At 35.5% G+C, this 72,089-nt stretch overlaps 5 protein-coding genes and 1 long non-coding RNA gene across 7 annotated transcripts; 1 reads left to right on the top strand and 5 right to left on the bottom strand.

The window, feature by feature from the left end:
• The first annotated feature begins 7,583 nt into the window (after positions 1–7,583).
• Positions 7,584–14,030, top strand: LOC120347622 (uncharacterized). Its single transcript, XM_039417669.2, has 7 exons — positions 7,584–7,856; positions 8,193–8,420; positions 8,547–8,684; positions 11,638–11,814; positions 12,598–12,707; positions 13,208–13,352; positions 13,771–14,030. The coding sequence occupies exons 1-7, from the start codon at positions 7,626–7,628 to the stop codon at positions 13,960–13,962; spliced, it is 1,221 nt and encodes a 406-aa protein (XP_039273603.2). The 5' UTR covers positions 7,584–7,625; the 3' UTR covers positions 13,963–14,030.
• A 1,310-nt stretch (positions 14,031–15,340) lies between these two features.
• LOC120347038 (erlin-1-like) lies at positions 15,341–22,036 on the bottom strand. The gene is made up of 10 exons (XM_039416842.2): positions 21,733–22,036; positions 21,358–21,380; positions 21,054–21,181; positions 19,972–20,159; positions 19,378–19,510; positions 18,801–18,892; positions 18,224–18,313; positions 17,699–17,778; positions 16,977–17,144; positions 15,341–16,269 (listed from the first exon to the last, which is right to left on the bottom strand). The coding sequence occupies exons 1-10, from the start codon at positions 21,815–21,817 to the stop codon at positions 16,231–16,233; spliced, it is 1,026 nt and encodes a 341-aa protein (XP_039272776.2). The 5' UTR covers positions 21,818–22,036; the 3' UTR covers positions 15,341–16,230.
• A 1,050-nt stretch (positions 22,037–23,086) lies between these two features.
• On the bottom strand, positions 23,087–28,240 carry LOC120342352 (uncharacterized). 2 transcript variants are annotated; one of them, XR_013478867.1, is made up of 5 exons: positions 28,087–28,240; positions 25,935–26,131; positions 25,190–25,311; positions 24,572–24,732; positions 23,087–23,588 (listed from the first exon to the last, which is right to left on the bottom strand). It is a non-coding gene; the product is annotated as an uncharacterized LOC120342352 (long non-coding RNA). The 2 variants fall into 2 exon arrangements; XR_013478866.1 differs by lacking the exon at positions 28,087–28,240 and adding an exon at positions 26,503–26,651.
• A 309-nt stretch (positions 28,241–28,549) lies between these two features.
• On the bottom strand, positions 28,550–29,701 carry LOC120347040 (methylated-DNA--protein-cysteine methyltransferase-like). The gene has a single exon (XM_039416844.2). It carries the CDS (start codon positions 29,603–29,605, stop codon positions 29,048–29,050), a length of 558 nt encoding a protein of 185 aa, XP_039272778.1. The 5' UTR covers positions 29,606–29,701; the 3' UTR covers positions 28,550–29,047.
• An 11,086-nt stretch (positions 29,702–40,787) lies between these two features.
• Positions 40,788–44,033, bottom strand: LOC120347677 (uncharacterized). Its single transcript, XM_039417739.2, has 4 exons — positions 42,271–44,033; positions 41,793–41,915; positions 41,415–41,528; positions 40,788–41,212 (listed from the first exon to the last, which is right to left on the bottom strand). Exons 1-4 carry the CDS (start codon positions 44,017–44,019, stop codon positions 40,922–40,924), a joined length of 2,277 nt encoding a protein of 758 aa, XP_039273673.2. The 5' UTR covers positions 44,020–44,033; the 3' UTR covers positions 40,788–40,921.
• Positions 44,034–44,689: 656 nt separating this feature from the next.
• On the bottom strand, positions 44,690–51,120 carry LOC120347650 (uncharacterized). Its single transcript, XM_039417698.2, has 11 exons — positions 50,908–51,120; positions 50,064–50,172; positions 49,515–49,654; positions 49,321–49,416; positions 48,125–48,283; positions 47,622–47,663; positions 47,214–47,345; positions 46,712–46,863; positions 46,473–46,543; positions 46,263–46,357; positions 44,690–45,871 (listed from the first exon to the last, which is right to left on the bottom strand). Exons 1-11 carry the CDS (start codon positions 51,008–51,010, stop codon positions 45,486–45,488), a joined length of 1,485 nt encoding a protein of 494 aa, XP_039273632.2. The 5' UTR covers positions 51,011–51,120; the 3' UTR covers positions 44,690–45,485.
• Between the last annotated feature and the right edge of the window lie 20,969 nt (positions 51,121–72,089).

Here is a 72,089-nt window from a genome sequence, read left to right on the forward strand (position 1 = left end):
AAAAAAACGAACACTTAACACCAATGCGTGCAAATCAAAGCGACCTTCAGATGTCGAAAAGAAATGCGATCGATATTTTTTCTGCTACAGTTTAAGAAGTATGTTTGAACCACGCCGTTGATTATGACGCAGCAGTTACAGCGAACCGAGCAACGCAAGCGTGGAAAATGTTGCCCCGAGAATCGATTTTCTGAACAATACCTCAATTATGACGTAGGCGAAGTGATTTGTCCTGCGGTCCAAGGACTTCTTTCGTTCACAGCCGTACACAGTTTTCAGAAATTAGATGTGAATCACTAGTTGTCATCATGCCTTCCCGGGAGTTTTAGCTTACCAAATTTATTCAAATATAACGTGCACTCTCTAAACACGGTGTATTAATTTTGATTAAAAATTGGTATAAATATTTTTCTACTTTACTTAATATACGATGTACTAAAAAGTAACTCAAATAAAAAGAGGTTGAAATGCTACTTGAAACATTTAACACTGACATCTTATAACAGGTTTGAATTACGGTGGAATGCCATTTGAACATTTAGGAACTGACGCTTTTTAACAGTTACTTTTTTGATGCTGTCATGGCGAGAAATTTTACCTTAATTTTGCGTAACTTATTTAACACCCTGTATATTACGCATGTATTACGCACATGGCACATCCTTGGTTTTTTTGCATAATTATGCGCGGTATACGCGAATAAATACGGTAATTGCAATATTCAAAAATTAGTCCCAGAAAAGTCATGATAGAATATTATTACCTGTAAGCGGTATGTATTTTTTTTTTCAGAAAATAGATATTTAAAAAAAAGGAAATGAGTTTGTAAGTGCCAACTCTTCAAATCACTCAAAAATAATCATCAAAACTTTTGCAATAGTAAAGTAAAAAAATATTTTTAGAGGGTTCAAGTGTCTAGGAAAAATGAATATGAAAAAGTGTTCTAAAGCGAAAGTTTTGGCTCTTAACGGATGATTAGTAGTCAATTGAATGGACGTCGTGGGGAGGAGAGTTTGGGATGTATATTCGACATTGAAATTAGAATGAACATCATTGATTTGACCGAAAATCGCCATATACGAGTTACGTCAATTTTGCGTCAGATAATCAAAATTCAATCGGAAAATTCTAAAAGTTATAAGTTTTTGTTGAAATTCATTAAACTTTGCTTATATTCTTTATAAATACATCTTTAATTTAAAATAATAAAATCAACCCCCTCTTGACCGGAAACACATGCTGCTGGGTTTTGAAAATCACCAAAATCGCCATATATAAGTTACGTCAATTTTGCGTCAGATTATCAAAAGTCAATCTGAAAATTCACATAATTCCGAGTTTTTGTTGAAATTCATTAAACTTTGCTTACAATTTGTATGACTTTATCTTTAATTTAAAACAATAAAATCAACCCCCTCTTGACCGGAAACACATGCTGCTGGGCTTCGAAAATCACCAAAATCGCCATATATGAGTTACGTCAATTTTGCGTCAGATTATCAAAAGTCAATCGGAAAATTCACATAATTCCAAGTTTTTGTTGAAATTCATTAAACTTTGCTTACAATTTGTATGACTTTATCTTTAATTTAAAATAATAAAATCAACCCCTTCTTGACCGGAAACACATGCTCTTGGGCTTTGGAAATCACCAAAATTGGCATATATGAGTTACGTCAATTTTACTGCAGATTATCAAAATTCAAAAATTTATAAGTCTTTGTTGAAATTCATTAAACTTTGCTTATAATCTTTATAAATATATCTTTAATTTAAAATAATAAAATCAACCCCCTCTTGACCGGAAACACATGCTGCTGGGTTTTGAAAATCACCAAAATTGCCATATATGAGTTACGTCAATTTTGCGTCAGATTATCAAAAGTCAATCGGAAAATTCACATAATTCCAAGTTTTTGTTGAAATTCATTAAACTTTGCTTACAATTTGTATGACTATATCTTTAATTTAAAATAATAAAATCAACCCCCTCTTGACCGGAAACACATGCTGCTGGGCTTCGAAAATCACCAAAATCGCTTTATATGAGTTACGTCAATTTTGCGTCAGATTTTCAAAAGTCAATCGGAAAATTCACATAATTCCAAGTTTTTGTTGAATTCATTAAACTTTGCTTAAAATTTGTATGACTATATCTTTAATTTAAAGTAATAAAATCAACCCCTTCTTGACCGGAAACACATGCTCTTGGGCTTTGGAAATCACCAAAATTGGCATATATGAGTTACGTCAATTTTACTGCAGATTATCAAAATTCAAAAATTTATAAGTCTTTGTTGAAATTCATTAAACTTTGCTTATAATCTTTATAAATATATCTTTAATTTAAAATAATAAAATCAACCCCCTCTTGACCGGAAACACATGCTGCTGGGTTTTGAAAATCACCAAAATTGCCATATATGAGTTACGTCAATTTTGCGTCAGATTATCAAAAGTCAATCGGAAAATTCACATAATTCCAAGTTTTTGTTGAAATTCATTAAACTTTGCTTACAATTTGTATGACTATATCTTTAATTTAAAATAATAAAATCAACCCCCTCTTGACCGGAAACACATGCTGCTGGGCTTCGAAAATCACCAAAATCGCTTTATATGAGTTTCGTCAATTTTGCGTCAGATTATCAAAGGTCAATCGGAAAATTCACATAATTCCAAGTTTTTGTTGAAATTCATTAAACTTTGCTTACAATTTGTATGACTTTATCTTTAATTTAAAATAGTAAAATCAACCCCCTCTTGACCGGAAACACATGCTGCTGGGCTTCGAAAATCACCAAAATCGCCATATATGAGTTACGTCAATTTTGCGTCAGATTATCAAAAGTCAATCGGAAAATTCACATAATTCCAAGTTTTTGTTGAAATTCATTAAACTTTGCTTACAATTTGTATGACTTTATCTTTAATTTAAAATAATAAAATCAACCCCCTCTTGACCGGAAACACATGCTGCTGGGCTTCGAAAATCACCAAAATCGCCATATATGAGTCATGTCAATTTTGCGTCAGATTATCAAAATTCAATCGAAAAATTCACACAATTCCAAGTTTTTGTTGAAATTCATCAAACTTTGCTCACAATTTGTATGACTATATCTTTAATTTAAAATAATAAAATCAACCCCCTCCTGACCGGAAACACATGCTGCTGGGCTTCGAAAATCACCAAAATCGCTTTATATGAGTTTCGTCAATTTTGCGTCAGATTATCAAAGGTCAATCGGAAAATTCACATAATTCCAAGTTTTTGTTGAAATTCATTAAACTTTGCTTACAATTTGTATGACTTTATCTTTAATTTAAAATAATAAAATCAACCCCCTCTTGACCGGAAACACATGCAGCTGGGCTTCGAAAATCATCAAAATCGCCATATATGAGTTACGTCAATTTTGCGTCAGATTATCAAAAGTCAATCGGAAAATTCACATAATTCCAAGTTTTTGTTGAAATTCATTAAACTTTGCTTACAATTTGTATGACTTTATCTTTAATTTAAAACAATAAAATCAACCCCCTCTTGACCGGAAACACATGCTGCTGGGCTTCGAAAATCACCAAAATCGCCATATATGAGTTACGTCAATTTTGCGTCAGATTATCAAAAGTCAATCGGAAAATTCACATAATTCCAAGTTTTTGTTGAAATTCATTAAACTTTGCTTACAATTTGTATGACTATATCTTTAATTTAAAATAATAAAATCAACCCCCTCTTGACCGGAAACACATGCTGCTGGGCTTCGAAAATCACCAAAATCGCTTTATATGAGTTTCGTCAATTTTGCGTCAGATTATCAAAGGTCAATCGGAAAATTCACATAATTCCAAGTTTTTGTTGAAATTCATTAAACTTTGCTTACAATTTGTATGACTTTATCTTTAATTTAAAATAGTAAAATCAACCCCCTCTTGACCGGAAACACATGCTGCTGGGCTTCGAAAATCACCAAAATCGCCATATATGAGTTACGTCAATTTTGCGTCAGATTATCAAAAGTCAATCGGAAAATTCACATAATTCCAAGTTTTTGTTGAAATTCATTAAACTTTGCTTACAATTTGTATGACTTTATCTTTAATTTAAAATAATAAAATCAACCCCCTCTTGACCGGAAACACATGCTGCTGGGCTTCGAAAATCACCAAAATCGCCATATATGAGTCATGTCAATTTTGCGTCAGATTATCAAAATTCAATCGGAAAATTCACACAATTCCAAGTTTTTGTTGAAATTCATCAAACTTTGCTCACAATTTGTATGACTATATCTTTAATTTAAAATAATAAAATCAACCCCCTCCTGACCGGAAACACATGCTGCTGGGCTTCGAAAATCACCAAAATCGCTTTATATGAGTTTCGTCAATTTTGCGTCAGATTATCAAAGGTCAATCGGAAAATTCACATAATTCCAAGTTTTTGTTGAAATTCATTAAACTTTGCTTACAATTTGTGTGACTTTATCTTTAATTTAAAATAATAAAATCAACCCCCTCTTGACCGGAAACACATGCAGCTGGGCTTCGAAAATCATCAAAATCGCCATATATGAGTTACGTCAATTTTGCGTCAGATTATCAAAAGTCAATCGGAAAATTCACATAATTCCAAGTTTTTGTTGAAATTCATTAAACTTTGCTTACAATTTGTATGACTATATCTTTAATTTAAAATAATAAAATCAACCCCCTCTTGACCGGAAACACATGCTGCTGGGCTTCGAAAATCACCAAAATCGCTTTATATGAGTTTCGTCAATTTTGCGTCAGATTATCAAAGGTCAATCGGAAAATTCACATAATTCCAAGTTTTTGTTGAAATTCATTAAACTTTGCTTACAATCTGTATGACTATATCTTTAATTTAAAATAATAAAATCAACCCCTTCTTGACCGGAAACACATGCTCTTGGGCTTTGGAAATCACCAAAATTGGCATATATGAGTTACGTCAATTTTACTGCAGATTATCAAAATTCAAAAATTTATAAGTCTTTGTTGAAATTCATTAAACTTTGCTTATAATCTTTATAAATATATCTTTAATTTAAAATAATAAAATCAACCCCCTCTTGACCGGAAACACATGCTGCTGGGTTTTGAAAATCACCAAAATTGCCATATATGAGCTACGTCAATTTTGCGTCAGATTATCAAAAGTCAATCGGAAAATTCACATAATTCCAAGTTTCTGTTGAAATTCATTAAACTTTGCTTACAATCTGTATGACTATATCTCTAAGTTAAAATAATAAAATCAACCCCCTCTTGACCGGGACAACTTGCTGCTGGGCTTTGAAAATCACCAAAATCGCTAAATACGAGTTTCGTCAATTTTGCGTCAGATTATCAAAAATCAATCAAAAAATTCAAAAGTTTATAAGTTTTTGTTGAAATTCATTCGACTCTGCTTACAATCTATATGACTATATCTTTGATTTAAAATAATAAAATCAACCGCCTCTTGACCGGGACAACTTGCTGCTGGGCTTTGAAAATCACCAAAATCGCTAAATATGAGTTACGTCAATTTTGCGTCAGATTAACTCAATCGAAAAATTCAAAAGTTTATAAGTTTTTGTTGAAGTTCATTCGACTTTGCTTACAATCTATATGACTATATCTTTAATTTAAAATAATAAAATCAACCGCCTCTTGACCGATACAACATGCTGCTGGGCTTTGAAAATCACCAAAATCGCTAAATACGAGTTTCGTCAATTTTGCGTCAGATTATCAAAACTCAATCAAAAAATTCAAAAGTTTATAAGTTTTTGTTGAAATTCATTCGACTCTGCTTACAATCTATATGACTATATCTTTAATTTAAAATAATAAAATCAACCGCCTCTTGACCGGGACAACTTGCTGCTGGGCTTTGAAAATCACCAAAATCGCTAAATACGAGTTACGTCAATTTTGCGTCAGATTAACTCAATCGAAAAATTTGAAAGTTTATAAGTTTTTGTTGAAGTTCATTCGACTTTGCTTACAATCTATATGACTATATCTTTAATTTAAAATAATAAAATCAACCGCCTCTTGACCGATACAACATGCTGCTGGGCTTTGAAAATCACCAAAATCGCTAAATACGAGTTACGTCAATTTTGCGACAGATCATCAAAATTCAATCAAATAATTCACATAATTCCAAGGTTTTGTTGAAATTCATTTGACTTTGCTCACAACTGTATCTTTAATTTAAAATAACTAAATCAACTCTCTCTTCTCCGGATTGTAATGTTCGTCTGACGTCATTGTTGCTTTAGATTTCTTACCGTAGCTGATTTAGTTGAAATACAAATCCATTTTATGATGTCCACATTGTTTATAAAATTGAATAATATACGCTATGTTTGGTATTATATATGGCCAAGTAAAAACGTGCTGCTACTGTTCTGGTATAGTGAAGTCGAATCTATAAGGTATCTGGTTTTCTCCGAATGTATCATGGGGCTGTCCTTATTGGCCGTTTTTGAGAAATCGACGTTCCAAAAATGATAATAATCTTGTATACCTGAAAAATAATTTTTAAATCACTTAGTCTTTTTTAAAACACTATTTTGCAGTCAAATTCGTTGTATTCATTCAGTTTAGAGATTTTTCCATGTATTTCCGTGGTCAAATTTTACTTTATCAACCTTTTCAATCTTTATATGTAACTATAAGTGAACTTATATGCGCGTGGAAACTATATTCAATATGTAAAAATATTCTGGCTGAAAATGCTGCTAGCTTCACAGTGGTGAACATTAACGTGACAGGAGAGCGCAATATCTGGAGCAGGGTTGCCAGATCCCAGCGATGAAAAAAAGCCAAATCAGGATATAAAAAAAGCCAGAAAAAGCCAAAAATTTTACTAAGTACAAAAACCCCATAATTTGTCAGATTTTAAGCTCTTGGAACAATACTGATGATGATGTAGAGCCATCAGTTCATTCAGTGCGCCACACAATTGTCTTTTCCCATTGAAAGGTGTTTTTTCGGTTGCTATCATGGCGATTTCCACTTCAGCGGGATGAAGGGTTTATAAGTAAAAAGGATTAATTGAACGAAAGAACCAGAATCGACATTCAACACAACACAATCAAGGAACGGAATTTAAAACTGACAAACAACACGCAAAACTATAAAAACGAGGCAATGTTTACAACCCTGCTTGAACATCTGTCTGAGCGGCATCAGAAACTGCAAGTAACTCTTATTGGGTAGGTATGGTTAAGCGTTAAGGCAATAAACTGGGAAATCGACGCTCGGGGAAAGCCTAATGTTAAGTACCGTACCAGTACCGGTAATAGGCTAATGTTACACATTAAATATTGTATTTCATATGATTTTAATGATAGACACTAGACTGGACTTGAAAAAAGCCAAAAAAACGCCAAAAAGCCAAACGGAAATTCTGACGCCAAACGTGTTTGAAAAAAGCCAAAAATGGCAGATTTGGCGTTAAAAAAGCCAATCTGGCAACCCTGATCTGGAGCTCAACAACTAGCCTACTTGTGACGTAACAATAAATAAGTATCTATAAATCGAAAATTTTTTAAAGTAATTTTTTAAGTAATATCACACTTCAGCTTAATCCATGCGGTATGGCTAAATCTCTTTTTATTCCTCCTTCTACAGCTGAGATGTTAGGGTTTTCCAAAGAAATTACTCCTTGGATAGGAGTCAATTTAGGCGAGTCTTACAAGTATACGGACCCATCAGCTGGATATAGCTTATCTCGGGTTCACACGTACATTCGACAAGTCCGAGTTGTTGTAATCGAACTTCGACAAAAGCTGGATTGCATAAATGAAGAGATCAAGGCTCTACTGAAGGTAAATGTAAGAAAATGCGCTGCCTTTAAAACTCCATGATTTACCATTTTTTAGTGCAACGCTTACTGTAAAATCATTAGCTTGTAAATTTGACGGAACAAATCGTAAATATTGATGGATATAATATTTTTCGAGATGGACAACTTGATAATTGTGATATATATTTTCATATTACAACCTGGGTGCAATTGAACAAATGCGCCGTGGTGAGTGATGAGATTTATTATAATTCCCAGATAATAGTGTTTAAATCAATGAAACTGATTAATTTTGATACACCACGCCAGATTTTAGAAAAAAAAAAATTGTGATTTTTTTTATACATTTCCATCATAGTTTAAAAAGGGTCTGGCCAGAAGCCTGGATGATCTGAACGCTGAAATCCGTACAAAAACTCCCGAAGCAACTGTGAAACGTCCGAGGTTCATTAAAAATCGGGATAAAGAAGCTGAAGCGGAATTGTATACCAGAGGAGTTGTGACTGTAAAATTTGGAAAACCGGGTACAAAAAGTGTCCTACATCAATTGCAAAATCAATACAAAGTCGTGAAGGAACAGCTTCAGGTAGGAGTTCTCTTCATAACGCTGGGTATCGCGAGGCTTGAATATCAGTATGACTTACTATTTGCTGTTAATAATTTGTTATTACAATCACTATTAATATACCCAGCTGCCCATACGAAATTTCAGGTTCTGGGCAACACAAGAAGTATTCTTTCAAAGGCAATAATGGATCGTGTGCGAATTCTTGATTTATTGCCATACGTTACGTCTGCATCCATTAAAGCAAAGCACCAAGAAGAAGATAAATGCCGTTCAATTGCTTACGTGAGTTAACTATGAAATTGTTGTAGCAATACCTTCATGTTAGGGGCGCCACAAAGCACTATCCCAGGGGTGGCCAACCAGTCAGAGACCAATAGTCGCACTTTATAAACAACAACACACATGAACATCAGATATTTATTGTTTAGATTGCTACTTAGTGGGACTCCTTGGATTGAACAATGCTCATTAGATTTGGCTTGTATGTCATTGTGGCCAATCGAATGTGTCAGTCCGAACGAATTAATGCTTTGATTTCAGGTGTTTTAGGGTAGAAAACACAGATTTGCAGACGTATGTTGACCCAAACATTGACAATATCCTAAGCGCAACTCGTTTCAGATTGAGGTTTTTGTCCATTGGCATGCTTTTTCATAACCTAATGTTCCCCTCCCTTAAAGCGCATTTAAGTTGGTCTTCCTCATAAGCATCGACCAGCTTAAAACAACCAAGACGAAAAGAGCCGCATAAAACCGGCGCAAGAGCCGCATGCCGCTTGTGAGCCGCGGGTTGACTACTCCTGCATTATCCTAATAACTGATTTAACAGGAGCATTTACAAAAGTGTTTGAATGGAATAATACTCTACTTTTACTGCATATATACGTGTTTTTATAGCAAAATTCATCACTATCATCATTTATAGAAATTTTATATGAATCACCCAGTGACGGATTTAGACGATAAGAGGCACATGGGCTATTTTATTTCTAACGCCCCCTTCAACAATGACGTCACCAAGGTCATAGGCCCATTATGAAGTCATAATATGCTTAGAGTATTAAGTCAAATTATATGATGTCGACATAAACGAATTTTTATATTGTGTAAAATACGAAAGTTCAGTTGAAGGCAATATACGTACGCTAATAAACCTAATAAGGCATTATTAGGCATAATAATGTCACTGTATGTAATTTTTAACCTTGTATACCAGGCCTGCACAACTCAAATTACCACGAGGGCCGCAAGCATAAATCTGAATGCCCGGCGGGCCCAAACTTTGCCACATAAATATTTCACAAGATGAACAACAAATCAAAATAATATTGTGAAACAGTTAAATTTAATGAAACACTTTCATTACTGGGGAGCTTAAAAATATGAAGAATCTTATTTACCTAAGTAAAAACAAGGTACAGTATTTTTGCATATGAGATGGCAAATATGTATTTAGGGCAGTGTTTCCCAACCCGAGTCCGCGGAGCGTTTTACGCGTTTGTTTGTTTGCAGACCTTGACAGACGTACGTACCTTGAGTCCGCAAAGATTTTCGCCGGTGAGAAAATAGTCCGCGACCAAAAAAGGTTGGGAAACGCTGATTTAGGGGTTCATCTACCTTATAAACCCACCCTTCATTTTCAATATTTCTTCTTTATTAGAATTAGGTATTGCGTGTTGCAGTATAAACTGATTGCAAAAAAATAATTTTCTCAGGTTCAGTTTTGTAAAATCGTCCCAAATATTTGTATGACAATTTATTTAGTCATATCTACCATTATTGAATATTTCCATTGTAGGCTGGACAAACATTCCATTTAGTAGCAATAGATATTCCTCTGTTGTATTTTTTTGACTGTTAAATTACATTTTTCTACAAAATCTGCCCCAATTTATTTGAAATTTCACAGTAAATAGCTTTTGTGCGAGAAATTCTGCACCATTCATAAATGAAGGAATTGTTTTTTAAATTCTAAATTTGAATAAAAAAAGATACTTCAGTTTCATAAACTGCTAGCAAACGGTAATGGGGGTTATTAATAGGTTGCTAATATGCACTAATGGGTGTGAGATTGTATACCGTTATTGTTTTAAGCGTGATTCAGTCTGAATACTGAGATATCTAAATCAGGGTTTTCCAAACTGGGGGGGGGGGCGAGGGGTCGAGAGACAAATTTCAGGGGTTGCGATGGGCGCACCAGTTTCACACAAAGTTCGATATTTATTGAAACTAGTGCAAAACATAAATCTCACGATTTCGAATATGATCCGGGTAGATGCGCGCTTGCATGACAATGCCGGCTTTGATTGTTAGACCCGAGAAGTGGCGTGTTTCCAAATCACCCGCGGGCCGCACAGAAGTATCTAGCGGGCCGTATGTTGTGCAGGCCTGTTGTATACAAAGAAATATTTTCAAAAAGACTTATTCCTAATGATAAATCCGGCACTGGAATCACCACTGGAAAGGACTGAAACTAACACATACGCATGAGGTAATCTAGTTCAGAGTGTGGGTATGACGTCTTCAAGTGGTTTTATATGTCCTGGCCAAATCTGGTACTTTGTAAGAAAACATTATAATTTACTTTTCATAAAAAGTATATTATATGCTATGCACAATTCCGTCAGTCAGTCAATCGTTTATTGGCCGTCACAAAAAACAAATGCACAAAGATTGGTACAGAAAATAAATAAACTAGTAGCGTTAATTGTGCGACAGGATTCGCCAGGGACCTGGTTTTTAATCAGCGACACCTGTAGCGTTGTTACTGGTTTGTTTAGTGTGAAAAATAATTGCATTCGCTACAAACATTGTATATGCAATAGTCATGATGGTGAACATTTTTGGGAACTTAGGAGCGAGCGCAACTTTGCTAACATATATAATAAAATTAGTAAAAGAGACAAATCGAGAGGAACTTACAGCCAAAGCAATTTGGAAAAACCATGTAAATAATATTTAGATAGAAAAAAGGTAGTAAACTTTAGAAAAACCTTCTAACAAAGGCTATTTAGAAAATCATATAACGTTTATATGTATGTATAATACATTGTATATGAAATAGCTATAAATCTTGTGAAGCGGAGGTAAGCATCTACGTCTATCGAGTTTAGGCATATCAGTGTGGCGGTTACACCAATGGTTAACAATATAAGGTTGCTGGATAGTCTAGAATTGCTACAACCATTTATATTATTCAACATACTTGTAGATAATTTGTATTCAACACTTGACAGGCGGAGAAAGAAGCAACGCGTGCACAAGTCAGAAAAAACATTTTAGCCAGCCGAAATAAAATTGCTGCAAATACACAAAGCCGTGAAGATCTTAGAAACTGTAATGTGCCTGAGAACATCACCAAACGTTCTAAAATTCGAAAGTTCCCGAGTACAGGCCAGATTCCAACATCAAAAGTGAGCAATTAACCTCGACTTTTAAAACATAAAATAAAGTTAGAATTCATATGAATTCTGTTGACTTGTGTACGATAATGCATTCCGAGACTGCTGGGTCATTTTTTTTTTTCAAATAACGAATTAACCGGTTCTAGGAAAATTTGTCGTCGGAAACCTCTGCAGGAAATTTCGCCGCATGAGCATTTTGCTGTAAAACAGGTATTTGTGATAAAAACAGTTACGTTTTTGAAGTACCTTTTTATTTAAAAAAGATTCGTCATTCAAGAGCATACCTTAACCGTATGAATCTAACTGTTTTTATCACAAATACTTGTTTTACAGCAAAATGCTCTTGCGGCGATTTTTCATGCGGCCAATTTTTCTATTGGGGGAATTTCCTGCGGCGAATTTTCCGGAATGAATTAACCAGTTGCGTCACTATTTCTCATTTACATATCCAATTTGTCTCGTACTGAAATGGAAATCTATACGATTAACAACAATGTTTTCAAGTATATCGATTAGTTTATTATTATACACACATGAATAACAAGTTTAATGTTATCACCTCGATTAGGCCATAATTCGATAATATAAATCCAAAATATTGTGTCTCTAATAGGCTCGAATGGACATTGTGTTTTAGTTAGAGCATGTTAGGTATGCCCAAGGGTTCTGACGCCGGATTGAACGTAATGTAGGAAGAAACAAAACACCTCGCATGCTAGCTTCTGCGTTCAAATGAACAAATCGCAGTTAATTACAGATTATACTTTCGTCTTATTCACCATTATGTAACAGAGAGCAAACCGTATCAATGAATTGATGGTAAGAACGAAGTCTACTCCGGTGCCGGTGGGTTTACAACCCCGACCACAAAGAAGCAACGCTGACTTGGCAGTGAAATACTGGTATGTACTTGTTACTGACCCAGAAAAATTTCATTTTCTATATTCTTTTCCTTTATCGCAACTTAGAGGTTTCGATATTGTTAGATTTGAAATATTATTTTATGGAATATATATATATATATGGTAAAATAGAATGGCAGTTGCGTTTCATGAGCCAGTAGCCCGATGCGTCAATCTCAGTAATTGCACACGGAGTGGACCCGTGGATCATTTTAGTATTGTTGTTGGTGGTGGTATTCTTTCTCTCGTTGCAACAAAAAGTGTTTTCCTCCGACTACTGGACCTATTGTTTTAAAATTTTAGTTCAATGTAATGACGTAATTTATGGATGACGTATTCAGGTGGGGTCAGGAATGACACAAAATATTCACGCCACGCCCACTAGAAGTACCGTACTCATGGTATTAAACTTGCGTTCTTGCGTAAGCAATAAGTTCCTCTAAATAACTGCGCAAACTTGTTCCACTTGGTACATAAAGTAAAGTTTTTCAATTCGACAGCAATCCTCAAGAGGTCACACTAAAGTGTTTTTGTGATGCATCAAAAAGGGATATCTGCCGACCTGGTATATGTCCTGGCTGTAATAGTTGCTTGCCGAATGCTTTGACAAAAGACTGCAAAGTTGCCTTACGGACAGCTTCCGAGGTAATACGTAATATAGGATAGGATTTACATATTCATCCCGTGAGAGAGGAAAGCCGAGAAGGCGGCCTAATTATATGGCGAACTACGGCCTCTCGACCGTTGTTTTCGGGAGCATGGACTGGATGGTGGAAAAAGCCGTAACCGACCAGCGGTTACATAAACCACCCTACGGTGGCGAAGAGTCCAGCAATCCCCTCGCACTCAACTATCCCCGCATTGAATTGGCGAAGATATCTTTTCCGTGAGTTTCTTTTTCAGTAAGCTAATGCTAGAAATCATTAATCAAAGTAGGCTACTTTCGATAACCCTTTTCGTTCAAATATTTTGGGGTTAGGATCCAATTTTGAATATCCCAGACCTCGCCATTATTAAGAACGGCATCGCTTTATCGCATTTTAAAGAGAATTTATTTTACCAGATTCATGGCATATCCAGACGGACACGGTCCTCTGTAAAAGACGTAGTAAAGGAATGCTTCACACTCGAACCGTTTGAAGATGAGAAGGAATTGTCCGAATATAGAATTTCTGATCCGAGCAATCATAGAACGAATCCATATCAAGCCTACTACAAAAAATCTAGTTTTGCATCGAAATCTCAAACTCGTTGATCTGTTTATCAAATTGTTCAATTGAATTGCTAACGTCGAATTTAATAGAATAAATTGCAAATTGAAAATATCCACTAATCAGGCCTAAGAAGGTTACAACAGGCCAACCATAATATTTCACGGACGCTATTCACGAGGAATATATATTATTTCGCCCATTTCATTTGTTCCAGTTTGATGCGGCATAATTGTTATTGTTAACTGTAGCGAACCGACACGTTGGTTCAAAATTGGAATGGATTTTCTGTGTTATTTCTAGTACAGTAATTGTGACACCACAAATGGGAGGAAACCTGACTGCATTTTATCTTCTATCCAGTACAGGGCTACTCAACTCGCGGACCTATTGATTATTAAATTTGGACCGCAGCTGCGTTTGACTTTGAATGCACCATTCATGTTTATTTCATTTTGACGATGTAATGCATTTTTTCGCTAAACCACTCAGGAAAAAATTGTCATAGCAATAGAAGGTTCTCAGTACGTCGACTCACTTGCCCAGTCTCCTAGCATTGGCTCATAAGCCAGATGCCAATGGTTGTGTAGCAACTGAAGTTTAAACGGCTGCTTGGATACGTTTTCCACAATTTTTTAGACATCGTGGTGAATATTAGATTGCTTTTGTCTTTACATGCTATTTGTAAGTTTTTAGTTGTATTTTCGAAATTTAAAAATAGATCAAATACCCCGATTTGCAAAATAGAATACTCCAATTTCATAGAACCACGATTGGAATAATTGGCAAAGACGGTGAAAAAATTTCTCAGACTAACGATTGCCAAATAAATTTTCTATTGGACAAGAAGTCGGCTAATAAATAGTTTCGCTAAAATTTGTGGTTGTTCCTAATATTGCGTGGAACTAATCGTTCTTCTCCGCAGCTGATATATATATTCCAAATATTTAGTCTTAAAATAATTCAAGTCGCTGGAAGACTTTTTACGGGTGGTATGGAGGCGAATATTTTACATCTTTTCAGAAAAGTCGGCGAGGGTCGGGCTTCAATATATAGGAACCAAAGATTCGAATTTAGGGAAGTTTCGCATAGGAAAAATTCGCATTACGACAAGGAAACAGGCCTAATTCGTCGGAGGTAAAATTTTATCCTCGTCATTAAACGTTTATCATTTGTAGTAAGCACAAAACTATAATTTTTCATTTTGCGCTGTTGTAAAAGGAAATTGAATGTCACACATTTTTACATATTACCTGCCAGTGTACTATCATTTAATTCAGCAAAATTTTTCGAACGTGTGGCCAACTGGATTTTTGATCCATTGCTGGTTCCCATGAATAAAATCTAACAGTACATTCACCACCAGAAAATACTCTCAGCTAAGTCCCCTCATCCCCATACAAACAATGAAATGATCAAAACTTCAAATTATGAAAGTATTTTATGAGAATACTTTTTACTCCAACAGGAGCAATCCATTTGTATATAAAAAAGGCAAAATTTAGTAGTTTTCAGATACAAGAGCATAAAAAAACGGTTCACAAATTGAATTCGATTCCAATGATATTAATTGTATTCCATCATCGACCAATACCCTATTTTAAAGTAGTGCACTCATGGGTCATGGCAATATGAAAGTACTGTAAAAACTGTATTTGATAATTGAACTAGTGAAATCCCAAGCAAAGAAAAAGATGATTCTCATATAATCAGGACGTTAAAAAATGTTCACTCAGATAATATAACAATTGGAAGGACACGAAATCTAGATTTAACATTATGCATGGTAAAATTATGTATTCTGTCACAATTTTTAGACAAACAACTATCCTTGAAAATTATATATTGAAGGTTGAAGTTCGCTATATTCATTGCATGAAGTTTTTGCTTAGAAAATGTGTACAATTGTTTGTGACATGGCTTTGAAACGTGATTTGCATAAAAGGTTGACAAATTCTCTCCATAATTGCACAATCTCGTTATTTTCAATAATTCCAAGCAATGAAGGGAAATTAAACTAAAACGAGGAACACTTGCTAATCAAGCAGGTAATATTGTTACTCAAGCAGGTAATATTTCTAATTACGGTAATTTCTAATCAAAACTTTAATAACAAAAGCTTACACTTACTTATTGATTAGGCACAACTAGTTTGGCCATAGAATATAAACAAAATTGAAGAAACAAATGAATTAGCTTTAATCTCTGTTGGAATAAACAAATAAAACAGCACAATGTAGGCAATAGCACCATAACATGGCATTTCATTCACTACACTTTCTATTATTATCTTTCAATTACATTTTCTTTTTTCATTGAGATGGAGAACCTTTCGTCTGCGAGGCAGCAGACTGGTGTATAAAAAGGAATATAAACATTAGTTTGTTTAAACTCAAAAAAACAACAGAAAAAGTAGCTTATCAAACGGATAGATAGATAACACATAGTTGTAAATTATTTTAAATAATTATTTGGTGAGATTCACAATATACTATGTTTGGTACTCCCGAAGTATGTGAACCAAGATGGCAGCCACCGGAACATAGTATGTTTACCAGGTTAGGGTTGGGCCATAATTTCAGGTACAAATACTACAGGAGTCACTTGGCTAGTCCCCGACCTCTTAATAGAACTACAATAAGTTCCGGTGTCCTCGGTTCACATACTTCGGGAGTACCCAAATATCTACTTCCAAGATTTTGACTAGGAACTAGGATTTTGACTTGGGTTTGCAAGCCTTTTTTGTTTGAGATCAAGATCTTCTTTTCTTCCTTTTGGAAGTATAATATTTGCTTCCTAACGAGTCCAAAAATTTCAAGTCCATACAATTTAGAATACAGCTTATGGTCAAACCTCATAACTAAATTAGTATAGAACAGTTTTATTGTAGAACCTAGTCTTACAGGGTAAATAGGACAAATTGTTGCAGTAAATAAATGTAAAGTTAATTATGGCAATGAGGTATTTTCTGCCCAATACCAATTTCCAGACATCTGGAAGATGTTTTTTCCCCAACAGCAAAAAAAGTCCACTACCCTCAAGCAATATGCTTTCTTACCTGTTCCATTGATTTTCGTTGTTGAGAAGCGGCAACGACATGATCATATTTCTCTCTACTGTTTGTATCAAATATCATGTTTGGTATGCTTGGTCCATAGTACACTTTACCAACAGAAGAAAGAGTTTCAATCCTCTTATATTCTAAGAATTCGGGTGTCAACCTCAGCTAAAGAAATAAATATTATTGTATAAAAAAAAAACAGTAGTCAAAAGAAACAATTCTTACTATACTAGGATTACTATTATTTTCGTTAACTAGAATGAAAACAGTGATCACTATAACACCTAAAAATTAAAACCAGCTTCAATGCATGACATATTTAACAAATATTCACTGACAAAACGATGAACTACATACTCACATACTATAATTTTTCTATATAACCTATATTATTAAAACATATCCCGAATCAGAAGGCATGTCAAATGTCAATCTATATTAAACAAGTTTAAACAGTGTTCCTAAAATTGAAACATAACAGCAAAATTCGTAGTAATATAAAAGGTCTTATACAAATACAACTTTTCGAGCAATTTTTCCACGAGAACCACAACAAGGCTAACAACAATTTAGCAAAAAGATCCATGACCATATGTACACTTCATGCCTTTTTTACTAATTTTTTAAACAACGAGAAATATTATTGTGACCGAACCATATTTACCAAAGCCTAACAGCTTGGTACCCAATAAACCATTTGTAAACAAGGCCATACATACTTTATTTGCTTCAGCTTCTAATCGAGCAGTATATAATTCTGCATCTGCCCTTGACTTCATTCTAGCTAGATGAGATTCATCTGTAAAAATAAAATAACGGATGATTACATTGCATTGCTCGTCATTTTATTTTAATCTCTCAAAGTAAAACTAAAACATTCAAATCTGGTTGCCGGATCATAGTTTAATGGTTTTGGCTGAAATTGGAGTTGGAATCAGAAACTGTATGAACAAATTGCAGAATCCTCATTGCAGATTTCATATATTTTTTCAACTGAAACTTTGAAAATGTTTGCAAATGCAGGAGTTTTCATAGCCAAGCTTTGTTACTCTAAGAGTTTCAACTCAGAGTCTGACTCAGAAATTATGTGAAGCCATACTTAATACCGGTAGTCAACTATTGGATGAGCAGAGGTGTGGATTTGAGCAGTTGCTGTCACTTGTGATATAATTTGATGATGTGGTTGCAACAGCATAATTTTTTGTTGCTTGGATATGACATAGGTATGTGGCATAATCTATTACCTTCTATTTCTGAAATCCTTCTTTGTGTTTCCTTCTCCATAATTTTTTGAGCAAATTGAATTTTTGACACTTCAGCCTGTTTTTCAGCCTCTGTGAAATAAGCATTTATTGTATTAGAACAGATGACTTTAATGAACTCGTGCCTGTAGAGAGAATGTTGATCATATTGTTTACTATAAAGAACAATCTGGTTCCTATTATTACCATTCAAACCCAACTAAGAAAAATGTGTAGCCTGAATTTCAACTCATAAAAAAGTTGCATGAAGTTTAAGAGGCAATAGTGCTTAATGTAAATTTTCAAGTAAAGCTAGTTTGGTTTTAACAACCAAGCCATAAGCCGCATAAGGCACTATCTATAATCAAAACATTGGAATCAAGGCCAAAAGATGGCCCATGGTCAATGGCAAAAATCAACAAATCCCGTTACTGAAAAATGCGACATGCGCTATTTTGGTTTTACTGCGCCAATATAAATATATTTTTTGATGGAGTCTATGATAATGGGGGAACGTTAAAACAGAATCTTTTTTCAAATAATAATAATAAAAGATAAAATCCTTCAACAAATCAAATACCTATCAAAGCTTTCTTCCTCTCTGTTTCTGCTTCTTTTTCGACGACTTTCTGTTTCTGCATAGCAATCAACAGTTTTGTCTTTTCTCCCTCCCTGAAAGATAAAATATCATTTAAACAACTAGCAAAATGCTTTAAGACAAATGATATACAAGGTATAAAATACTCAAAATTGACAATTTATATTTACCTTCTGAGGTAGAGCCATTGTTATTCATATATAATCATTGGATGCTTTTCCAAATATGCTACTTAATAGAGTCAGTAATGAAATTCAGTATTGTGCATAGCAGGAAGGAAATATTAATTTTAGAAAATTGGAAGTAGAGACGTAACAATCATGTAGTGACTATGAACAGTTGTGTCCTTAATGATATTACATCAAGTATCACATCCCAGCCAACAAAGACACTAACCAATTCTTAATCTGATTTATACAATTCCAAATAATCCCTTAAATTTTGCTGCCGATATTTCTAATTTGATTTTACATAAATTGCTGCATTTAGGACGCATTAATATATGAAAAAAAGCAGAAGAGAAAAGAAGATCATTTAACTACTTTAAAAAAATGCTTACATTAATTCAAAGTTTTTCCTTATAGTTTCTGGAATTTTCGGCTTTGTCACCCTGACTGCTTGTACCAGTAGTCCAGGTGCCATTTCTACCAGATCTTTCTGAAGAGCCTTCTTTAAATTTTCATCTATGATATCTATATTAAACAAAATATCAATACATCAAAACTATGCCCAAATTAGCCCAAAGTATTATTATGCGTTAATAATAGCATATAACAAGTAAATAATGCGAAGATTTAACAATTTCAACACATCTTAGTAAAAGGCCCAATTACCCAGCTGTGACCGCTACCATTCTCTATTGCTATATGGGGAATGCAGATTCATCCTAATCCCATGAGATAATATGCAAAATAATAGCTGAACTCCTTGCTGCTGCAGAGATTATGCATAATAGCTGAACGGTTACGATTTTTCACACCAATCACATCCACTCCCAGAAGCAAATTTTGCAGCCAAACTAATCCTACATTCAACCTGGACTTATATTATGATGAAAGACCTTAATATAGGCAGTTTTGCCAATTTTCTCTTCCTTGAATATGAAATCATAATACCAAGCATGAGAAACAAATCAATATTAAATATGACTCACCAAACATTTCAATATATACTTCTTGCAAAGTATGAACGGAACAGAACTGATTTAATTCATGATGTATTTTATTGAATATCAGTGCACGATCATAATCAGCAGTGTAATTCTTCACAATCTCATGAACAGCAGAAAAATGAAGAATATTAACAACTTCAATCTGATCAAAGTATATCATGACACCACCACTGAAAACACACAATGAAATATGAAGACATTCAACATCCAGGACAAACAATTACGAATAATTTAGCATTTTACAATGCTTGAAATAGCCTATAATAATATGCCATATTCGGATAATGGTTCTGAACTTTATGGTTTATTGGTGCCATCAAAGAAGGAGATTAACCAAATTTCTTTTGCTCCAAATTCCTATACAAGCAACCTTATATTAGATATGCCAAGAGCTACTATAATTAGAATGACCGGAAATTTTCCGGTTCGACATGAACTACCGTACCCAATTTATAACACTGTGCGGTGGGGGTATGAGATGTGTAGTCTGTGAAGCCAACACAGGTAAGCCTCAAACACTAAGCTATCTCAACCAGGCAATAATGAATATGAAGATACAGTGGCACAGCCAAGAGGGGGATTGTGGCCTTGGTTCAAATCGAACCCGCCCGTCCCCCTTTGAAATTTTTGGAAAACTAAAACTGTCGGCAGTAACGCGTGCAATTGCATTTTGCTAAAATCGCCGAATGTTTTTGTCAGCATGACGTGTTATTTATTAAGCTGTAAACACTTTTACGTTGGTGTTTTTTCTCCCCGTATCATAAATTTTCCACAAATTTCACGATAATGATGATGATCAATTTTTTTTTTGTACTCACACAGAATTGTGAATCCGGTGAGATAGCATGAAGCCGAATTGGAGAAAGATAACAGTTATTATAATTTGAGTAGCTCGCGTGTCTATTCGGTTGATTATATAACTCAGTACAGGCAAAAAGTTAGTGCAAATATTGTAAACATAATTCATTCTTCGGTGTTCAACTCAATTTTTTTATGCTCATTATTAAATAGAAAATCAACAAAAATATTACAGGGTATTACAAAAAATCAATTCAGATTTTTACCCGGTTCCACAAGGTACATTTTTGATTTTATCTGTTTGTAAAGTTGTCTGTACAGTTCTATACGTCGTTATGAATGGAATCATCACATGATATCCTGGGGCTGCTGTACTTTGCAATAAGGCACCACCCTGTCAAATTAAATAGGCAAAATCAATTGCATACGTAAACATGATGAAAAGTTTGTTTGATCATCAGACTTGTACAATTGTATCTAGGCAGCCTATAACAAGTTCAATGAATATTTAAAACCTCCGTAAATATAATTGAAAAACAGGATTCGAATAAATTATAAACCTGTACTCACTCTGTAATATACAGCAACATGTCCTAAAACAAAAGAAAATTAATTTAGCGGTATTGTAAAAATTTCTAGATTTGATTTAACATACAAAATTGTCTAAAAATCGAACAAAACTTCAACCCATCAATCTATTTATAACCTAGACAATTGTAATAGATTCGTTTCAAGTATCGTGTTGAGCACTGTAGTATCCTGCTGTATCCAACAGTACAGCATTACGGTAACTGCCATCTCTGCACAACCTACTTGGAGCATCAGTGATTGCTCACAATTTTTTTAATTTCAGTTGGGTGGCCTGCAACTTTGAACAACTATAAATTCAAAACTTTCACCAAGTTTGATAAAGTATGAAAACACAAATGCCGCCATTCATCATACCTTCATCCACTTTATGAAGAGAAAAATTCACTGCAAGTGCGAGGAAAACTCCAAAAGCACTGATTGCAATTATTGCGTTCGCCATTCAAGTTGTTGACTAATTGTTAGAGTTAAAAGTATTTATTACTGAATTAATATTTAAAAAAATATTGTTACATGAGGCACCGTGATATATGTAAGGCAGTGACTGAGATGCCACTTCTATAATGCAAACAAATTAAAATTGAGAATTCTGAAGAGCGAGCAAAACTTTTAATAAAGTTTAGGACATGAGAAATATCATGTGCCCATTCACCAGCCCACATATTCCCAACAGGGGTGATAACTTTTTTGTGGCTTTGGAGCCAGGCCACACAAAAGGGGCCAGGCCACGGAGAAAATGGGGCCAGGCCACAGAGAAAATGGGGCCAGGCCACAGAGAAAATGGGGCCAGGCCACGGAGAAAATGGGGCCAGGCCTCAGAATATTCGGGGCCAGGCCAGCGCAATGGTAATGTTAAGACATCCGTATTTGTTTAGTTATATTTTTGTTTATAAGTGATGTGGAAACTGGTAATGTTAAGACATGTACGGTACCGTACCGGTACTTGTACATTTGAACCGTATCGTATGTTACAACCAGGGAAAATGCTGTATTCGAACACTTACTCATTACAAATGTACCGACTCCATAATCAGCAATAGAATAGAAAATAATAGATAAAAACAAATGATAAAGTAACTGATTATAGAATCGGGAAAGCAAACAAAACCTCAAGTAAAGTTTGAAGCCTACATATTTCAGATGGAAAGGTATTGATAAAAGAAGTAGTACGTGTTCGCTCACCCAATGTATTACTTATGTGAGGGGGTATATTGCGAGCGATACATTATTGTAGTGTTTCTACTGGTCACCGTACATATACATTTATATTCCTCCCCGCATTCATTGTCTTTTTACTGTAGCGTGAACTGGTGCCTATATGTTAAAAAAAACTCAGTGAAATAAGTTATATTTATTGCTTGTTGCATACCTTTTTGTGATTGTTAATTTTTTTTAGCGAATATGTGTTATTTAATTATTTTCATACAATACATGGTTAATAGATCATGGAATAATTCCACCAGTGACTCAAATGCTATTATTAAATGAAGTCCGTACTGATAAATTGTGTAGTTCTACCTGTATTGCATAGGCAATTGACAGGGGTTTACACGCTAAGATGTTTTAGATTTGTAATACAAATTGCAGGCACAACATATCGGTAGCTGGTATACGCTATCACAACCACTAGTATCCCAATACTCAACATGCAAAAAAGACTACTCTTCTCAGTTATACATTATCCCAAACAGAAAACAAGATCCATGCATACCAGTTGATAAAACTGTTTCATTTATTGAAAAATATGCAAAAAAAAATTGCAAACACCAGATTGGCAGGATTCCAACATACTCTTTTTTAAAATAAGATTCATCTCCGAGGGAGTCCTTTTTGTTAGCATCTTAAGACTTTCCTATTACCGATAATTACTTCAATTATATTCAGCGTAATGAATATCAGGGATAAATGTTCAATCATAAGACTGTTTTTTCAATATAAGTCATCATAGATATATCGGAAAAGTAACAGTAGTACAAACGCATATTAGATAATCATAAGCAAGGAAATTGTAAGACTCTTTTGACTGGAACTGGTTTAGAGATTCAAGGGAAAATTCGCAAAATTCAATTTGGTATTTTTTCAAATTTGTTTTTAGCAACCAGTATCTCCTAACCAGTATTGAGTATCTCCTACACAATATAAAACCAAAATTATATAGAGTCCGTATTGTTGTCATCATAGCAGACACCATGATATAATTTCTTCTCTCCAAGCTATAAAACAAAAAAATTATGCTAAAATTCTTGATGACTTGAGTGGTTTATTATTTTACAGTACTGGGAATCAAAATACCTATTTCACCAATAAATACTTTTTAATCCTGCACACCATTTTGAGAATACAGGTAAAACGTAAAATTAAATGGTAGTGATATTAGGGAGTGGGGTTTTATGGCACGGTTGTTAGCAACAATATGGGATGAAATTTATCTAACAGAAGGAAGTATGTAGGTTTCATATAGAATTATTACATCATTTTTATCATTGTCAACTATTCAATCCAAATCTAACGAAGATTCAATAAAACATGGTGTTTATTCGACTAGACCAGGGGTTCTCAACCTTTTTTCTGCAAAATACCCCCCCCCCCCCCCCCCCCAGGCACGAAACAATCAACGTGAACCCCCAGTAATGTGACACCGAACAAAGTTGTGATATATCGATTAACAATTTGTTGAAACAACAATTTATTGACCGGATAAAACTAAATTTAATTTCCCTGTTACTAATATTGCCCTAACTAATAAATTCTTGAAATCCCTTTCAAGTTTCAATAAGGATATCACTTTCTCCAGTGCTCGCAGCACGCTGTATTTTCTGTGAATTTCACATTGTTTACGTCACAATCACAACAACGCAAGATCAGGGAAAATCTATGTTTCAATTGGCATCCAGTTACAATCGGCACGCATTTTCCTCTGGTAGTAATAAAGGATATTAAAAACAGCAACACGCAAAAACTCGACTGCCATCCAAGTACCCCCTGAAATCTTTTCGCGAACCCCAGGTTGAGAACCCCTGGACTAAAGACTGCTTGGTCCATCCCTGATTTGTATACATCGCAGATCACTTCATTATCAAAAACTCATTAAGTTAGGAAACAAATGGAATGGGCCAATTTTTATATTCTATTCTGTTTTTACTTATTGTTGCATGTCCTGCTATAAAGCTCAGTACAAACAATACGTCAAACTCACATTGAGGTACGTAGAATCTGAATAAATCTTCGAGCAATCATAATACCACACTTGCCAATTCCACGTCATTCTATTGTTTTATGTACGCGATGTTTTGGAGAAGCAAAATCAATAACATGGAAACTGCGACAACTGTTTGCATGTCGTTACGACGTGAGCACCTGAGATTATGTTATTTGTTAAAGCCATACTGAACAATTTTTTATCATGTGATACAATTAATACATATTAGGCATTACATGTATTTCTTTACAATGCTTAGTGATTGAGGCGATATTTAAAAATGAAACCAATAGTGGCAAAAAATTCACATCTTACACTTTTATAAAAAAAAGAGTGCTTAATAGGGAACACCATTTGCAAAAAACATCTTGCGAGAACATCTCTTGACAATGAAATTTTTCCAAATACAGCATAAAAATAGCAAATAGTCAAGAAAAATTGTGAAAGAACTTGCAAATGTTATTTTAGGAAAACAAATGTACAAAATTCAGACTCGACTATTAGACACAATCTTGACTGGAACAAAAAAATATAACCATGGAGATTGTATTCAGGTCTCATCTGTACAGTTATTGTTACAATGATGTGATCAAGGCAAATAATACCAAATCTTACCATCATACTATTCCATCTATTTTAGTATTTAATCTTTGTAGTGGAATCTCGTTCGGAATATAGTTCTTCTCGGAAAAACTTTTTCGCTTGATTCCTGTTTTCATTATCAATTTAAACAATCCCTGAAAGCAGATCCAATTATGTATGTAGTAGTAATCATCACAAGAATATAATACAAATATGTTATGCATGCTTCAGTTGGATATAAAAATATAAGGAATATTAATAAGTATTTCTAGCTTTGTCACAACCGTAAAACATTGCAGAACAATCTCAAAAACAAATATATACTTAAATCTCCACTCAAACCATTTGAATGACTAACGAATATAAAAGTGTGAATCAAAGCTTCCCCCAAAACCAGTCTCAAATGAAAAATCCAGTGCGCCAGCTAATGTTATCTAATAAATAATATACATTGTAATATTAGGCTAAAATGTATAGTCTGATATGAGTATTACTTATAAATAGTTTGAGTAAGATAAGCTTGAAATATTTTTCCCAACCTGGTAAATGTAAACTACAAATTAGCTTTCATATTCATAATCTATGATCAAATTGATATGATACCAGCTTCTCACAGCCTAATTCTTGTATACATTCCTCAGTTATCGTATAGTATCTGTTTCACTGCGATCATTACTCATATCAGCATATATACTGAACAAAAAACATTAATTCCCCAAAAAGTGAAACAAATCTTATGGTACTATTGTTGTAAAGTAACTTAACCATCATTACAAACCTGTTATATGAAATAAAAACTATGACTATTCCACTTCCGACAACATTCAGACATTGCGTCCCCGAATCACCTCGCTGTATGAATCCACTTTTTAAACTGCACTTCCCGGCAACAAATTTCAAAGTATTTACTTTTCAGACAGTCAAACATGATTTCATACTATTATGGTTACCTGTAACTTGAAGATCTTTACTAACCTGTTGAAAACCATGAAAAAAAAAAATACAAAATCATCTCCATAACAGAAATCAAGCATGGCTCCATATACAGATATACCATGTTTCCCCAAGAATAAGACTGGGTCTCATTTCAATTTTCTTCCGAAAAATAACACTAGGGCTTATTTTCGGGGGATATCTTATATTTTTATTTATTAAAAACAAACTTAAAAAGTAGAGAATTACGAGATTTTCAAATATACAAACTATGAACCTATATATATTATAACCTATATATGAACCTCGGTTAAATGTGATTCAAGCGAATTCTTTTCACTAATAAGGTTTGCCTGTACCTTCAAGATCATCACTAACCTGTTAAACACACAAAAAATAAGACTAATCCACACCTCATAACAGAATTTGAGTGTGGCTCCATATTACTGAACTGCTCAAGTCTGTGGCTCCATTTTCTATCCTGTATTTCCAGGCAATAAATTCTCGGTAAAATGCGATTCAAGCATATTCTTTTCACTAATAAGGTTTGTCTGTACCTTCAAGATCATCACTAACCTGTTAAGCACACAAAAAATAAGACTAATCCACTTCTCAAAACGAATTTGAGTGTGGCTCCATATTACTGAACTGCTCTAGTCTGTGGCTCCATTTTCTATCCTGTATTTCCAGGCAATAAATTCTCGGTTAAATGTGATTCAAGCGTATTCTTTTCACTAATTAGGTTTGCCTGTACCTTCAAGATCATCACTAACCTGTTAAACACACAAAAAATAAGACTAATCCACTTCTAAAAACGAATTTGAGTGCGGCTCCATATTACTGAACTGCTCTAGTCTGTGGCTCCATTTTCTATCCTGTATTTCCAGGCAATAAATTCTCGGTTAAATGTGATTCAAGCGTATTCTTTTCACTAATAAGGTTTGCCTGTACCTTCAAGATCATTACTAACCTGTTAAACACACAAAAAATAAGACTAATCCACTTCTCAAAACGAATTTGAGTGTGGCTCTATATTACTGAACTGCTCTAGTCTGTGGCTCCATTTTCTATCCTGTATTTCAAGGCAATAAATTCTCGGTAAAATGCGATTCAAGCATATTCTTTTCACTAATAAGGTTTGTCTGTACCTTCAAGATCATCACTAACCTGTTAAACACACAAAAAATAAGACTAATCCACTTCTCAAAACGAATTTGAGTGTGGCTCCATATTACTGAACTGCTCTAGTCTGTGGCTCCATTTTCTATCCTGTATTTCCAGGCAATAAATTCTCGGTTAAATGCGATTCAAGCGTATTCTTTTCACTAATTAAGTTTGCCTGTACCTTCAAGATCATCACTAACCTGTTAAACACACAAAAAATAAGACTAATCCACTTCTAAAAACGAATTTGAGTGTGGCTCCATATTACTGAACTGCTCTAGTCTGTGGCTCCATTTTCTATCCTGTATTTCCAGGCAATAAATTCTCGGTTAAATGTGATTCAAGCGTATTCTTTTCACTAATAAGGTTTGCCTGTACCTTCAAGATCATTACTAACCTGTTAAACACACAAAAAATAAGACTAATCCACTTCTCAAAACGAATTTGAGTGTGGCTCTATATTACTGAACTGCTCTAGTCTGTGGCTCCATTTTCTATCCTGTATTTCCAGGCAGTAAATTCTCGGTTAAATGTGATTCAAGCGTATTCTTTTCACTAATTAGGTTTGCCTGTACCTTCAAGATCATCACTAACCTGTTAAACACACAAAGAATAAGACTAATCCACTTCTCAAAACGAATTTGAGTGTGGCTCCATAATACTGAACTGCTCAAGTCTGTGGCTCCATTTTCTATCCAGTATTTCCAGGCAATAAATTCTCGGTTAAATGTGATTCAAGCGTATTATTTTCACTAATAAGGTTTGTCTGTACCTTCAAGATCATTACTAACCCGTTGAACACACAAAAAATAGGACTAATCCACTTTTCATACCAGAATTTGAGTGTGGCTCCGTATTACTGCATAGCACCATGGCCTGGCCCCGATTTCTCCGTGGCCCGGCCTCAATTTCTCTGTGGCCCGGCCCCAATTTCTCCGTGGCCTGGCCCCAATTTCTCCGTGGCCTGGCCCCATTTCAGTGGCCTGGCCCCAAAGCCACAAAAAAGTGATCACTCCCTCTCCATATTCCAGCATGGTTTATCCTAAAGTTGTATATCGCAATTGATTTCAGACATTCTATATGAAATGAACCTGAAGAAATTCATAACATGAATCATGGTTGTCTGATCAAGTATTTTTACGAAATAAATAGTTATTTGGATTTATAGTATAAAAGATCCCAACCACTGAACAATGATTAGTAAAAGTATTGAAAAGCTTGATTAAAACTTGTAGTAGTGCCTACAATAATGTGATTTTACACATTGAACAGGCTAGTATGAAATTATTTGACAAATTGGCTGGTAACATTTTTTACTGCTAGGATGTCGGAATGTTGACAATAGTTTCTCTAAAACCCCACACTAGCGTTTTCAAGCATTTTTCAGGCATAATTATCCTGTCCGGGTTTATTATTTACAATGATAAAATATGGCCGAAGTACAAAATCAGAAAACTATAGGCACATTCAGTATGATTGAATTGGTCAAAAACAAAAAAAAATATAATTGGTAGAGAGGTCTCAAAGGTAACAAACACTGGACTTTATTTTCAACTTAAAGTTCGCCATATTTTCCATACATGATTTTCCCAATGCATCACAATTGAATTATATATAAACAGGTGATTAAAACTGTTCATCAATGAAAGCCTAGCTTTAGGGAGATTCCGTTCTCGGCTGGTACCAATTCAATTACTGATAGAGATATGAAGAGTCGTTTCTATATCTGTACCAAACCACCCGCACCTCGAATTACTGAAGTGTAACCGACAAAGTTCATAATAAAAACCAATTTCATGCAGGAAATTTCTGTTCAAAATCAAGAAGCCATTTCTTGATATTGTCACCCTTTCCACTCATGTAATGTCCTGCAGTTCCATTGCTTGCAATCACACGATGACAGGGTACAATTAGGGGTATCGGATTTGCCCGCATAGCTTGTCCGACAGCTCGACATGCCTTTGGACTTTCACACATTTCTGCCAGTTGCGCATATGATACAGTTTTACCATGTGTAACATCAGTCGCCAAGGTTCTCAATACTTTTCCAGTAAAATTATCTTTTGAGTAAATCTCATTGTCTATCTTGGGAAGCCTTGACATAGTCTTTCGTTTGTCACCCTTTGCAAAAAATAATTTTATCCAATCCACTGTGCCATCTGTCGACTCATGCCATGGACCATTATAACTTAATACAGATACATCAAAATCATCATTCTTGAAATTTATTATTCCATCGAAGACATTATAATCTCTGTCCAATATTATTTCCTTCACACCTAAACATGACTGAACTACTTTGATTTTTCCAATGGGAGTTTGGAGAAACGAAACACACAAAGCAGACTTCATTCCTTTTTATGTAAAATGCGGTACCGGTACGATAACCTATAAGTTAAGTTAGATAGTAGATAGTTATTCATTGTGTACCGTAATCATATATCATACAGTACATTTTATTAACATATACGGTACGGTACCGGTAGTGGCGGCGCGTGGTCATTTTGACAACCGGGGCAAGCTACTGCGGGACCAAGTCACCCCCATCTACGGGGACAGGATGAGCGCTGTAAGTTCTCCCATCATTTTGTGAGTATAAAAACCATTCCATCGGTAACAACCAATCGGCAAAAGCGACAATTTTTAACGATAAGAAAGTGTCTTTAAAACCGGTCCAAGTCAAGGGATTAATAAATATAGACATAGTTTATTTTGAAACCTCTTTCAAAAGGAAAGGCAATATTTACCAAGATAAATACAATGGCATATTAACAGAAACTTCGGGAAAGCAGACAAAACCTAAAATAAGGTTTAAAACGTTACTATGAAGAAAGGAAAGTAATGCAAAGATAAGGACATGCGTCGCTCACTCATAGATATATATGCTGCTAGACTTCTACTGCTTGAATATATATGCAACACGCCGCGGTTTCTTGGAAGCAAAATGCTCAATAACGCGCTGATTAAAGTCATGCATCCCAGAAATAACGTCTCTGTGAATGGATAAAACAGCCAAGGAATTTAATCTATCTTGCTTCATTGTGTTTCTGAGATACGTTTTAATACGCTTCAGCGTGCTGAATGTTCGCTCTGCGTCGGCGGAAGAAATAGGCGTCGTCAAAATGATGTCCAGAAATTTTGCAGACGCCGCAAAGGTAGTTACTAGAGTGTTATCTATGAGGAACACATAGAACGCGCAAGTTGATGTGATGTTCAAAAAAGTTCGATTGGTGTATATACATCGCAATTCATTTTCCAATTTACCCACGTTTATCATGGGGTAAAATTTGGAGACAGTAGCCAACAAATGGATGGGAAATTGACGTGCAAATTTTGAAAAATTTTTGGGGTTCATCAAAGAGAACGCGGCAAGGTGTTCAGTGCGCAGACGATCGCCTATTTGATTCACCAGAATGTCACAGCATTCCTTTGCAGACAAAATCAAACGCTGCGTTGTTTGCCCGCGGCGTAAAGGAGCACTCCATGTGTCGTCGTATTTTATTGTTTCCCGGATACGAGATACAGCATCGCAGAAGTCTGGAATACACGACTGCACAGACGCTCCATCCATTAGCCTTGACTGCAATGCGCCGTATAATACATCCACATGATAGAATATTGTGGAGAAAAAAGCGAGAAAAAATGAAAACTCACCATCTTCTAGCAGACGCTTTAGACCTGCCGCCTCCCTCACAGAGCGTTCGTCCCAAACCGGAGAGCTCTGAATGCCATTAAAACACTCAATGAGCTCAGACCTAATTTCGGACACGCCCTGCACCACGCGTGATTGGAAGTTCCAACGTGTTGGTGCACAAGCTGGGAGACGGCGGCTACATATCTGGCGAAGGAGGTCAGAGCGCTTCGGCGAAACGGAAAAAAATGAAGAAAACCCCGAAACATTTGCAAAAAATATACGGACGAGAGGGGTATCAAGACACATATTTTTAATAACGAGGTTAAATTGGTGTGCATAACAATGTAAAAAATGCGCATGAGGAAAATCTTCTTTTATATAAACTTGAACACCATGTTTCGACCCACTCATGACTGCCGCGCCGTCATAAGTTTGAGCTATCAATTTTGACTTCGCGTTGTAAGGCTGTAACACTTCTTTCAGTACAGCCGATATCCCGCAAGCCGTGCGATCAACGATTGGTACAAAGCTGTGAAATCTCTCGGTAGGTTTACCATCTTTCACAAACCGAAAAATCACAGCCAGTTGGGAAACGCACGTGATGTCAGTTGTCTCGTCAGACTGAATCGAAAGGAACTGGCAATTCTCAATTTCCAGAGCCAAATGTAGTAAATAAATTTTATACATTGAGTCGAGCAAATCATTTTGGATATCCTTAGATGTCCCTTTCGAAACAGTTGCGGCATCAAGATGATCTCTCAATACTCGAATACTGTATCTAGGGATGCGGTGTATTCCACCATATCCAAAAATACCCCTCTATTAGAAGAGCCAGCCCGTTCATCGTGCCCGCGGAGGGACAGCTCGTGACAACCAATGAACTTCAAAACATCTATCAATCGACCGAGAACATGGCGGTTTTTCTCGACGTTTTGGTTGTGCCGACGAATAGAAACTGCGCGTCCTTCATCCAACTGTGCTGCAATATTAACATTTCCGAATGTTCGGTATTTTACTGCATTGTCCAGATGCTCCATAGAAGATTGATGATCTCTGGCACGCTCGAAGAGATGTTTATGATCTCTAAAACCAAATTTACACCAACGTGAGTCACGGGCGGTAGCAAAAAGTAGGCAATAAAAACAAAAAAGTGCATTTTTGTCCTCGCTGTAACACAACCATTCGTGTTTTTTATACCAAGTTTCTGCGCAGAATGTACGCCGACGCCTTCCTCCGTCATGGGATTGTTCCAGTGAACAATTTTTTGGTTGATAAGGCCCAAGACGTTGTACCTCTAATTTTTGTTCCAGCGGTAGCTGAGAAAACGGAGTGCGAAGTAGTACATCAACCTTATTCATTATGAGGTCTAAGGCTAAGAAATGCGAAGCCGGAAAGAAGTGAGGAGCTCAAAAGGAATGTGGAAAATCGAAAGCAAATGGACTAATGGTCTCTAACTGATTCAAATAGCGAAACAAGCGACAAAAACGAAGGCGAGGAAACTATCAACTCTTCAAGCAACCAACGAACGAGAAGGAATGCGTGAATATGTCAACACGTTGTTGTAAGAAACGTCGGCATTGTGTCGTCATAATTTCGGTGCTAGCCCCGACCGGCCCCGATGATTTAGTAAAAGAAACAGAAAACAAACGAGACAAACGCGGCGAGTGGAAGATAAAAGAGAGAATACGATATACAATGAGCAACCGGGGCAAAATCGGCGTCGCCCCGTCGACGTTCGGCGAAGGCTTTGCGAGCGAAAAATGAACCATGTCGGGAGAATATGGCTAGTGTAGACAGTCTGTGCAACCGATATTGAGGTATTTTTCGAATATTTTTTATTATACCGAAAAAACAACCGGGGCATTGCCCCGGTTGGCCCTATTGACGCGCCGCCACTGGGTACCGGTAATAAAAAAGAATAAAAAAAAACAGTACAATGATATTCAGACAAAATTTATATTTACAAAATACCTGTACCTCCGGAGTGTCGTTTATACTTGAGTGTGCATGTACGGGGCAATTGTACTAACATACATATTATCCGTATCTTGGAGCGATTTCTCGTCACTCCCACTCTTTGTGAAAATTTTTGCTTTTTAGTGAAATTTCCGTATCGACACAACTCAAGCGTATATTTCCCGTTGCTTCCGTTTTCTAGTGCAATTTCTTCTAAACATACTCTGAAATGAGTATTTCCCGTAATTTAAAGCGATTTGCCGTCGTTCCCGCATTTTAGATAAATTTTCACGTACATACACCCCCAAGCGTATATTTACCGTTGCTTTTGTTTTCTAGAACAATTTCCCCTAAACATACCCCAAAATGAATATTTCCCGTACCTTAAAGCGATTTCCCGTCATTCCCGCTTTTTGTGAAATTTCCCGCTTTTTAGCGAAATTTCCCGTAGTTCCCGCATTTTAGTTTTTGCAATTTCCCGTCGTTCCCACAGTTCCCGCATCCATAATGGTACCAAGCAAGGGAGTATATTAAGTCCATATTTATATGCTGTTTTCATGGATGACCTTTCTGTTAAGTTGAATCAAGAGACCATTGGATGTGTAGCAAATAACAATATTATCAATCATATTTTTTATGCTGATGACATGTGTTGCATTTCACCTCAGGCAAAGGTCTTCAACGTTTACTTAACATATGCGATAAATACTCTATTGAACATGACATCTTGTACAACTCGAAAAAATCTGTTTGTATGTGTATCCAGAAGAAAAAGTTTAGGCTGAATAATTGGCCTGATATCAAACTTTGTAATTCTGTATTGACTTATGTTTCGTCCACTAAATATCTTGGTGTTTTCCTATCCAGTGATCTTAGAGATGACCTTGACTTGAAACGTCAGTATAAATCAATTTATTTTATAGCCCATACAATTTTGAAAAAATTTGTCAATTGTTCCACTACTGTGAAAAATCTTTTATTTAGGACGTATTGTTGTAGCATTTATAACTGCCAGCTCTGGTTGTTTTTCAATAAATATAATTATAAAAAAGGTAAAATTTCATATAATAATGCTTATCGCGTAATCCACTGTGTCTCTAGATCTGAGAGTGTCCGTCACAAAATGGTATCTGGGAACATTCCCTCTTTCGAAGCACACCATAGAAAAAATCTGTGATTGTTCATGACGAAATGCAGGAACTCCAATAACATTCTATTACAATCATTATTTGATTCCCAGATACTGTTTGTTACGGGCTATCTTAGATTCTATACCTCACTTTTGGTCTCTTGAATTGCTATATTATAACTCTTTTTTGAGACTTACTGTGAATCTGATTGTCATATCAGGTATTTTATGTCTTTATTGCGTTATTTTTGTTTTGCTTATGTTTATTTGTTGTGTTGTTTTTATGTGGACTACAGTGGTCTGGAGTAACAAACGAATTGAATTGAATTAAATTTAGTGCATTTCCCGTCGTTCCCGTTTCCCGCATTTTAGGGTTGCCCGAGAAACTGACCTTTCGGCTTCATGGACACGCCAAAACACATGCCGATTAGCAACTAAGGCCCGAAGGGGCCGGCAACCAACTTGCCTAATGTTAAACAAGTTCATGGACGCCATCTTGTGCCACATTTGGGAAACGCGAAACAATGGAGTCTTATGAAAAATTTTCGTCGTGTTGTTGTACCGAATCGAATGGGTCAGCTGTTATAGGGGCTAGAATGAAGCCGAAGGGTGGGTTTTGAACTTTGCGCTATATGCTACCTAAATATATAACGGTATTAAGCATAAAAAAACAATCTAATGCGTTAAATTTCACCACAAACACAACGTAGAACCATTTTTGGTCATTTTTTCGAAGATTTTATAGTGTTACGTCAATTTGACGCTGTAAAATATCTCCACAACAATCTTACAATGTCATTTGTTTTTCTAGTACAGCTTGGAACTGAGCAGTAGGGCATTATGAAGCTTGACAGACGAAAAATGTTAACCAGAAAATAGAAACGGCCATTGAAGCGAAGTTGAGTCGGCCGGTAATTTCGAAAATAAATACAACTTTTCATCTGGTACGTCATAAGGAATGCCATTGTCAAATGGTTAATTATGACGATAAGAATGGATAACTTACTTCAGAAGCAACTCGGGACAGGTAAACTTGTCTTCAAGGACAATTTAATATATATACTATAAATGTAATTTGGCAAACATGGAAGAATATCAACGTGTTAGGCAAAGATTCTCCTTCAAAACGCGATCTTCAAAATTTTTCTACCTAAAATATTAGTGAAAATAATAGGTGTGTTTCAGTGATTGTGTGCAAACTTCTCATAAGGCGCCGTGTTAGATGGCCGAGAACAATAGGCACAAGATGGCGTCCATTGTCGGAGCGTTGCCTCGCTTGTATTATATATAAGCTTTGCACCCCCCCCCCTCCCTCCCTCATCGCGTTGTGTGTTAGTGTACGTGCCGATTAATTGACCTTCGACCCATGCAAACTCCTCGCCGCAGCAAAGTGACTATAACCGTAAATATATACTACTACAATAACCGTAAATATATTGTTTTTTTTAATAATATAATAAGTTAATTAGCCATGCATTTTCATCATAATAAGAATATTAATTTGATTAATGATTCACCAATTCCATGTGTAATTTTTCCATTCAACATAGGATAGGATAGGATTTACATATTTATCCCGGGGGAGAGGAAAGTCGGCTTATCCATACGGCGAACCACGGCCTCTCGTCCGGTTACCATTCCAAGTCGGGTATGGGATTAGTTTTATTGTTTGTTTTGAGTCCAGCAATCCTCTCGCACATAACCATCCCTGCATGGGATTCGAACCTGCGAACCCAAGCAGAGTAATTAGAGGTGCGGTGGCGAGCGTATTCCTAACGCTTAGCCCGTTGAGCCACACCGCCGCACATGTATTCCATTTGAAGATTCAAGCCATTGGTTGTCATATTCCAACATATTTTTCACATAAATAAATATATACTACCGTACATATATACTACTACGCTATAACACAAGTGAGGACATGCATATTATAGTCACTTTGTGCCGCAGTCGTAGAGGGGACTCTGTGTCAAAGCGTAGTAGTATAAATTTACGGCCAAAGCACCAGTTGGATCAAGTACACCGTTGTGACTAGGGCTGGGCAAAATATTCGAATAGAGAATCGAATATTGAATTACTCGAATGACATTTTACTATTCGAATATACGGTACCTCGTGACTGCGCCACTTGGAACTCGCGCCTCTCGAAATCGATCGTGAATCGCGCGAGAATTCACCTACAGCGCTCGCTAACAGACAAAAGCGACAAATTTGAGTAATCGTTGTCTTTGCGTTGGGGTGTGATTTGCTTTCTTTTTGCGCCCAACGTATCGTTTCAATTCCATATTTTGCAAAAACACGTACCACACCGCTACGTAAATTAGTTATCAGCTGTTTCATGCATGACCCGACATTTACGCCCGAACATAAAAGCGATTTTCGAAATTTGAAAATTAAAAGTTAAAATTACGTTTTCGAGAAACTATACATGGTATGATGCTTATAAGCTATAACTAGAAAAGAAATGACAAGCAAAACTCCATTTAATGTTTTTTCTATGAGCTCTTTAGTGATCCCTTCCATCTATGACTAAGTAATGTTTCGAAAATGTGAACATTTTACTCGGCCATGCACGGCGGGTTGAGTGATAAAATCGTGAACGAAAGTAGATCGTAAAATCAATCGTGAACTTTGATGTTACAACGCACAGTGTCTCGTTTGCGAATTGTTGCGCCTATCATCATCGGAAATGATTAGGTCATTCGTTATATTTCGAACATTTTTGCACTAATAATTAGGACGTGACATTATCAAAATCTTCAAGTGAAATGGTGAATTTGCCAATTCCGTAAGTAAAATTGTGAATTACCCAGAAACGATTTTAGCTATAATGGTTGCCGGGATATTGTTATGTTAAAAATAAAAACGTTGGATATGTATATATAATAAAATACCATTTTTTGAGAAGTGCTGTTTATTAACGTCATCTCGTCTTATGATCACGTAGAAATTGCCTTTATTGTTGAATAATCTAACCCTATTTTAAATCAACATTCAGGATTGATGCAATCGCTTTGCGCGGTTTATCTTTCTAATACGAAAATAACACATACACCATAGAAAAGCATAAGAAAGTTAATTATCGTCATAATAAATATCTGCATCTCGGTATCGATAATATTACCGCTCGGTTAAAATTCGGACGGTAAATTTACAAAAGTTGATAAATAAGTAAGACCAAAACCAACGCAAAAAATGGAGGTAATTAATTTGGGTACCGAAATCAACCCTCAACAAATGTTGTCGATGTGAACGCACGGGTATGCTCGGAATATAAAACTTCGACGTCCGCCAACCCATAAGAATAAATCCTTGCAAAAAAGAAAGAGAACGGGCGGGTATATAGATTACCAACAAGATTATCGCCGTCAAAACGATAGTAGTGACAAAAACAATCGGCGATTGGGGCGAAATTAACCAGTCAAAAACGCTTTGTTGACCATTTTTTTCAATGTTTTATTTGATTTTCAAAGAGAGTATCGGGCGACGAAAAAATATTCGTTATTCGACTATTCGGTATTTGTTAAAAATATTCGAATTATTCGATTCGAAAAAAATATTCGATTTTGTCCACCCCTTTGTGACAAAAGTGCGCCGCAGATCGATGTCAGTCGCATTATAGTTTGCAGTTATATTCGACAAGATGCAGCGTATCATTTTTAACTCAATCTTAGTACTTATGTTGGTAATTTTTGCAAAATCCAGCAAACTTCCATTTACTGACTTCGAGGTTAAAAATACCGTAAATTTTTATAAGGTAGTTAAGAAAGGTTTTTCCGTTTTCTAAATAACCCTGGATTTTCAGAAGCAAAAATGCCCCACTACCATTGGGTTTATACTCTCAAACCCATGTTCAGTCTTTGAGTGTTCCATCTTTTCGGCAACAGACTCAAATTGAAATATCCTCACGTGTGAGATTGGGTCAAAAGTTTTTCATTGCTCTTGTCATCCATTTCTTGGAAGAGCGTGTATTTATTGCAGTGACAGCACATTTACATATCAAATGAGATTCCCTCGACAGTGTCAGACGAGACTCAAAACTGTTTTTGGTTGAAATGAAGCCAGATATTATCAAGCTGGTGGTATTTCACTAGGCTCAATCGTCACATTATACTAATCATAAATGGAGAATAAAGTAGCTTTGACTTTTTGTCAGGGGGCGTTGGCTATAGTTAAAAAGTCGTCCAGGGAGGCACAGACAGAAAAAAGTTTGGGGAACACTGCTCTAGACGGATTCGGAGCCGATGTGCAATTGTTATATTCGAGGCATATAATTTCAAAAATCTGCCCACCGTATCTATCACTGACAATGACCGGGAATATTTCATCCTTCTCAAGCGTAGTCTCAACGGCGAGAATAGAGTGATTTTGGAGTGTTCGACACCCGTTTCCGGCGCCGAAATAATTTTGAAAGCACATAACATACTTGTACAAATCGGTGATGGCTGGGAGAGAGTAAAACGACTGCCAAATAGTTGCAATGCTTTGGGTCTTTAGAAAAAAATATATATAAAGTGTTTCCCCGAAAATAAGACGTAGCCTTAATTTTTAAAATTGATTTCAATATAAGCCAGCCTCTCAAAATACTACCTACTCGATAGCGCGCTGGTGCAAACATTTGATATGGTAATGACTATATGGTCATTTTTGCATCTTCTATGTTTAACAGCTTTAAAAAACGTGGCAATTATGAGTAAGAGGATATCGATTTTCATATTTTTTACATTTGAAAATTTCGTAATTTTGTTTTTGATGAATGAAAATAAAAGACATACCCCAAAAATAAGCCCAAAAAAAATTTCGAAAGAAAATTGAAATAAGACTTTGCTTATTTTCGGGGAAACACGGTATACATATATCCATACAAAATGTATATCGTCAAATATTACTAAACGCTAAAACAAAGGATCGTTATAATCAGTTTGAAAATATAATCATATCAAAGATTTTTTTAGATTTATACGTATTTTTCGAGTGACCAGCATAGGATGCATATTTTCAAATGACTAACTAGTGATTTGATTAGTTATCGACATAAGTTTATTTTTTTATCATATAATATGATCGGTCATACCAGAGCCATCATACAGTTTGCCATGACCAGTCAGTTAAATTATATACCTATATTTTGGACACCCACTGTTTTTCAGCCCATTTTAAAATTATATATATATTCGTTAAGCTACAACACGCGTCTGATACCCGATTTGTAGTACGTCAATAACACCATTGTCAATGGTGTAGACCAGTGGTTCCCAAACTTTCTAGAGTTGGGACTGACTATTTATTACCACAGGTTATGGCGACCCATTTAACTTTAATAAAATAATAAATTTCGGGGAGAAAAGGTAAGAAGTGCTGTACAGTGTATACAAAACTGTTCATTCTTTGTGTAGAAAATTTTTGTTCCTTTGAGAAGATCGTAAAAAGGAAACTTTCACAGATTAGAATATAAATTCAATTTATTTTGTTTTTTTGAAGATTTACGTATTCGAGTCACCACCGATCCCAATATCCAGTATAGTTAATCAAAGCTTCCTACATCTTTTCACGACCCACCAAGATTCCTTTTCCAAGATTCCACCATTGGGTCGCGACTCATAGTTTGGGAACCGCTGATGTAGACTTTACGTATAATATATAAACTCCTTCTAACCATTTATATTAGAACCATATATAAATGCTCACATATCCAAGTGCCCGGATACATCTGGTTTGAGGGAGCTGTTTTGAAAAGTGGAAATCGACGATGCGTAACTTTGTGAAGTCAGCAGGACGTTGTGGGACGAATATGATACGAGCAGGACAAGTGTAATATAAGCAGGATACCACAGGTCCTCATTCAAAATTCATTCAGAAAAGTACCATACCCTAATCTAACTCAGGCTTTCTTTGAAAATTCTTTTGATGGCTGAACAAAAATACTTAAATGGATTGGAATATTCAAATTGCACAATTATTATTCAATAAGGTATACAAAGGGCCAGTCACCCAAGTAAGTACTAACCGAGCTCGACGTTTCTTAACTCTGGAGATCGGCCGAGAATAGGTTTCAACAACGCGCTGTAGTCTCAAACGTCAATTGCATTGGTTTCATTCAGAACGTGTGTAGGACAAAAAGAATATGTGTGTCACAAACGGGAAAGTTTAAAACGAACACTATAGGTGGGGAACTAGCAGAATAAGTGTGGGTAAATCAGGTCAGGACAAATAGGACCGTTGTTATGCCAGCAGGAAAATTAGAACAAGTGTGACCAAGCCTGACAATTGTTAGATAAACAGGACAAATGCGGGACAAGCAGGACAAATATGATACGAGCAGGACAAGTGTAATACAAGCAGGACACAAGCATGGCGTCTCTATCAAGGAGTACCACACTCTAACCTAATTCAGGCTTCCGTTGAAAACTATCATTATGGCTGAACAAAACTACCTAATTGAATAGAAATAATTAAAGAAAGTGCACTGTGCATTTTCTATAATTATTGCTGTCATTGTATGAGAAAAACTTATATATATATATCATTACTATTAGTATATATATTGTCTTATTATATACGCGTTTCTGGTTTAGCACGTGACTGTTGTAAAAAGGAAAAATTATATTCTACGAGATAAACGATGATAGATTTTAATATAGGCAATTTCAAACCTATCAGTTGAAAACTGAATACACGATCATGTAACAGAAAGCACCCTGATGCATTAAATTTTATGTTGCCTAGAAACAGAAATTTATTTCTAAATGACACATGCAAATAAATTCCAAATTGACAAAATTAAACATAAAAATAAAATATTATAAAGTTGACATTTATCTGAGGAGAATTGTATGTTACGTCAAATATAAATAAGACTAAAATAACAGTTTGAATAGTTATATTATAAATTGTTTATTACGTAAGTGCATATATATTAGAAATACTGCTCGTCAGCGCGCGTATAGAGTTACGAGCAATTCGAATCTCGCATTGTTTTTTTTTCTTCGAATAGGAGAAGACTTCTTCGTAATTCTTTATTTTGTTTCGGTTCGATTTGTATATCGATTTCGATTTTTGTCAGCAATAACTCAAGTTTATATATCGATCCGGTCTTTTTCTTTTTTAAACCCGACCTGAATTTTCCTTGTATGGCATTGCGGATCCATCGGAATGGATTTTTCGACTTGCATTGATATTTACGAAGTAAAACAATGTTTTCGGAGATTTCTCTTCTTTTTTCTTCTAGTATTCTTAAATTCTGATGAAAAATAAAAAATTTATAGAAATATATATATACTACATAATACCGTGAAGCCATAAGTATCTATTTAGTTTTTCTATCGGCGTATCTAACTAGCTAAACTCAACATTTAGCATGAAGATCATTTGATCTAGACGTTATTTTTTTACAGAGATTTGTAAAATTGTGATAAAATAAATCATATAAAACAATTTCTTACCTCGTATGAGTCAACTTCGCGTCTGAATATGTACTCCTCTTTCTCTTTTTGACTCATCTTTGATAAGGATTTCAAATATTCGAGATCTTTTTCAGACTTGAACTCATTTTCAACCTAAATACAAAATTAAATTTATTAATTATTAAATTAAATATTAAATTTCAATAGTATATACATATTCAACATAATGATATGGTTCGGTTCGGTACAGTTATTAGTATTCATTGACAAAAAACTTCAAATAATGCTGCATTGAGTAACAGGAAATACTTCAAAAAGTCTCTAAAGTTAGGTATTTTATAAATGAGAGAAAGGACACTTGTCGCCTTTTCAGCATTTCGTCAATAATTTAGCAATTGATTTTCGTTTATTACAAACCTCCTCCTTATCTTGGCCAGAGGATACCAAATTCCCATTTGTTTTCACAATTTCTTCATGGATGCATACTGCGGTGCTAAATTTATCATGTGCCTCTGTTTCATACTTTTTGACATTGTTATTCTGTAAAATACAACGGGTTGGTCAATCGGTTGGAAGGAAAGAGAAGAGAAGGTAAATTAGCTGACTTAGCAGCTTAACTTGATAAACTGGTGCAATCAAATTGTCGGGGAAATAAACTATGCCAATTACGGAAAAAAATAAAAAAACACTCCTGATATTGATTTTTATTTTTCAAATACGTCCTAGAGCGACTTGATCTAATATTGCCAAACTGATGTTCTAAAAAACTTCTATTGATGGTAAAAATTTCCTTCTAAACGGTTTTTTGACTTTTGTGATATCGAGTTATATGTCTCAACTAATTTATTTTCATCAACTTTGTTCGTAACGAAAGGAATAAAATCTTTGAACTTACGTTTGTAACATTTGCAGGCAAGCAAATAATTCTCTCCTCATTGGTCGATTTAGTTTCTGAATCAACATATCTGACTGACCGACTGAATAAACTAGAAGCCACTTCATGTTTTTCTTCGCGAATAGTAGAATTGTTTTTTTCCCCCAAACAATAATCTGTTTTGTATCCATTTTTAGGTAGATCAGAATCAGCATTGATTTCATCTTTGCTGGTTTTTGATCTTGTCATATACTCGGGAATACTTGACATTTCAACTCCAGGGTCAGTTTCTTGCACACCATTTATGCTTTGTCCTCGTTTCTCCACCAAACACATTTTAAGCTCGTTATTATCGGACTCTGTTAGTTTTGAGAAATGCTGAATGGTCCCATATTTCCTTATGTTGAAGTTCACGGAATCGCCGGAATCACTAACCACATGTTCATTTATTTCGAGTTTAGTCATGGCAGACTCCATATCACTACTTTCCACGAAAACGCCTGCTGCAAAATTACGGCTCACTTGGCAAGGTTGCTTTTTATAGTCAATTGTGAAGCTATTTATCTCAGTAGAAACGTTTTCTTCTTTTTCTTGACTACGGATACTTTCATATCTTGAAGAACGTCCAGAATTTTTGTGAAATGGTGTTGGGTCACTTATTCGTGGTAGGTGTACTGATTCGGATTGTCCTTCATTTGCCAGGTTGTCAAAAGATGATGACCTTGAACCGATACTGTCAGCAAGCAAATCGGAATCTGTTCCAGAAAATGCTATTCCATCAGCTTTCTTACAGATTTCTTGATTCTGGTTTGTTTCATCCAATGTCGCACTATCGACAGTCGGTGTCGTAGTCTCTTCAGCATGGGCCACAGTTCCAGTTTCTTCGATTTCTTTGAAAACGTCCTGAGCATTTGTGTTTTTTTCTGGTGACGAATCTATTTTGCTCGTGTTTGGTGGATTTCCATTCAGATTCTGTGCGACCGAATTCTTGTCAGCAGACACGGTAGATTCATCATTTACAACATCGTGCTTGGGCGGGATATCTACTTTCTTGGATTTAATATTGTTGTCCCTGAAGTCATTATTCGTAAAACTACGATCAGTTTCAGAGCCATCGAAACCTCGTTTATTTGACTGTGTCCCAGCCATGGACGACAGCATTTGTTTATTTGTTCGTAGCCTCCATCCCTCCGAAAAAGTCTTGTCGTGTCGTTTCAATGTCCGACGAAGAAATTTCCTAGCCGATTTTTTTAATCGCCATGTTTGTCGATGTTTTCTGAAAATTTTTTCGGGTTGCGAACATATCTTCACAAGCACCATCAGAGCTTTGTAAAGTCTTATTCCAATATTCAGATTCTTCATAATCTCAACAGCTTGTCTTATTAATTTAACAATAAAGGCGATCGAGAATTTATTCTGTCGATTGAGTGAGGTTAAAACTTTCAACATCCGCATAGTTACAGGGAATGCGATTATCGCCCAGAATAATGAATTTCTTGGCTCTTTGAACAAATGATGTAGAAATCCACCAATGTCCTTTCCATTATCAGAATTCTCCAGTATGCAGTAACCATGGCGAAATCTGATGCTGCTCCAGAACAATTCCGCTTCAAGGTATAAATTTTCTGATTTTGTCTGATGATTCACTTCGACGAAGATTAATATTCCAGAAACAAAATTAGCAAAATACAGCAAAACATGTATTACACTAACCAATTGCTTTATTCGCTTTCGCAAAAGCGCGTGCAAAAGCACCAGCATTAGCGACATTTTGACTCGTTGATATTAGTCAAAATCGCGTAACTAATAAAAGTGTTAATTTTTGCCAATTTACTGATTTGGTATTTTCGTTAATATGATTGTTGGCAAATAAATAAAATTATTGTGACGTCACAAATGCAACGGTCGTAGTTGATCGTGCTTATTACAATGGAGGCTTAACCCGTATAAAATCGCCGGAAAAGTTGAAAGATTTTATTCGAAGCATTGATAAAGATACAAGTATAGGCCTACTTAAAATGTGATTAATTTGAGTTGTTCAGCACCTACGAGATATTTTTGCGTGGAGGTATTTTTATTTCGTTGAATTTACCATATAGTATGGCCAAATCAAAAAAGTATTCCGAACGTTTTCATTGTGGGGTAGCGAAGTCGTTTCAATATTAGTGTGTACCCCTTTTTTAGATCATGGTTCCGCAACCAAATGACCCGGGCCCGCGACCTGATTCATTAGTTATAACGAGAATACGGCCCGCTCTTTCTTCTGAGTTTCAATTTGTAGTGTTGCCACTGTTTAATGATTATTTGTCGCATTATGACGTAAAAAATATTTGGCGCCTAAAAACTATGGTATAACTGATTATTTCGTACAGAAACAAAGAGAGATGCGCAGGACTAAGTAACGGTAGTTAGTAGACGTGTTGACTACCAGTAACTTTATTAGAAAGCAGAGTAAGATATATTTTACAACCAAAACACTAAATCAGAAAAAGACTCAGTCATGCTCTGAGATTGTTGTCTGTTTTGTAACTTTCGAAACATGAGAACATGCAAAACTGTCTTATAAGAAATTTCCTTAAAGTTTGGAGTGAAATATCCTCTTGACCATATGAGATGACACTATTGTCGCTTTTGACAATAGTTTAATAAGTAATGCAACACTAAGGATTTACTGACGGGATATTCGCTTACTGTTAGAACATGTGAAACGACGACTCTACAAAGATTTTAACTCCGAATAAATGTGGGTGCAATACAAATACAAGCAGAAGGATAATGCCAACTATCGCTTTCGCAAAAATCCCTAAGTCTGTAATAATAAGAATTCAATTAAATTTATTCGTTGATTTGAGTTCAGTGGCCATCGATGGCGACATCAAACCACAATAAGTTTTATGTTATACTATACTTAGCAACAATCTGTTATAGTTGGCGCAAAGTAGGGACCCGTGAATACAAGCAAACCAAAAGGATCCGCAATGAAAAAGGCTGGAAAATACTGTAGCAGCGTTAACATATATATGTATAAAAGATTAGGTTGTACAAAAACAAAATGCAAGTTTTCTGATAAGTATGTCTCTTAACACAAAATTCATCACGAGAGTATAGATGAAAAATTAGCAACTTTAAAAACATGTTTGAGATGATAAATATGAGAACAAATAATCTCGTATTATTCATCAGTATCACACAAACAACAACTTTAGTGATACAATAAACTTTGCATATTTGAGAATCTAGCATTCGTAGTCAGAAAAGCTCCCGTTAGAATAACCGAGCTCGGAATACCGTGATTGCACCATGTATGCTCCAATTTCCATCTGTTCGTGTGTAATAGTAGGTTTCGTACTACTTTCGTAAGTATTTGTCAGCTCTTGGCCTTCGTTAGATATTGATTGGATATTTTCCTCGAAGTTATAATCATGACCAATCGTGTTAACAGGGGACTGGCCTTCAACATCAGTAGAAGTGTTGTTTCCTCTTTCACTTTTCATTGCTTCTTCGGAGTGGCTGTTAATTTCAGTCTTCAGAGAGAGGTGAAGTATGCAAGTTTGAACAGACACTGTACTTGGGTCGGCGCCAGGCATCTGAGGTGGACAATTATCTTCTTCATTCTGCGAACCTGGTGTGGTGGCATAGATGCATCAGATCAAGCAACATAGTGACAATAGGGAGTGTATGGAATAGAATTTTGATATTTGATGTAGCTTTGTAATAAGGAGGGGAAGCCTGTTAACACTCTTGGTTGGTTATGGAATTGCAAGTTTGGCTGGTTGAAGATGGCGAAATCGAATCCGTCAACAATTAGGTTTTACGTAAACCACCTTGTGATAATCTTTTCGCGCACTATTAATTCCCACAAGATTCAAACCAGTTGATTTCGCACAGGGTGATCCACCTTGCGACCCATTACTTTACCTTAGCTGAATTCAATCATCGTGTGACTGTCATATAGCAAATGCGTGGTTACTTTGTAGCAAAATATACAATAGATAACACTTAACTAACTTTACCAGTAATAACGAGCTTCTTTAGGGGCTTCATAAATTGAATAATTTCAATCTCCTCGTCGCGATATTCCTCTTCTGGTTGCGAAGACACAAAGAATCTGAAATTATGAAGGGTTCTAGATCATGTCTATTATTTAATCGAATATTTGTGTAATGTATAATGTAATGTATAATTAAATTTCTACATATCAAATTATAAAAATGGTCACCCACTTGAGTAAAATTTTCGAGTTGGAAATTCCATCTGTTTCTTTCATACATTGTAGACTATATATGAGTTCTTCCTGTAACAATATTTCACACAATTTAACGTTTTCAAATTATTACTTTTTAAAATTGCCACGAGTGGTATATGTCTATTGCAAGTGACTCAACTTTCTACTTACTCCGACACTGGATGTATAGAAATCAAACTTATTTTCGGTAGGGTCAAAACTACGGTAAACCCTTACCACAATCGGTGGTAATTTTCTTCTTGTCAATTCACTCATGTTTCTCCAACGGTTCCAAATAAATTTTGTCATCAGTGTGATGAAAATCAATAATAATATAAATGAAGCTGAGGATACTATTGTTGCTATTTGAGCACGTACTGGAAATGGATCTGTACATGGAAAAATAATTCGTATTAATATTTTAGCAAGACACCATCACCCACTCACTCAAAAATAATATTGCCAGTGACATTATTATTACAATTTGTCGGTGTCACTACCAAATAACGGCGCATCTGACATCAAACGGAAATTCTATTTTTGTCTTGACTCTGAATAGTTAATCTCGAGAACGAAGAGCTAGTAGAAATATATAATTTTTGAACTGCAATAAATAGTTTGAAAACTTAATTTGCGCATTACGAGCTCAATACCTTAAAGAAAAGAACAATAATAAGAAAAAACGATCCATAGGGCCATTTCGTGTCCAATTCAAGAATTCCCAATAAATAAAACAAACCTGAAATGGTTCGTACGGTTCGTTTCGCCGTTTGACTTTTTACGCTGAAATCAGACGAAATATTGTACCAAGTAGTGACTTCATATTCCACACCAGGCTGTAGATCGATATATACTACATCCGGATTCAACTCTAAATATAAAATCAATGGCAAAGTAAAACAAATTGAGTATTATGTTCGTCATCTTAAACTGTGACATCATGTTTGTTGCCCCATATACGTTCTCTATCAGGATCAATTTTCGATTTTATGCAGCCTGAAATCAACAACAAATCTCTTAACGTATCGTGCTTTTAATACTAAAAGCTTTTTTAACTCTTTTATTGCACACCGTTTTTCTTAAAATGAAATTCTAGCGATATGATAGGTTTACTTTAAATACAGAAGTTAAAAGCTGCAGTACATACCCTTTCGGCATCTATCGATGTAATCGTTTGCTATTTTTTTCCCTGTAGAACGAGTAAATAATATAATGCAAAAATATGACCAGTGACTGATTTTGAGAAAAGACTGTTTCTCCCGAAAAATATATTTTTGTATACAAAGTTTATCTGAACATGTCTGACTTAAGTGTCACGAAAGGGTACAGAGATCGATGTCAATGCGTATTGCGTAGCTATATTCACAAACTACACAAAGTGATAGTATTAATGTTTGTTTACACATACGTTTGATTAAAATAATCCTAGGGCGCAGGGGTGTAATATGGTATTTAAACGTACACATGGCATACTTGATGAAATGAGTTATTCATCACACGGGTTAGCATAGGTTATGGTTCGTATTTTCTTCCAAAGAAGGCATACACAATTTTCACAAAAACTGGTGTAATTCAAAATAATAATACAATAATAGTCTGCAAGAATGGTGAGATTTTTTGAACAACAAAATTAAGTCAACAAATGCTTACCTCTCAACTCATTCAAACAATAATAGTAAGTGATTTGTATGGTTGAACCAGCGGCCATCAAACTGGATAATGTATTTTCAAAATTCTTCTCGAATTCTACGTGAATATTGAGAGATGTCTCTTTGGCAAATACCAAAGTATTAAGTGGACTTAGCGTTGCTGTAAAATAAACCATGTTTTAGTTATTGACAGTACATAACTTTGATTCGATCACGAATCGGATAATAAGCTTTGCACTTGTATTTGCAGTCGGATTGAGTTGCGTGACCTTGCGTTGAGAACATGTTCATAAAAGTTATCATTCATAGATGGACCATCACCACATGATGTGTTCTGATCTTACAGTTTTTAGCTCTCCCAAAACTACACACTGTCGAAATACCTTTTTTGCAGAACAATTTTGTATTTCAGTTTTATTGGACACGAAATGGCGATTAGCATCGTATGCTAAATGGACCAGCTATTTCAAATTTTTAGTATTACTTCAAGTAGAATATCACAGATGTTCTTCATTTCTTTTGGACTGTTCGGCTTTATCCCAGTCATCGGTACCAATGAGCAGGCAGCAAGTCATGCCGGTAAGACTACTAGGTAAATTTGGCACCGCATGGACCAAATAAAAGTCCCATTCAGTCAATTTAGAGTCACATGGTCGAGTTATCGATGAAATAGGATATTTTCACCCTAAATTAGTCCTTTGACCTTCGCGTCCATGTATTTGATCATTTTATTTGTAACGACCGGGAGAGGACAAATTTGCAGAAGCTCGGGCACTCTAATATGAAAATTTCGTCGATATTGATGTTAATGGTCAACAAAACTTCGGTTCAACTAAAATCCTTTGCTTGTTGCCATTTGGGCAAGTACTTCCTGATAGAAAAGCTTCAATGAAAATATCTTCATCGAGCTATCAGATAACTATTAGTTATTATTCGTCTCGCAGAAAGTAAAATTTATTAGCAATTCTATTTTAATTAAATTTAATTTTGAGGTAATATTGTTGAAGATTCCTTGCAACAACTGGTGGTCATTAATGAAAAAGTTTGGAACCTTGACTAGCAGTCTTAGATATATACATGAAATTGAAAACATAAGCAGCATGTGTCAAATCAGTTTTCATTCAAAAGGTTCGCCCATGACTGGCTGACAGTATTCCCCTGTTCAGGAGGATGGACTTCTGATACACGACAACTTACTTGATTGTTCTATGGGATTACAGTTTCCAGCCCATCGTTTTTTCACTGTTATGTTCCGTTGTTGATCGGTGTATACCCCAGTTACACGAAAATGATCTAAGAATACAGTTTTATTCACAAAATTATTAAATATTGGCTACTTAAATTCGCGAGATATAGAAATCTGGAATTATTTGGATGTTTGAAGTACTTACAATAGGGCCAGGAATCTAGTTGGAGCACAGATGCGATGCACCGATTCGTTCTAAGTCGTTTAATTATTTTCGTTCTTGATTCATCTTTGAAGCATAGTACAGTAGTATAATCCTTGGAACTTCCGCAATAAGCCACAGGACTGAAAATAAAAACAATACACAATTTATTCGTGGCGATGTGTAGCAACTAGCGAGACCGAAGATTGAGTTGTCGTGAGTGAAACCTTGTTACAACTATTTTTTTAAAACTATTTTTTAGAGTGTAAAACCGAGTACGCAATGTCACATTGGAAAGATTCTGGAAACATTTTGTATAGAATGACCCCTAACCTCACTGGATAATTACCAACTTTTCATATTAAGACGTGACGGGGATGTTTTTCTCAAATCGCACATTTTGGGGGTTAGTGGCGGGGGCTTTCTACAAAAAATCCGATTCTGGTTCTTTAAAAATATTAGCTTTTCGCGCAACAATGCCTGGTATTCTAAGGATTTACTCGCAGCAGGGGTATGTATAAACCAATAAAAAAATTAATAAAAAACACATACCAAAACTGAACCCGATAATGAAGAAGGTCTAAACTATGATTGATAATACTTGTGTTCCACGTCAATGTTCTCTGAAGGTCTTTATCTAGGCATCGAATTTCCCCGACATCTGACAGGAAAGATGCATCATAAATATATGAAATTTATATTTAGCATAATTTCGCCACTAAGGAGTTTTCGTTGTAACATAGTACATTGGTGAATCTCAAAGGAAATCTCAAAGCTTAATTACAAGTGAGTGTTGGTGTCCCATTGGTAGTGACATTCATACTTTGCAACTTGAAGAATAGACTTAACTTTTCGTTATGACACAGTACATCATTACAACTGACGGGAGAAGCATCATCAGCAAGTAGTAACAAATAGTGGAGAGTGACTTACACTCGATTAGACATGCAGCAGGCGAGTATATTTACTATTTGTGGGGGCGAAAAAGTTCGGTACTTTTTAAACTCCCACTTTTCTCGGCATTGTTAGGTAACGTGAGTTGTATTCAACATTACTAGATCGTCATTTTTCGATTCATAAATCACTTATTCAACATCTGGTTAGTCAATTGCTGACACATTAGCAACTGCATTTTTTCCACGTCTAACCCGCCAGGGGCGTAGCCAGGAATTTTCAAAAGGGGGGGGATCTGAAATTTAGGTGTGTACGAAATGTCGCACAACCTGAAAATAGTATGTGTGCCAGGTTAGGGTTCAGGTTGTGCGTCATGGAATGAATAATGGTTTGAAGCAAAATACCCCATTTTACAGGCGCCAACTCGCAAAACCACTCTTTAAATAAACACTATGAAACACTTTCCTTTCACACTCCTATGTACATTCGAAACTTTTCATACCTGACACTCCAATCTTGTGCTTTGTTTTATTCTCAGCTCCAAAAGACAAATTTATTAACAAGCTTGTAACGGATATTAATACAAAAATCGCCGTCTTCATCATGAAGCATTGCTGTTACCAACTCGAGATATTACTAAACACCAACAGATTTCTACTTTGCCTATTTAAATAGGTACATTAATTTTTTTATTCGTCTTGAAAATTCCGGGCGTCAGAAAATAGTGGCTGGCTCTAGAACTACTGGTATATATTTCGGCAGTTCCATTTTCTTTGTTTGGTATTGACATACGTATGCGTGTGTACAGGTATGATTGATGAACGAATTGACAAACTAAACATTCACACGATCTCCATAGACAAGAGACTGTGTGTAAATGTTTTTGAATTTGTTAATTTTCAAGTTATCACTCCTGGAAACAAATCTTGCGTGGACCACGTTCTTTCAACTTGAACTATGTCTTAATGCAACAGATGTTTTGCCAATATTGTAGAATATGTCGTCAGGTGAGAATATTTCTCACGTCACATTATGGTTCTATTTGTTTTCCCAATAATCTACCAAATGCATTAGCACCCAATCCTGTTTTTTCTCTCTTCTAAATTATACTGCATTGCCCACATAATACCTTGTTACAACTGAAACACATTTTTAGTAAGACCGCTTTCCGTATGCTTGTCGACAGTACGTGTGGGTGTATTCATTTATTAATAGGTGAATTTTGGATAATGTTTATCGTGCAAACATTTGATCGATTCTCAGTATCCCATGAAATCAAATGGGAAATCGGTACTACTTCAGCGCCATAAAACATATCCAGTTGTGTTGACATATCAATTCTCATTACCAAGAATTCGTGTAAATTGGGACTGAAATCTCAATTCGTCCGCAGAAAAACATGTGAAAAGTTAACTTTGCACTTAGTTTCGTGCCAGTGGATATAGAATAAGCGCCAGTCCTACGACACTACCATAAGTCGCCCATGAACTACCACATTTTCACACCTGCGATGAAGGGATGTTGACTTAAACACGTCAAAGTATACCTCTATTTCCAGTGTCAATATTTAAGTTAAACTCTTGTTTCGAATGGAAAATCTTACGAGATAGACACAGGAAACTGGCCAAAAAACGAGTGGTATAATTAAAATCGCTCATGCTAGTTTATCCTCTTACCTGGCCCCACCGAAAAACTGGGCAGCTAATTCATTATTCCATCCACTTGGATGAATATAAATTAATATGCAAAAACTCATTTCAACCAAAGTCTACAACCAACTAATTTCCAGTCACATCCAAACAAACAAATCGAATTCATTTTGGTATATTTATTGGAGAAGATATTATAGTGGAAGATGCTAAATATGTACAAAAATGACTTGGCATAACTAAGGACTTTATCACACATGTAGTGCAAAGAGGCATATGCTACAAAAAATAGATATTAACCTGATCGTTCCTGTGTTTCTGGGCATACTTATATATGATAACTTTTAAAAATCAAAGCAGGGCAATAACGAAACAAGCAATGGACATGGGGCTGAAACTTTATGTAAAAACTTGACCCAACAGGTTTCAAAGCACAATGTTAGTCGGCATTCTCAGAATTTCAATAGTAATAAATGTCAAACCATCTGTGGCTGCACCCTTGAGTACTAACAATATGAATAAGCATGTTTTGAAAAACTATTTGGCTTGAGTCATCATATGTTATCAAGTGGAAGTTTGAGGTGAAAATGCGATCATTTGGCTACAAAATCCTAATGATGAAATATTATATACAATAAGTAAAGTTCAAATATTAGGTAAAAAGTTAGATATTTTAAAGTGCTAACACAATAATTTCGGGCCAATATCGAGCAACAAGTATATATGTTACTGCTTTACTTATATAAGACGGAAAAATTTACTTCCATGACAAGAATAAAACCAGGAACTAGGATTTTAAGAGCAAAACAATACTGATACTAGGATGTCCATATATGAATAGTTTGGTATATTAGTAATCTGCTTAATAAATTATCACAGATCTGCTTTTTTTTTGTTTTGATCAAAGAAATTTGAAATAAAGCAGAATTTTACCTCAAAAGGCCAAACATCTTGGTCAAAAACTGAATTTGGATTGGACACCTCAAATGTTTACTTAGAAAATGCAACACAAAATTCATAAGTATGACATTGACATGTACGGTATATTCAATCTGATTAATCTCTGCAGGTTTCTCGATATGATTATAATTCAGGGCTGTTGGGTGATGAAGTATAACTCAACCTTTGCAGCAAAGATATACATTTACCTAATCAGGTTCTACATATATCTAAGCAAGTGGTGAGAAAACTAAATATACAATTGAGTTTATAGAAATATTAAACAGGAAAAAAGATGTTGTGCAATGGAACTAAAAACAGTACAGTAAGATCAGAACATAATTATATAACAAATTGTATGCTGCAAATATTCTTTTAAACATTTTTTTTAAGTGGTACATCTAAAAATAGTGCTGTAAAAAATTCATTTTCAACTTGAAATCTTTCACATTACTCATTGACTGATAAAATATCCATAACAAATTTCAACTTCGCACAGATGATATTAACAAGAACCTCATTAGAGCCTCAACGAGATAAAAGTAAAAAAGGAGGTTAGTTATAAAGAAAACAAAATTACAACAAAAATATCAGTTTATACTGTGCATACTACAGTACACCTCTAAGATATAACATATGAATCACACGCAGACAAGCCACCTGAATAGCAATAAGTGGAAAAAATGAAGCCAAAGCAATTGACTAGTTGACTATTATTAAAAATGATGAAAAACATGTGATACAATTGAAAATAAGCAAATGCCTTTTGAAAGTTCTTCCCAAAAGTACCTCTCATTAGCTAAAAACACCAGAATTATATCTTAAGCAACATTACCACAAAATATGCTTGTTTTTTACCATAGCATATTTTGGAATGAATTTTGACAGAATAAAGATTACTTGTATACATATTTTATGGAAAACTTTAGTTCATCTAGAATAGTACGTACCGGTACTGAAATTTATTTTCTCTCATTATGTATGTTTTTTAGTTGACATGAAAAATTCCACAAAATATGCTTGTTTTTTACCATAGCATGTTTTGGAATGAATTTTGACAGAATAAAGATTACTTGTATACATATTTTATGGAAAACTTTAGTTCATCTAGAATAGTACGTACCGGTACTGAAATTTATTTTCTCTCATTATGTATGTTTTTTAGTTGACATGAAAAATTCTTTGTATTTAGTCTGCAACATCTAACAATGAATATTCACTACAATCAATTGTAATGCCCTTTAAAAATAATTTGAAAAGGTGAAATTGGAATATTTTCCGCTGTATTTATATTTAAATTAACCCAATTTACAAATTGCATATCCACATTGGAACATGAGCAAAAAGTTGAGATTGAGATCTCGAATTTAAAACTTTTACACATATTAAAAAAAAATCTGATGTACTGCCATATGAAAAAAAGGTTGACAAAACATTATGAATGTTGTATTGTATATACTAGTATGCAGAGTAGTATTCAGTGCAAGACAGAAACTCCATTATCTTTATTATATATGAGCTCGAGAAAGTAGTTTGTTGGCACTGTCTTAGACAACATTAAATAATATGAATAAAATGATAGCTAGATGTGCATACAGCAGATAGATATAATACAGTGGTACATCACAATATTATACCATCTAAGAACAAGAAAATCTGTGACCAAAAACAAATGAATACTACTGTTGGATGCAACTGAATAACAAATAACACAATTTCAGACAGTAGGTGGTTACTAATCCCAGAAGAACCTAGATTTTCAGTGATCGTATGCTAGAGCTCAAAAACTTAATATTTTAAAAGTGGGGAGCGGTCTTACAAGTACATACCTACATATAAATATATAAGGCACCAACTGAAAAGAGGCGCAAAACATGCGACAGTATTAAGAAAGGAAAACAATGTATATAAATGACAGTTGCAAAATTATTTACAATATGAGACAGCTACTACATCTGAAAAACCAGTGGAATTAATATTGAATCAACATACAAGTTGCTAACTCATTATTGAAATTCAGCCATCATACAACTTTATGAAGATGAGGAAGCAAAGTATAACCATCAAATATTCATAATACTAGTTGAGTACTTATATGAAGATATCATAGATGTAAATTTCAATTAGCATTTTCTAAATATTGCTAAATAATATGTTGAGAAACAAAACAGACATCCCTGCTTATGTGATATCGAAAAATTTCATTACTTAGTTCGGAATCCAACAGTTCCAGGAAGAATGAAGGTGCAAATTCAAACAAAGAGCAATATGACCAACTATGTAATCATCGTTTGGCCCATGCTAAGGAAAACCATTGTACAACATTAACAAGCACTTGATGTTATTAGAAAAATAAACAATTCAAAGAGAATACCATGAGAACAAAATTTACAAATCCAAATAAGACATGAACATTACCAATATAAAAACAAGGACTGTTGCATATCATACAGTTTGATCACAGCAGTATCAATCAAATAGTATCAGCGATAAGCACTGTGTTAAAACAGCATCAAGAGCAACCACGATAATCATCCTCTGGAGGCCTCAGTATAGTGATTATTGAACTATCTTCTTGAGAACATTGGCGCACCGCACTATTCCTGGATATCTCAGTTCCACTTGCATGTTGTACTGGAACTGGTTGACGATGTTGTTCTCTATGTGAATCACGATCTGCTACAGATGGTAAATGACTGAACGGCTGTGCTTCTGAATAACACTCTCCACGACATACATCATCACTCTGGCTACCGAATGCTTGGTTTTCAATATGCTCTGATGATGCAGTAGAAGAATTTTCAGATGGCTGCCTCTGTGGTGTACGAACATGAGTATTTTGTGATTGATAGTGGTGTTGCACATCATTTCGTAACAAAAAAATCGGTCTACATGCTGTAGTATCAGAAGATTGACCTAATGGACCACTACTGGGATTACTATCAGAAGGTCCTTCTCGTGCATCAGGTGGAACCCGATTCTGCGAGGATGATGCACAAGGAATATCTTCATTTTGATGGTTCTGCGAACCTGTGGGATTGGATCCATTATATACATATATATGACCAATATTCACTGTGCCCCCCATATTAGCTGGAGCAATGATTGTGTTTCCACTTCTATTGGGGAAAACACCAATAACATCGTTATTCCTGTTTTCTTGTATTCCAATCATATCTCCTCCACTATTTAAACTTGTCGACTCCCTGGGGGAAGGTCGAATATCGGGTACAGCAATTATACCTCGTGGTCCAGAATATGAAGAATCGTCAATGCTAGATCCTCGATTAGGAGCAGGATGCCCATTTTGAGCATTGGCACCTTCCTGTTGATAGCTACTGCGCTCTATCAGAATATCTGCTTCCCCCTGTGAAGTAGGTTGAGTGTTGGTATTAGTTTTACTTACCAACAAACAATTTCTAAGCTTAGTTAAACAACCACGAGAAGTTTTTCGTAATCTGCTGCTACATATAACGAACAGAAACACAATCACAACAAGAACAACAACAAGAACTATTAGACCGATCATGACTGTGGTACCAATCCCACCACTGCCTATTGGCACTTCTTCCCGGGATTCATAATTACTTGTTGCCACTCGACTTGTAAAATTTCGACTTGGGGTTGTTGTTTTCATTGTTGTTGTGGGGATGGTTGTGGTAGTTGTAACCTTTGGGGTAAAAATAAGATGAAAGTTTTCTTCTGAAACGCAATCGACAGGATAAGATATGCAATACTTCAATGGATCTTTACAGGCTACAACTATGTCAAGTTGTAGATCATCGTTACATGGAGAGCATGGACAGCACTGAGGCAAATTTTCATCAACATAATACTGTTTGTCTGCGCCTTGACATAGCTCAGAAAATCTTTTCGTCCAATATTTCTCGCTCAAGCATTGTGAGCACAACAGTGCTAATACAAGACAATAGCGCAACATTCTTGTTTTATACAGCTTTAGGGAATTGTCAGTCCATAATGATATTACATAGTACAAAGCCTATATACAAAACATGTAAAATCTATCAAATGAATGAAAAAGTACTAATTATCGCAGTGTAATCCAACAACCAGACAACAGAGTGAATAGGCAGAAATAATATTATTAATGATAAGCGTGGAACCAACGAACTGAAAATCAACCCCGGTATTAAGTAGGCTAGTTGATAAATGCTGATAAAATTTACATATGCGAACTTGCTCAGAGATACCCCTATATCCTGTATTACAGTATATCTGTTTCATTCCAACTGTGATAAAAATGAAATACAGCTAGTCACAATAACCCTTTATACCGAAAATGGATTGTTGAATTAGTATGTGTGGCATGGATTGTTACCAACCATAATATGACAATATTTGATAAGAGTCTAACTAGTCTAGTCTTATATTTGGACCATTTCTAGTTCCCCCTCCACTAATCATGACCCTATCATGTTTCAAAATAACAAATTCGTAATCATCTAGTTAGGGTTGAGAATGATTAAATTACAGCGCAATCCGCATTCCTAACCTTAACTGGAAAATATAAATATATATAAATTAGCGGTAGGGTTTATAACTGGATAAGGTTATAAGGCTTATTTTTCTATAACACAGCCTTGCTATTTACTGCAGACAAGGCAAAACAATGTCCTGTGCTGTTACTCAGTTTTAAATATAATGCACTAGTTATCTGATACTACACACAGAGAAATTCAGGAAAAGTCTACAGAAAAATATTACTATTTGCATTGTAGAAAATTACCCCAATTGATTTGGACATTGATGATAAAATTAGATTTGACATCGTAGAGGTTTAAACGTCGATATCATGTTGACACTGGATGTAACCGAATTGAATAACTCGCATGTGATTATTAGCAATATATGCATGACTGCATGATTTATCTTGTTTTACGTGAATTTTATCAAACGAAGTCAGTTGTAATAACGCGGCCAGAGAAAAATCCTGCTCTGTAGAAACGAACGGTTTTTAAGACAAGAGAGCTACGCCCAAATATATGGACACGTCTGTTCGCAGTACAGTACGGTTTACCATACCTTCAGATCACAGTCTACAAATATATTCACACCAAGTGAAGCAGTACAGTAGCAGAAAAGAAAACCAACATTATTGCAATACTGTACGGTACAGTACCGGTACCGTAGTAAGACAGCGTAAGGAAAAAATCGTAGCAAAGTACAGTAAGGACTTCGTTACGAACCATCGACGTTCGATGGCACGTGATCAAAAAGAATAGGAGTGTCGGCTATGCGTCCGCAGAACGTTCGGTGACGTCATAGCAAACAAAAACAAATCTCACAGAGCTAACAGAAATATTTGAAATAAATAAAAGTAATAGCCTTCTGGAGAAAAATTTAATCTTTAACCGGTAAAAATTTCGAAGCAATCGGTCCAGTAATGCAGTAATGAAAGAGAAAAGCGTTTTTTTAGATTTTCCACTAGATGTCCAAAAAGTGTCAAAGAACAACAACAACAAGACCAACATAATATTGAAACGATCGTTATGTCCACTACGTGTCCAATAAAAAAGAGAGAGGTGATTTTAACTAGTAATATGAAATGTGTTGGATCATTTTTAAGGCAATTCTCAAAAACATGAAAATTATTATTAGTTTACTTTATTCATCTATCAATTACAATAAGTTAGACGCGTTTTGTTTATGTGACCTAATTGTATCATAATCTTAATTAATATCGGAGATAATGAACACACATATATTTTAGAGTCAGATATGGATAACATACCGGTACTAGCCTATAAATACTGGAATAGTTAGTTCTGTAGTTAATACGGTACTGAAATGGTCTGATAGTAGCTCTGTAGCTGCACCATTCTGCCGTACCGGTATTGCTGTAAGAAGCTTGGTATTGGACACTGAAATAGCGCACGTAGTTATCTTAAGCCTATCGTATGCCTTTATTCTCAATAAGCATCGGTTACAACGGTACAGGTACAGCATCTTGAATGAATGACTGAGTGATGCGTTAATACTGAAATACGAAAATCCATCGCGGAATCGAATGACTGAATGATGCAAAAGGCGCATTCTAAAATTTTGGACGCACTTCTGTTCTGGTGATTCCATTTTAGGCGTTTAAATATATTAAATTTTACCACCGGAACTTTGGCTGGAATGGTACCGATAACCGGTCTGGCATGATTTATCTTAGTAGCGTTACCTGATCATGCGAAATAACCGGATGCCAAGACTTTGATAAAGTCGAGAACAGCGGCCATTCTTCAGTCAGAAATATTATTGTTGCCAGATTGCTCAGAGTATACAGGTAAGGAGTAAGATAAGTACCATGTATTAAATCTAGCATCGGCTTAATTGACATAATGCTGTTAAAATATTAAACTGCAAAATGTTTTTAATTATGAAAAAGCTCGATATCAATTTTTTCACAAAATACGGAATTGAAACTTCTGAATCGGAGAAATAGTCGCATAAAATTTCTGGCATCAGTAAAAATAATTACTTGACAAACAACTAGGCACGTGACCAGTAAAGCAGTGCTACGATAAACAAGACTGAAATCCCAGCCCGAAACTCTGGGGGTTGAACTCGACCAATGCGTAAGCTTGGATATATTTGACTGAGACAATTTTTACACTGGAAGCAACCGTACGCTACCAGCGGCATTTGATTGAAGATATCTCCCAACAAAGCGACATGTCATAAGTAGACGATAGACCCAACCTTTTCCAAATTTATACTGTATTTAGCACACTACTTGTAATAAGAATGTTGTTACGATGGTCATTTGTGATTTACGATCCCATCACCTTTGCACCTTCGAACACGGCATTTGTTTGTCGAGCAAAATTTTACTCATGTACTCATGACTGACTCATCTGGGTTAGTTTTGCGGCATTATGACCCTTTGCACTTGTCCGTAAAGTAAACGAGGGTTTGATGAAACTTGAAACTGGGTGGTGGGCATTTTAATATTATAATTAATAATAATAATGAATACCAACTCATTGCAAACCTGCACGCGATTAATTTGAATTTCCAATCCCGAGTTAGTCCAAGCCAAAGCGATTTTTGGTCCAAGCGAAACTTGTGTATCTCTTATCTATGTCCAATTGTATTTTCTTGTCGCCGTAAGTTTCACGTGTACAATTAGGTAACTATGACGGTATGTAAATATCATGTAAAATGTTCTTAGTTTGGTCTTCAATTAGTACTGAATGCAAGATTAAGAACTAATTTTGAGAACACATTTGAAAAATGACAAATAACACGCATGTCACAAATATTTATCGTTAGAATGAGTATAAAATTAAATACGATAAAATAAATGGATTTGTCTGCATTTAAAAAACCTTACCCCTTTAACCTTGAAACTTATTTGAATTTATTGAACAGTTCCAGCGTAATAACGCCTTTATATTTTGATGAAGTCAAGACAATAGACCTTATTCATTAAAAACCCATCCTACGCGCAAAAAGAAAAGTGATGTAAAAAATATTTTTTTAACATTAGCTCTTATGGGGGAATGTGATCACCAGAGCAGAAATTTGCATTTTATGTCATTTTCTAGATATCTTTCATTGTATACGTGAGCAGTTTTGAGGATAGAATATTTTTTACATCTTTTTTGATATTTTTATTATGATAAATATGATCAAGATTTTTAATAATCGTTCATTGAAATTTTAATGAGCGCGGTGTTTCCGATGACGTCATTCTCACTAGACCATGAGATTCTGCCAACGCGCCGTGCTCTGTGGGATATAGGCTCCAACTGCTTGTGATAACAGAATACTGGAATACCGGTACCACAACTGGCGTTCAACGAAAGACCTATTTTGGTTTTAATTGGATGTTATATATTTCATGAATTCCATGTACATTTCTGGTACATCTTTCAAAATCCAATGGCCTAACTCAGTTCATATGTTGACGGTACCTACCATGTACGGTACCTATCCCAAAATTGGTGATGTTCAGGGCTGGATTTAGACCATGAGAGGCCCCTTCATATTTTTGTGCTCAGAATTTCTCTCAAAACAACACCACATTTAATTGCTTAAAATTTAAAAATATGAAAGCATTTAACTTTTCATTCTCCCCATTCATGGGTGTGAATTTTTTATTAAAAGAATGATAATTTACTTGAGGCAGTTTTGTTTTCAATTTCTTTGATCAAGCAACCGCTACAGCCATACTTTAACATAGAAACTTCCAGCAGAATGCGCATAATAATAATTTTCCCTATTATGATGCAAACGACGCAATAATGGCTGTTTACAATTTGGTTGAAACTAGTTGTGTACAGAATTTCCTACTCTGAAAAGCTTGATATATATATATACTTTTTGTAGGGTTTAAACTTGTCAAGTTTTCAAAAGAATTACAAACTTTGAAACCGAATTTTGAGGCTCTAGGTTTCAGCCTGCCTAGCCTATTGGTAAATCCAGCCCTGGTGATGGTCCCTACAGCAAATTTCTGGCCCTAATCACTCAGCAGATGAAATAAATGGTTTTCAGCAATTATTAGCAAAGATAAATATTTTAATTAAACATATAGTTCAACTTAAAGCCTGTATAATGATATTATAAATATATGTCCCATTATTACTGCATTGTGAGAAGGCTTTCCACACTATCAAGTCTATAAGGTTTTAGCGTCTTCCAATGTCTCAGATGGAAACTTCAGTCTTCATTTCGCATATTCTTTTCATTAATGCCAGCATTTGAAGCTTGACTGATTCCGATGTACCTTTTCCATTGTTGTTTAATGCAATATCCTAAACGTGACTTCGAATTTTTTTCTCACTTCAATCATCACATGTTTGAATACCCGAGCTGACTTCTACTGATTTGTTATTAATTTACAATTTTTTTTTATAAATTAACTGTCGTACTTGCTAAGTGTCCACTAAGTGAAAATCTACAAAAAAAGCAGTGTTTAATAATGGACTACATTTTTAACCGAATCCAAAAATATTCCGTAACTTAGTCAACCTTTCCTCCGAGGAGTTTTTGTTAAAACATCTTAATTAACTGGTAATCCTGATAGCAAACATGGGGGCAGGGGGGTGTGATGGTCGTATCGCTCCCCAGTCTATACCGAATAACTGTGTGTTTTGTATATGATTTTTATTGATTCAATGCTTGTATTCTGGTTGACAAAATAAATCTCCATCTCGTATTCAGTCATGTTTTTTAACCTAGTTACGAGACCGGTATTGTACCATTATAGGTTGGAGATATTCATCTTTTTTTGTATACCGGTACCGTACAACTTGTCCTGCCTATTGGCAAGATCGCCAACATTTTTGTTCGTAGGCCTATTTCAGTATTTACTAAATAATTTAGTTTTCACCTCTTGCAGCCTTGGTTCGGTACCGGTAGTTTAAATAACACGTCAGCATGCCTTCAGTAAATGATTGCTAGCTGTACAGGTATAAATGCGTAAAACCAGTAAGCAAACGTGATAGAAATGGTACGGTTATAGATTGTCAACGTTAAACGCTTCCAGTACCGGACGGACACGGACCCAAAGCGACATTAGGGCTGCATTTGCAGCGCATATCCCACAGAGCACGGCGCGTTGGCAGAATCTCATGGTCTAGTGAGAATGACGTCATCGAAAACACCGCGCTTATTAAAATTTTAATGAACGAATATCAAAAATCTTGACCATGTTTATCATGATAAAAATATCAAAGAAGATGGAAAAAATATTCTATCCTCAAAACTGCTCACGTATACAATGAAAGATATCTAGAAAATCACAAAAAATGCAAATTTCTGCTCTGGTGATCACATTTCCCATAAGAGCTAATGTTAAAAATTTTTTTTTACATCACTTTTATTTTTTGCGCGTAGGATGGGTTTTTAATGAATAAGGTCTATTTCGACACCAGAGTTGGATCAATTACATTAATTTAGTACAATTGTCATTACAATTACTCCCTTAAATTTTTCAATTACAACAAAGCAATGCTCAAATATATGGACACATTACACAGAGCGAAGCAGTCTTTACCCTGGACGCTACCTATACCCTCAAAAAAATTCCGAGTTCAGCGTAGCAAGAATCAAACCAGACAGCCAGTGTTCCCATGGATAAAATAATACAGCGAAATCTTCCATCTTTAATCACTGAAAATTTCAGAGCATTTGGTCCAGTAATCGGAGAGAAAAGCGACTTTTCAATTACTATGTCAAAGAACAACAAGAGAGCTACGCCCAAATATATGGACACGTCTGTTCGCAGTACAGTACGGTTTACCGTACTGTCAGATCACAGTCTACAAATATATTCACACCAAGCGGAGCAGTACAGTAGGACACAAAATGGCGTCCGATGTCGGGAGAACATTTAATGACGTCATAGCAAACAAAAACAAATCTCACAGAGCTAACAGAAATATTTAGAATGAATGAAAGTAATAGCCTTCTGGGGAAAAATTTTATCTTCAACCACTGAAAATTTCAAAGCAATGGGTCCAGTATTCGAAGAGAAAAGCGTTTTTTTAATATTTTCACTAGGTGTGTTATTCTGTGTCAAACAACAAGAACATCATAATATTGAAACGATAGTTATGTCCACTACGTGTCCAACAACACAAAATACCAAAAGTTTTGGTCAAAACGATCATTGTGTCCACTAACCTGTCCAATAACATTTTGGTTCATATTTACAGTTTCACTTGCTCAAAAACTGTTGAATTGCACTTGATGAAAATTAGGCTGCAAAAAGTTTGTGACCCCAATAAATTTATTCTTGCGGTAAAAAGGTTGCCGGCAATTGAAAAAACTCTTTCTGATGGGGCTGATGTTGCTGTTAGTCCCAAATAATCCTTGGCTAAAGAAGCAAGCCTAGGAAATTTTTTTGATTTCGGGTTTTCGTCAAAATGCAAACTAACGAATAGCATTCGAAATCGCAAAATGAGGTATTGTTTACAACCACGACTGAAAATCTGTCTGAGTGTCTTAACGGATGCGAAAAGGCATATTGTTACGTCACCTTTTCGAATCCTGCTGATTAGCTAATGTTACGAAATAAAAAAGGAAGGCGATTCTCGAAAAACGCCCCTTGGAAAAATATTTTGCCCTTTTTCGTGTTATTGCGGGCCAGATGAAAGTACGCCGTAGTTTGGTGACCCCTGGTCTTATTGAAAGTGTAATTGAGCCAAAATTTTCGCAAATTACAATTTCACAGAATGAAAATGCCTCAATTACATGAAAAATTGTAATTAATTACATCAATTACAAATGATCCAACTCTAATCGACACATATCTATTATATACTAGTTCATCTTGGAAACAACGAATCTATAATTATTATATTTCTGATCTTATTTTTTTTCCCGTTTATTTCAAAATATGTAAATATAATTTTATTTATGAGTAATGTTTTATTTATGAGCGGTGCCTTCCCACCTCTAGCGACTATAAACGGGTATATTATGACGTTGGATTTCTGGTGCCGTTAAGTTTTATCCCAGCTTGAGATTGTCAAAATGTTCTTAAATTCAACTTACTATAGGCTACAATTTACTTGATTAACGTGCGTAGAAAAATTTCGTATTTCACCCAATTTAAAATTTTGTTCCACTCGTCATATCACATTTTTACATAACCGTGAAATGTGTATCATGACGTATGATGGATAATTGTGACGTCATTGTTAAAGAAGGGTCTCACAAATGGCAACGCCTAGCTAGGTCCTTGAATTGTTCCGTCCCTACTGAGTGATTACACAAATTGTAATTGTTACATCATTGCTAATTGGTCATTGCTACGGAAATATAGGAAAGAAATCGATTCTCGGGGAAATATTCACAGTGAAACTTACTTATTCAAGTTCAGATAACATGTTCTATGTGTCCACACTTATATATAGGCTCCCGGATTTGAAATTGACCTTGCGGATCCCCTGAAACGGGAATCCCGCTCTACTTTTTTACCAAATAAAAACTTTGATTCATTTTCATCAAAACATGCCCAATCCTTCTCTTACCGTCAAACCAAATCAATCGGTAAACTTACCTGAATTCCCGACTAGAATGTCTAGTTCAGATTCACAAACTGCTCTATCATTGGAGACAACATTCGAGAACCTTCACTCACATGCAACAACTCATGCCAATAATTTGTAATACTCTGCAAGCAGTTCAAAAAATCATCAACAACACATTTTCGTAGTTCAGAAACTTAACTGAAAAAAATCCTACAATACTAAAATTAAATAAATAATCTTACGAACAATACTATATCATGAACATACAACAACTTACTGGTGAAACGGTAACACATTTTGTAGTCGGTCCAGTAATCTCTGCTTCACACGACTGTGGATACACAAGATCAACCAGTTTTGAGCAAACCGACTACAACGTTCAGGATCAACTCACCAAAGGCATCCAAGCAGACATACTGCCCCATTGTGCAGTCAATAGGGCACTCAGCACTTTAGTTTAGTGGAAGTTGTTAAGTATGCCACTGTCACAAATCAGCTCTGCAAAATTAAGGAACTATACACCAGGGCTACTCAACTATTTTTACCAAAGGTCCGTACACAAAACTTATACATTACCCGGGACCGGTCATTTGAAAAATTATATTTTAACTATGCAAATTCAACTTCAAATGCGTCGTTTAACATAAGACAAGAGCAATATCATGCATTGATAACGATATGTCAAGACCTTAGTTGTCCATCTGACCACTGACTCTTCTGTATGAATGTGAAATATTCGGCTCCATGGACCAAGACAGTAGAAAATTTGAAAAATATACATATTTAAAAGCTTTCTAGCAACTCAAATAATCTATATTCCATAAGACTGAAAATTTTTTTCTAAGCAACATTAGGATGAACCGCAATGTTCACAACACTTTCAGCAAAACGAATAACAAAGTTATTTTTCCGTCGTTAGTAGGGCTGGGCATTTTCGAATACCTTGTAATTTCAGAATCGAATCGAATAATTTTTTCGAATCGAACCGAATCTCGAATACTTGAAAATATAAAATTGTAAGCGACTTTATCATAGTAATTGGTCCTCTCAACAAATGAATTACTGAAGACATAGAATAAATCACTCAGATAGATTACTGAGCGTTCACACAGAATAACAAACACGTTTTATCAATAACTCACTACAGAAAATAGTCATATGTTAGAATTTCGTTGAAAAAATATGACTTCAATGAAAAAAAAATTGGGGAATTCACCTCGACCATTAGCCGAAAGATAAAAACAAGATGGCGGCGATTCGAAATTCCAGTATGAACCGATTCGAATAATTTACTATTCGATTCGAATATTCGATTCGAAATGCCCAGCCCTAGTCGTTAGTAGGGGAAATTACATTTCTTCGTTTTGCCAAGTATTTCAATCTTGGTTCTAGTTAGCGAGAGCCTACTGTACAACTGTAAAAGATTTTGCAAGATTGAGTCATTTGGAATAGTATTTATTTAGGATTTGATCTGTATTTATATTTCATACAAAATACAACCAAAAACTAAGTAGGCCTAGAACGCAAAGTAACACAAGCAAACTAAAATTACCTCCATGTCTAAACATCTGTAAAAAAGAATGCCAGAGTGGCCGCTAAGAACTTCAGTTTCCACACCACGATCAACATCTTGCTGAAATAGCAGGGGAGTCAGTAAACAAGTTAGTCGATGGTCGGAGAGACATATGTATATTACTATGATGTCACAATTATTTTTCAGTGGTCTAGCGAAAATGCATTAGGCTACATGACAGCTGTAGAAGAATAAAAAAATGATGCTTTCAAACTTAAGGAGCCAAATTTAATACTCGAATGATCCGGATTCGGACCGCTAGTTGAGTAGTCCTGCTATACACTACCACACACAATCATATTTTGTATCAGCTCTAGCCTACACTTTGTGTACTCTTTTAATGTTTTTTTCGTGATTTATTATTTCATTGAACACTTCTTCGGTCACAAATTGTTTGTGAAACACCAAATGATAGTTGTAGCGTACCGGCAGTCTATGTAATAATTATCCAAGTTCAGAATATCTTCCAATATTATCTGACGTTAAGTTTCCTCTCAGTATTCACTTCAAGTTATGCAATTTTATTCTATTCAATAAATATCAATTTTTTTTTTAAATATAGTAGGCCTCAACCCACCGATACTTGCCTTTTTATACTCACCTGTTGCAGGGGAGGCTTGTAGATGGTCTTTCCTTTTTTTTTCTAAAAAAATAAAAGATAGTTAACAGAGCGCCTGACCTCGACGAAACATTCCCGCCACATATGAGGGTTCGGAGAAATGCACCCTGATGCACACTTATTGAACCCTCTAGTGGCGAGTATTTCGTTTTGGCCAGGCAAATAGAAAATGGAAGAGAGAGTCAGACTGACGAAGTAAAGGGATTAGACAGAAAATGAATGAGAGAAAAGGACTATAAAAGAGAGGAGAAGAGAGAAATAAAATAAAAAAGAGAGTATAAATTAAATGATAACGGAGTTGCCAGTTAGCGGTATATGGCGTTATAGCTTGTTACTTATCGATTTTAATCGGTAAGTATGTTGGTAGGTATTTGTCTGTCTGTTAGATGCACGCGATATCTCACGAAAGCGAGATTGAATCTGCTCCAGATTTTGCATGTGCATTTATCATATGTCGTACCAGAAAGAAGCCTATTGATTTTGGATGAAATATGTCGTATAATTAGCGAGTTATTAATTAATTAGTAATGGGACACAAGGTGTCACTATGGAGTAAGAGCGCTGTTTTGGAGATCCCCTAACTTCGATCGATAAGTCTTCGGTCTCTGACCGATATTCTCGTTTACTTAATTATTTTTACAATATTACTAGATATTATTATACCTTTATTCATAGTTATAGGTATTATAGAGGTAACAAGTTATTATGCAACCATGGTAATAGACCACGTGATATTATATTACAGCAAAGTATTCCAGTTATGAAGATATTTATTACGAAAGGATTTTATAATTGGAAGTCATATCCAGATAGGATTTCCTTCCAATTCGGAACGTGTTCATAGAGTGTTATATGTCCGTACTGCAACTCGCGTGCTAAAAGATGTTGGTAAAACAACAACCGATGTAATTATAGATTTGGTTTACCCTCGCATAGCGATCTTCTTATTCCAAAATCTTTTTTCTCTTTATTACAAATACTTTTGGAATTTTTTTAACTAATGTAAGAGCACAATTGTTATTGTAAGTGTTGTATAGGATATCTTCCATACAGACACTTTCATTGCTCGAGCAGATGTTATTTAAGACCTTAGATAAGCCAGATGCCATGCGAAGGCAGAACGGACACTCCAGAAAAATAGCTGAGTATTATCCATACCAGAATTGCTAAACTTGCAATTAAGTTTTAGCAACCGGTTAGTTTTCCTATTATATTAAATCCGGTTCCAAAACAAGAACCCGTTTCGGGCGGTCCTATAAGAATATTCTCTTTCGAGGTTGCTAAAATATTTCCTATGATGACTATCGGGGAGGTGGACGAGTTTCCAATCTATGTCAGTTGGAGGACACTCTTCTCTGTCCCTCGTGAGAGACTTATATATAGAAGCTAGACTGGTAAAATCCCAATCATGGCCGGAGGCCTTCAACAACATTAAAAGCCCTCAGCCACGATTCTGGAACGGGGTATGGTGTTGCTGGATAACCCTGGATTGACCAGGATTATCTTGCTGCCAAGGCTGTACTGGGCCTCTCTATGCCACAATTGTGTGGGATTAGTTAGAGAGACCAGTTGATGGGAACGTTCGAATTGGCAGTTGGCACGCAACTACCCTAGTGTCCAGACATGGGACACCCATTCTACCGATGGATTTATCGTTCCGGAGAATTCGCCTGCCTATAACTTCCATAGGCTCAGAGGTCCAGAGAAATGAGAAGATTTTTCTATTTATATATTCAATTATGTGAGGTGGTATGAAAACCGATCCCACATTAAATAGAACTTGGGACAAGATCAAGGAGTTGATGACCAAGAACTTGCCATACCAAGATAGGGATCTTGTTCTATTTAGATTTATTATCTGTTCCATCTTGGCAACCTTCTCACTCCAGGTTAAATTAACACGATTTCTCCCATAGTACATACCTAATATTTAACATTCTCTTGTACAAAATTATTATAGGGGGAATATGAAATGACATCCCGCGCCCTATTGTTTGCACAGAGAATGGTGGGTTTTTCCCTATTTATTTTTTGTTTGCTCAGTGGCCAGTCGAAAAAGCTCTAATTCTATAAAGATAGCATCGATCGAGTACACGTCCGACACAATAAAATTTGCGTCGTCCGCGTACTGATCTAATTTATGGTGGTAATTCCCTATCTGTATGCCTTTAATGAAGTTATTCTCCATTATACGTCGGCTAAGAAGCTCCGCATTGAGAGTATGTAGTAGCATACTTAAATGACACCCTTGACGGATGCCCCTGAGTATGCTAATTTCCTGTGTGAAGGCCCCATTAATCTCTATAACACTAAAATTTTTATAAAAAAAAAAAAAAATTAGGATACGATAACAGAAAAAAAACCTCTATAACACTAGTTATATTTGTATAAATGGATCTGATTAACCTCAAGGCGTTTGGTCCTAAATTATTGTTCTGGAGTAGACTCAGAAGAAAATTATGATTTACCATATCAAACGCCTTGAGGTTGTCGATAGAAATTAAATAAGTAGGGATGAATTTTTCCTTTGACTAATTGATGGCACTACTGATGTTGTAGTGCACATCGAATATGAACCGCCCAGGGATGGTGCTCTTCTGGGTAGGACTAATTAAACTAGAAAAAGGGTTTATAAGACGTTTGGTTAGTAATTTTGTGATGACCTTGTAGTCGAAGTTTAGATTTGAGCTAGGTCTCCAATTCCTCAAATCTAAAGCGTCAGACTTCTTATAAATTAACTTTACACGGGCTTTTTTGGATGACTCTGGAAGTATACCAGAGAAAAAATGTTATTAAATAAAATGGTGAATTCTTGTTTGATTAGTGGCCAAAACGTCTTATAAAATTCCTTTGACAAGCCGTCGAGACCCGGCGACTTGCCATTATCCATCGCCATTATTATATGAAAAACCTCTCCTTCATTCGTACAAGCTTCGATTTGATCATTATCCTCAGTCGTTAATTGGGTTGTTTCCATGATCTTTATGAATTTATCCTGGGTTGCCACATCAATATCCGATGTGGTTCCCCATAATTCCTCATAAAAAGCATGGACTATTTTAATTACATCTTCAGGATTATTTTTAACATTCCCAAATTTATCTTTTGATTGAAGGATCGTGGTTTCCTTCTCCCTTTTTTTGATCTTGTATCCGAGCTTTTAATTTGAGATAATCTAATTTTTTTGTCTGTTGAAGAAGAAGTTCATTTTCAAGGCTAATAATTTCTTTATGGTCTTGACCTTCTGTTACAAGGCAATGCAGATGATCCTTTTTCCTTTTATTTTCTTCTGCCTTGCTGATTGAATAAGCAGAAGTTATTTTCTTAATCTTATCTTTAACGTAATCCCACCATCCTTGAATTAAAGAAAAATCTTCCAAATGGTGGACCATTTTCCTATATTTATTAGAACTAATGCCTATATAAACAGGATCCTGGGACAAGGAGATATTATATTTCCAAGCACCCTTGTCCCACCTTACCTTCGAGGAAGAAGATTTTATGTTGTCCTTGTTTGTCTACAGAGAAGATTTTAAGACAAGGACTGGAACGAGGGTGTGATCGGAAACAGTGTTAAAAAAATGGCGGATATATTTGACACAGTTCACGTAGCTCTCAGAGATATATATCCGGTCGATCCTACGCGCCTGTGTGCCAATTTGACAGGTATACACCCGACCAGCAGGATATTTCCTGCGGTAGATGTCTACCATACCTGCAGCTTGTAAAGAATTCCAATCCAATTATTTTCTAAGTATCTAAGACACCAACTTTCAGAGAGCTCTCCTTCTCATTAATGATGTTACTACAATCTTCTTTATTATTTTCCAATTGTTTTTCCTGGTCCTTTACTGGAACCTTATTATTACTGGTTTCTTTCCTATCACTATGTTCTACTAAATTTGAGTTTTTGAGTAAATTTGAGTCTCTTGAATCTCAGTCGGGGTCGGGTGGATGTCGACCGTAACCAGACTGAGGAATTTATTAGAATTCTTATCAGAAGATATTTCTTCTGTTTCGGCATTATTTCCCCCCACCTGAACCGAAGTAGATGTTACACTCCGTGGGACTTTGGGAAAACTATATCTCACAGTCCCTGTCAGTGATATAAAAGATTTTGCAGGTCGGTTATCGCGCGGTTTTTCTGTCGAAATGCGTGGTACATCCTTGTTTTGCTTGCTAGATGTCATGGTAGGAAAATTTGTACACTCCTTCTGCACATGGCCTGACCTTTTACAGAGCCGGCAAGAAGGAGGGTTTGTGCATTCACGGGCAAGATGCTCGGAGCCAAAACAGTTCAGACAGGATTTGATATACATCTCGGCAGGAAGATAAGTTTTACACGAATCCCGCATATGTTTATAAAATCCGGAAAGGTGTTCTTATCGAAGTCATCTACAATGGCTTGGATATATCCGTTGTATACCTGAGTATTTTTCAAGTATATTCTACCCAAACTTTAGTGAGTTGAGCATAGTTGTTACTTGCTCCACTGTTGCTTCAGTCGGGATTCCGCGAATGCTGTAACGGTTATATTTAACAAACCGTTACGGAAACGCCGGGGTGGCCTCTAAGAAAGTCCCGAAGGGGGAGAGGCCACTCCCAATACATCTGGCTCGGAGCGGGCTGGCAAAAGCCGCGGAATGGCAGAAAAAGACTACCAAACGCTCCGTGCTGTTTAATCAAAGACTCACCTTATTGATAAACAGCGAAGGGGTTTGCTGTGATCTTCACAATGTAGCAGCTATAGTCGAATGGGAAACACCTCAGTGGGTATCAGTTGTTAGAAGTTTCTTGGGAACTGCCAACTATTATAGACGTTTTATGCCAGATTATTCTACTATAGCGTCGCCATTAGTCTGCTTGACTAGAAAGAATGTGAAATTTGAGTGGACTAGTGACTGTCAGGAAGCA

This window comes from Styela clava, chromosome 11 (genome assembly GCF_964204865.1).
Source record: "Styela clava chromosome 11, kaStyClav1.hap1.2, whole genome shotgun sequence".
Lineage (NCBI taxonomy): Eukaryota > Metazoa > Chordata > Ascidiacea > Stolidobranchia > Styelidae > Styela > Styela clava.

Excerpts from the sequence above, each read along its gene's own strand:
- LOC120347622 (XM_039417669.2), top strand. The coding sequence starts at position 7,626 with ATGGCTAAATCTCTTTTTATTCCTCCTTCTACAGCTGAGATGTTAGGG. Across the intron at positions 8,421-8,546 it reads TCGTGAAGGAACAGCTTCAG|GTTCTGGGCAACACAAGAAG; the intron begins GTAGGAGTTCTC and ends ACGAAATTTCAG. Across the intron at positions 11,815-12,597 it reads GCCAGATTCCAACATCAAAA|AGAGCAAACCGTATCAATGA; the intron begins GTGAGCAATTAA and ends ATTATGTAACAG.
- LOC120347038 (XM_039416842.2), bottom strand. The coding sequence starts at position 21,817 with ATGGCGAACGCAATAATTGCAATCAGTGCTTTTGGAGTTTTCCTCGCA. Across the intron at positions 18,893-19,377 it reads AGGAAAAACTTTGAATTAAT|GGAGGGAGAAAAGACAAAAC; the intron begins GTAAGCATTTTT and ends TTTATCTTTCAG. Across the intron at positions 16,270-16,976 it reads AACGAAAATCAATGGAACAG|TCTGCTGCCTCGCAGACGAA; the intron begins GTAAGAAAGCAT and ends TTTATACACCAG.
- LOC120347040 (XM_039416844.2), bottom strand. The coding sequence starts at position 29,605 with ATGAAGTCTGCTTTGTGTGTTTCGTTTCTCCAAACTCCCATTGGAAAA.
- LOC120347677 (XM_039417739.2), bottom strand. The coding sequence starts at position 44,019 with ATGTCGCTAATGCTGGTGCTTTTGCACGCGCTTTTGCGAAAGCGAATA. Across the intron at positions 41,916-42,270 it reads TGCCTGCAAATGTTACAAAC|AATAACAATGTCAAAAAGTA; the intron begins GTAAGTTCAAAG and ends TGTATTTTACAG. Across the intron at positions 41,529-41,792 it reads CTGGCCAAGATAAGGAGGAG|GTTGAAAATGAGTTCAAGTC; the intron begins GTTTGTAATAAA and ends TTTTGTATTTAG.
- LOC120347650 (XM_039417698.2), bottom strand. The coding sequence starts at position 51,010 with ATGATGAAGACGGCGATTTTTGTATTAATATCCGTTACAAGCTTGTTA. Across the intron at positions 46,864-47,213 it reads AACCGTACGAACCATTTCAG|ATCCATTTCCAGTACGTGCT; the intron begins GTTTGTTTTATT and ends TTCCATGTACAG. Across the intron at positions 46,358-46,472 it reads AACTCGAAAATTTTACTCAA|ATTCTTTGTGTCTTCGCAAC; the intron begins GTGGGTGACCAT and ends TCATAATTTCAG.